The sequence below is a fragment of the Salvelinus fontinalis genome, unplaced genomic scaffold, assembly GCF_029448725.1.
Source record: "Salvelinus fontinalis isolate EN_2023a unplaced genomic scaffold, ASM2944872v1 scaffold_0553, whole genome shotgun sequence".
Lineage (NCBI taxonomy): Eukaryota > Metazoa > Chordata > Actinopteri > Salmoniformes > Salmonidae > Salvelinus > Salvelinus fontinalis.
This window is the reverse complement of record NW_026600762.1, coordinates 1-72,089: the sequence shown is the minus strand read 5'-3', so window position 1 is coordinate 72,089 and position 72,089 is coordinate 1. Positions and strand designations below refer to the sequence as shown.

The 72,089-nt window shown below is 43.5% G+C and overlaps 1 protein-coding gene across 3 annotated transcripts; it reads right to left on the bottom strand.

The window, feature by feature from the left end:
• Window positions 1-38,531: 38,531 nt before the first annotated feature.
• Window positions 38,532-66,750, bottom strand: LOC129846458 (tetraspanin-11-like). 3 transcript variants are annotated; one of them, XM_055914391.1, is made up of 9 exons: window positions 66,591-66,750; window positions 63,754-63,855; window positions 61,645-61,836; window positions 53,180-53,254; window positions 51,834-51,938; window positions 51,155-51,313; window positions 47,992-48,078; window positions 43,752-43,874; window positions 38,532-40,953 (listed from the first exon to the last, which is right to left on the bottom strand). In XM_055914391.1, exons 2-8 carry the CDS (start codon window positions 63,838-63,840, stop codon window positions 43,797-43,799), a joined length of 783 nt encoding a protein of 260 aa, XP_055770366.1. In that variant the 5' UTR covers window positions 63,841-63,855; window positions 66,591-66,750; the 3' UTR covers window positions 38,532-40,953; window positions 43,752-43,796. The 3 variants fall into 3 exon arrangements, with proteins under 3 accessions (XP_055770366.1, XP_055770365.1, XP_055770367.1); XM_055914390.1 differs by having other exon boundaries at window positions 66,600-66,750; XM_055914392.1 differs by lacking the exon at window positions 43,752-43,874 and having other exon boundaries at window positions 66,600-66,749.
• Window positions 66,751-72,089: the final 5,339 nt, after the last annotated feature.

The following is a 72,089-nucleotide window of genomic DNA, read 5'->3' as shown; positions in this document are numbered from 1 at the left end:
GTTCACCTCAAAGAAGCAGGCTGTTTATGAAAAGAGCAGACAATAGTCAGATCTCACTGGGGCTTCATGTGGGGGACACAAAAGATCTTCTGATGTCATTCCCTGTACATTTAAGCCATAAGCCATGTACTTTAGTTTTTGGTTTTGTATCCATTACATGCAAACATCTTTCACCTGAGCTCTGTTCTCCAAGGGAATCTATTAAAGTAAACATTCCTTAGATGTACTGTAACTTAGCACTACTGTGCTACATGTACAGCGCAGACACTGATATACTGTGTACAACTTGTAAGTTTCAAGTTGTATTTGTCATATATACAGGATACACATGGTATACACTGTCCAACAAAATGCTTACTTGCAGGTTCCTTCTGGACAATGCAACAACAATAAGAAACAATATAAGAATCTGAATACAAAGTAAATGGCTCATGGTGCAGCGGTCTAAGGCACTGCATCTCAGTGCTAGAGGCGTCACTACAGACACCCTGGTTTGAATCCAGGCTGTATCACAACCGGCCGTGATTGGGAGTCCCATAGGGCGGCGCACAATTGGCATAGCGTCGTCCGGGTTTGACCGGTGTAGGCCGTCATTGTAAATAAGAATTTATTCTTAACTGACTTGCCTTGTTAAATAAAGGATAAATAAAATAATAATAATAAAATAACAGAATAATCATTTAGCATACGTATAATGTTTATCACTGAAACTGAAATGATGTTGCACTACAGGGCTTATAAACCTATAAGAAAACTGACATTGCATTATAGAACAGTGCTGATATTGATCTACCGATTCTGAAATACTGCAGAATTATAGTGCATGCTTGGGAATACTGTTGGAATTGAAACAGACGTTTTGAAACTGAAATGCTGCTGAGATTAATTGCAGACATTTTGAATCTGAAAGCTAGGAAACTGAAAGGCTCCTGCTACGTTACAGAAGACATATTAGGGAACTGAAAGCCTCCTGCTACGTTACAGAAGACATATTAGGGAACTGAAAGCCTCCTGCTACGTTACGGAAGACATATTAGGGAACTGAAAGCCTCCTGCTACGTTACAGAAGACATATTAGGGAACTGAAAGCCTCCTGCTACGTTGCGGAAGACATTTTAGGAAACTGAAAGCCTCCTGCTACGTTACAGAAGACATATTAGGGAACTGAAAGCCTCCTGCTACGTTACAGAAGACATGAGGGAACTGAAAGCCTCCTGCTACGTTACAGAAGACATATTAGGGAACTGAAAGCCTCCTGCTACGTTACAGAATACATATTAGGGAACTGAAAGCCTCCTGCTACGTTACAGAAGACATGAGGGAACTGAAAGCCTCCTGCTACGTTACAGAAGACATGAGGGAACTGAAAGCCTCCTGCTACGTTACAGAGGACATGAGGGAACTGAAAGCCTCCTGCTATGTTACGGAAGACATTTTAGGAAACTGAAAGCCTCCTGCTACGTTACAGAAGACATATCAGGAAACTGAAAGCCTCCTGCTACGTTACAGAAGACATATCAGGAAACTGAAAGCCTCCTGCTGTGTTATAGCACAAACATACTCAAATCTAAATAGTTTGTAGATGGTGAGTTATGTTATAGCATTGACCTGTTCTAAATGTAATATGTGGTTAGTACACAGACATTAAACCTGAACCACTGCTGTGGTTGACATACGTCACAAACTGAACAGCCATTATCCTTCAATTGTAACACCATTGTAAACACATCTCCAAACAACCACTGTTTCAGTGCACATTTTTTTACTTGAAATGCTGTCATACACACAATGTACGCTGAAATAGCATAGCGCAGAGCTCACAACTTGAAAATGCTGTCATACACACAATGTACGCTGAAGTAGCGTAGCGCAGAGCTCACAACTTGAAAATGCTGTCATACACACAATGTACGCTGAAGTAGCGTAGCGCAGAGCTCACAACTTGAAAATGCTGTCATACACACAATGTACGCTGAAGTAGCGTAGCGCAGAGCTCACAACTTGAAAATGCTGTCATACACACAATGTACGCTGAAGTAGCGTAGCGCAGAGCTCACAACTTGAAAATGCTGTTGTATAGTTACAGTACTGCTAGGGCTGGCACGGTAATTATATAATCCTGTAACCTCCGATCATGGATAAAGACCACCATGAACAGCTGACTGAAGATGGTACGATTATAACGGTGGACACAGTCATTTGGCTGACATAACCAGCATCCAAAATTCCACACATCCACTGTAGTAGTCTAGTACGGAGTGCCTTGCTCTCTGTGACTGAAGTACAGTAGTAGTCTAGTACGGAGTGCCTTGCTCTCTGTGACTGAAGTACAGTAGTAGTCTAGTACGGAGTGCCTTGCTCTCTGTGACTGAAGTACAGTAGTAGTCTAGTACGGAGTGCCTTGCTCTCTGTGACTGAAGTACAGTAGTAGTCTAGTACGGAGTGCCTTGCTCTCTGTGACTGAAGTACTGTAGTAGTCTAGTATGGAGTGCCTTGCTCTCTGTGACTAAAGTACAGTAGTAGTCTAGTACGGAGTGCCTTGCTCTCTGTGACTGAAGTACTGTAGTAGTCTAGCACGGAGTGCCTTGCTCTCTGTGACTGAAGTACAGTAGTAGTCTAGTACGGAGTGCCTTGCTCTCTGTGACTGAAGTACTGTAGTAGTCTAGCACGGAGTGCCTTGCTCTCTGTGACTGAAGTACTGTAGTAGTCTAGCACGGAGTGCCTTGCTCTCTGTGACTGAAGTACAGTAGTAGTTTAGTTCGGAGTGCCTTGCTCTCTGTGACTGAAGTACAGTAGTAGTCTAGTATGGAGTGCCTTGCTCTCTGTGACTAAAGTACAGTAGTAGTCTAGTACGGAGTGCCTTGCTCTCTGTGACTGAAGTACTGTAGTAGTCTAGTACGGAGTGCCTTGCTCTTTGTGACTGAAGTAGAGTAGTAGTCTACTACGGAGTGCCTTGCTCTCTGTGACTGAAGTACTGTAGTAGTCTAGTACGGAGTGCCTTGCTCTCTGTGACTGAAGTACTGTAGTAGTCTAGTACGGAGTGCCTTGCTCTCTGTGACTGAAGTACAGTAGTAGTCTAGTACGGAGTGCCTTGCTCTCTGTGACTGAAGTACAGTAGTAGTCTAGTACGGAGTGCCTTGCTCTCTGTGACTGAAGTACAGTAGTAGTCTAGTACGGAGTGCCTTGCTCTCTGTGACTGAAGTACTGTAGTAGTCTAGCACGGAGTGCCTTGCTCTCTGTGACTGAAGTACTGTAGTAGTCTAGCACGGAGTGCCTTGCTCTCTGTGACTGAAGTACAGTAGTAGTCTAGTACGGAGTGCCTTGCTCTCTGTGACTGAAGTACAGTAGTAGTCTAGTACGGAGTGCCTTGCTCTCTGTGACTGAAGTACAGTAGTAGTCTAGTACGGAGTGCCTTGCTCTCTGTGACTGAAGTACAGTAGTAGTCTAGTACGGAGTGCCTTGCTCTCTGTGACTGAAGTACTGTAGTAGTCTAGTACGGAGTGCCTTGCTCTCTGTGACTGAAGTACAATAGTAGTCTGGTATGGAGTAACTTGCTCTCTGTGACTGAAGTACTGTAGTAGTCTAGTACGGAGTGCCTTGCTCTCTGTGACTGAAGTACTGTAGTAGTCTAGTACGGAGTGCCTTGCTCTCTGTGACTGAAGTACAGTAGTAGTCTAGTACGGAGTAACTTGCTCTCTGTGACTGAAGTACAGTAGTAGTCTAGTATGGAGTGCCTTGCTCTCTGTGATTGAAGGACTGTAGTAGTCTAGTACGGAGTGCCTTGCTCTCTGTGATTGAAGTACTGTAGTAGTCTAGTACGGAGCGCCTTGCTCTCTGTGACTGAAGTACTGTAGTAGTCTAGTACGGAGTGCCTTGATCTCTCGAGTGGAAGAGAGAGAGCAGAGACAGAGCCAAACAGCAGCCACCCAGCCCGGCGTACCACTACTGCTAGCCTAGTGGTGTCAGTAACGAGGATTACTGGTGTCTCGGCTGCAGCGTCTCAGCCCCATTGATCAAGGCCCTGTGGAAGACAGATGGGCTGCAGGCCAGGAGAGAGCTGTTCACATGCTTTAATCCCACTTTAATCCATTACAATTTGGACCTTATTGATAACCTCTCCCGACCCTGTAGCAAGTACAGTAGTAGACAGGGTTAAAATGCACCTCGGAACAAGTGGCCTTCAGCCCCCTATAGACTGACAGTGATCAACTGGAGAACAGGGCAGTTACTATAGACTGACATTGATCATCTGGAGAAAAGGGCAGTTACTATAGACTGACATTGATCATCTGGAGAACAGGGCAGTTACTATAGACTGACATTGATCATTTGTAGAAAAGGACAGTTACTATAGACTGACATTGATCATCTGGAGAAAAGCACAGTTACTATAGACTGACATTGATCATCTGTAGAAAAGGACAGTTACTATAGACTGACATTGATCATCTGGAGAACAGGGCAGTTACTATAGACTGACATTGATCATCTGGAGAAAAGGGCAGTTACTATAGACTGACATTGATCATCTGGAGAAAAGGGCAGTTACTATAGACTGACATTGATCATCTGGAGAAAAGCACAGTTACTATAGACTGACATTGATCATCTGGGGAAAAGGATAGTTACTATAGACTGACATTGATCATCTGGAGAAAAGGGCAGTTACTATAGACTGACAATGATCATCTGGAGAAAAGGACAGTTACGATAGATTGACATTGATCATCTGGAGAACAGGGCAGTTACTATAGACTGACATTGATCATCTGGAGAAAAGCACAGTTACTATAGACTGACATTGATCATCCAGAGAAAAGGGCAGTTACGACAGATTGACATTGATCATCTGGAGAACAGGGCAGTTACGATAGACTGACATTGATCATCTGGAGAACAGGGCAGTTACTATAGACTGACATTCATCATCTGAAGGAAAGGACAGTTACTATAGACTGACATTGATCATCTGGAGAAAAGGGCTGTTACTATAGACTGACATTGATCATCTGGAGAAAAGGACAGTTACGATAGATTGACATTGATCATCTGGAGAAAAGGGCAGTTACTATAGACTGACATTGATCATCTGGAGAAAAGGGCAGTTACTATAGACTGACATTGATCATCCAGAGAAAAGGGCAGTTACTATAGACTGACATTCATCATCTGGAGGAAAGGACAGTTACTATAGACTGACATTGATCATCCGGAGAAAAGGGCAGTTACTATAGACTGACATTGATCATCCGGAGAAAAGGGCAGTTACTATAGACTGACATTAATTATCCAGAGGAAAGGGCAGTTACTATAGACTGACATTAATTATCCAGAGGAAAGGGCAGTTATAATTGGGAGACTTTGATGCGGGGAAAGTGCACACACGACTGTGTTGTAGTCTGTGTTGGTAGATGCAACAACTGATCCACTCTGTGTGAAGGCTATGTCAATAAGAGTATTAATGGTTACTCTGGATGGGCAGTTCGGAGACCAATGACTCAATTCAGTTTGGTTAACGCTTGATTAGCTCTGGAGTCGCCCACATCGATCGAATTTATCAATTCGGCACCGAGGGACCCGCTGAGGGACAAGTGAAGCTCTTTCTGATGCAGGGGCAAGTTGGTGTTCACGTAGATTTTCATTACTCGCACCCACACACACACACACACACACTCCTCCATCGTCTTCTTCAATAGTTCTGTTTGGTTGGAAGGTAGGGGGGTAGATTTGATGGACCATTGTGCCACCCTCCCTCTCCCTCTCTCCCTCTCTCTCTTCCTTCCCTTCCTCTTTCAGCCTCATAAATGTCATCTCACTCTGTCTGGGCATTAATCTCTATGAAGCTTGGGCGAGTGACTCCACCACAAACGCAATGTTGTTGGACTGCTCCCCGCTGAACTGGGGTTGGCAGGGCTGGAGGAAACAGAGGAGAAGGGGGAGGGGGGTGTTGTCTCAGCCTATTTCTCAAGCGGAGGAGACTGCAGCAGCGGGGTCTCCAGTGGGAAAATATGAGGGGTATTATATAGAGGGCCTATGGCCCCTGCCATCACCCTCAATGAGAGAGGAAACACAGTGACAGGACACACAGAGGACACACTCACCCAGCACTCAGAGAATACAGAGAGGGGGAGAGAGATAGAGAGAGAATATACAGTATATATATATATATAGAGAGAGAGAGAGAGAGAGAGAGAGAGAGAGAGAGAGAGAGAGAGAGAGAGAGAGAGAGAGAGAGAGAGAGAGAGAGAGAGAGAGAGAGAGAGAGAGAGATGAACAGGGTTGCACTGGGAAAGAGAGCTATGGAGAGGCATAGATGGTGATATACATATGAAACAGAGACAAACTGACACAAAAACAGAGAGAGAAGGGAGAGAGAGAGAGAATGCATTGATAACAAGCGAGAGAGAAGGGAGAGAGACAGAGATAATGCATTGATAAACAACAAGCGAGAGAGAAGGGAGAGAGACAGAGATAATGCATTGATAAACAACAAGCGAGAGAGAAGGGAGAGAGACAGAGATAATGCATTGATAAACAACAAGCGAGAGAGAAGGGAGAGAGACAGAGATAATGCATTGATAAACAACAAGCGAGAGAGAAGGGAGAGAAACAGAGATAATGCAATGATAAACAACAAGCGAGAGAGAGAAGGAGAACACACCTATCAACCCAGCACAGAGCTGTGTCATGTGTCCTCCAACACGACAAGACACCAGTCTAGGCACTCGGCGAACACAAAAGTCCCCCGCCATCTGCGGCCCACAACACACCAAGCTGTCCGTCACCCGCTCACGACATGCCGGTGACATCATCCACTGGGTCCACTCACTGACAACTGGGGCCCGGTGACATCATCAGCGTTGGCCGGCGGCACGACATGCCAAACAGTTAACCCCTGCAGTGGAGGATTTGAGTAATCTAGGCTTGGATTCCACCTCTAATGGTTATTCTGGATGTATGGGAGCCATGAGGGAGAGACCGGCCAGACCGGAGCGAGGGGACGCTGGAACTGACCCAGAGTCAGTAATCTTCCTGGGGCATTTGGGAAGCTGTGGAGCTGGGGGGGTGGTGGCTGTTCCAGAATCAGAACTACCAGTCTTTCTTTCTCCATCCCTCTCGCAATCCGAGTGGCTTGAGAACAGCTGTGGGTTTTGAATATGTCTAACACCGCACAGGGTGCTGGACTGGTCTGTCTGTCAAGTATGACTGACATCTGACATGGGGTAGTAGATACCCATGGAGGGAGAACGACCCTTGACCTGGATATGAACAACAAACAGTGGGGCCTCGGTTTATTAGTTACTGGGACTGGGGTCTAGATTGATGTCACTGGCTGGTAAATAACTAAGTTGTTTATGGTCTTTCAAGCTCCAGTTCATAATATGATTTATACCAATTATGATGAACCCAGCGCTTTGGAGTATCTACAGATCAAAACGACACAGTACCACTGCCATCCACAACAGCTGTAGAGACCGAAATCTCCCCTATCTATTTTGACTGACTTTCTCTGAATGCGCGCCTCTCATTCAATCCCTCTGAATAATCTATTCATACATGTGTGCCTGATTGCACTTCAGCAGAGTAGCAGTGCTGTGACTAGTTATCCTCATTTAAATAAGCTTTAGAAAAACTTCTCGTTTTCAAAAAGGTAAAGAAATAAATATTCAATAGCGTGTCCATGGCAACGGATGAACTATCAAGTCCACTGAAAAAGAGGGGATCAACCTTGTATTCATTTCTCTGTGACGAGAAATGGAGATGGCTTGGGTATCTGAAAAAGATGACTTCATAGACGTAGTCTGGAAAAAGCGGGCCAGTTCCAACAATGCCTGCCGTACCAGAGCCGTGGCCGGTATATATATACACACATATATCGGAGAGAACAGTGGCTCTCCCTGGGCAGGTATCCAATTGGCCCTCCGATCCCAAAGCTTTGATGAAGTGGCCTGTCATGATGTCAGCCTCTCTTGGTCTCCTCTCACCTGGGACTTCTCACCCTCTAACAACTGCTGCCCGGGTGGAAAGAAAGGACAGAAGGAAATAAGGAAAGAAACTCACCCCTCCATCCCTCCCTCCATCTCACTTTCTTCCCGCCTTTCTCTTTCTTCAGAAGTACCTCACCGAAAAATAATAAGGGGAAGGTTATTTCCCACGAGCCTTCACTCTGAAGACAGGTCTAGGGCTGAGTCCATGTGCAAAACCTTCTCGCCTTCTCTTTGCCATCTTCCCGCTCTCCTTCTCGCTGTCAGGACTTTAAAAATGGCCCCTGGCTGCGACCAACGGAGAAACAATTCCTCATCTACAGACTGACATTATACTGTTGCACTCCCCCAACTGTAGGCATGTGTTCTTAATTAGAATCTGCCCTGGTAAAATTATCAGAGCTTATATTGCATAATAAGCCTTCATAGAACACTGCAGATGGAATTGATACTGTGCCGATGCTATAGTGGGTTTATGTATCAGGGTAACAAATAGGAGCCTTGGAGGAGTGAGAGTAGCACCATGATGGCTATTGCTGAATAAATGCTTTCAATATATTTGTTGTCATAACAAATTCTTTAAAAATCCATTACAAGTATTAATGGCCAAGAATTAGAATCCAATAATAAGCTGTTTAGAATTTCAAAGGAGTTTTTAATGCTCTTACAATGATGTACTGTACTTCCCCCTTTTCACCTGTGTTTTTCAAAAGATTTCACTGCACCATTTGGTCAGGAGTAGCCGTGGACGACTCTCGTCCACCAAATGGAGGCACGTGCCATCTCCTCACAGACATTTTAGTTCCAGGATATTGCCAGCTTTTGTTTGGAAGCGCACGCTTAAATGGCCGTCTCCATGGTGATTGTTTTAGAGCACATGTGAACTTGTCCTCATGCATCTGTTTGCCTGTTCTTCCCCTTACTTCAACAGACTACATTATTTAAATCAGATCTCTAATTATTATAATCTGTTTGCCTGTTCTTCCCCTCACTTCAACCCAATACATTATTTAAATCAGATCTCTAATTATTATAATCTGTTTGCCTGTTCTTCCCCTCACTTCAACCCACTACATTATTTAAATCTGATCACTAATTATTATCATCTCTCAGGATTCATATTCTCTTCCATTGTAATCAGTCACTAATCAAAAAGGTTATCAACACAGCATCAAATGTGTTCATTTCTGTCGTCAGACACGTTAGCTAGCCGCTATCATCAGAAGGCACCAAATGCTGGGATTTGTCTCATCCCGAATTGATGGCAGTGGATGTCTACAGTACATGACTGCCAAAACTCTCATTTAGACCACTGGGTCCCTCTGCTGATCAATACGAAACCTGCAAGTGGCAATATGTTCATACAGCTGTATATGCAGCGTATGCCCAACTTGTTTGGTATTTGGCAAGCCTTTCTCATGGTTAAGATATCTGTAATCTAAAACACTGGGAAGTAGTACTATTTATACAACTGTAATATACTACTGGAGAAGCTCCGTCTCTCACATACAAATGTACACAGACAGACAGCCAGACACACACACGTACGTCTCCCTTGTAGAAGGGCTGAAGACGCCAGGAGTAATGTGAGGCATGTGTGTCAGAGACAGTCTAAACGCTGTGCTATGTAAGGCATGGATCCCATCCTGGCAGTGGGACAGTAGACAGAGAGAGAGAAAAAGACACACACAGAGAGAGAGAGAGACAGAGAGAGAGAGAGCGAGAGACACACAGAGAGACACACAGACAGAGAGAGACACACAGAGAGAGACAGAGAATGTGTGTGCATGTGTTTTTCTATCTCCATGTCTCTCTCTCTGTGTGTGTGTGTGTGTGTGTGTGTGTGTGTGTGTGTGTGTGTGTGTGTGTGTGTGTGTGTGTGTGTGTGTGTGTGTGTGTGTGTGTGTGTGTGTGTGTGTGTGTGTGTGTGTGTGTGTGTGTGTGTGTGTGTGTGTTCCAAAGCTATGCATGCTTCAGAGTCAGCCAGAGTTTCCCACACACACACACACACACACACACGCACGCACGCACGCACGCACGCATGCACGCACACACACACACTCCTGCGGAAAAGAAAATGACAACACTTCCCCAGCCACACAGGAGAGTGGCTTACCACTGTCTACTGGACTGTCTGCACCCAACTATACTTCTGCTGACTCCAGTTTACGACTGACTCTGGATCAGTTATTCTTATTACAGCCTTAATCTAAATCCATTATCAGCAACAAATACAGCTGTCCTGGAATCAGTAGTTAGATTATGCCGACACCTCAAACCATAGGAAAATATGACATAGGCTATAGGCCTAGTCCAGTGATGTGTTATGGGTAAGTAACTCTCTAGCATGTCATAATGGAAATCGTACATGATATGGAAAAAATTTGTATAAACATTTAATTGGCTAATATCTTTTACAGATTCAAAGCAACACCAACCGGACCAACAAAGAACATATGAAGACACTGAATCATGTTCACAGGAGAAACCATGATTTATTGAGACGCATATTAACCTGGAGGAAGTTTTAAAGGATATCCAGATGGATAAAGGACCCGCATATTCTAACAGCTGCAAACCTAACCCCCTAGAGTCCATGTCCACGCCCGCTGGGAAAAATTAGCATATTAATCCCCATAAGAATCATCAGTTTAAGAGAAACTGTATCAGTTTTTTGCCATTGGATGCGTCTCAATCCACCACCTGCGCCGATGTTGCACTTCTGCACCTGCAGTGAAAGGTGACAGAGCTATAGCAGTGTTTGTCAGACCATGAGACACGCTGAAAATTGGTCTTCTCACAAAATCGTCTGTAGCACCCGAATGGTTTGGCCTACAAACTGTTAGTTTCTGAAGGTCCCACGGGAGCAGTTGATTTTTTTTAAAATGGAAGTACAGTATATAATGGATACTTTTTAGTTTCACAAGGGGTTAAATACATGTAAAAAAAAATATATATATATATAATAATGTTTCCTGATCTTTCTCATATCTCTCAGATATAGGACAGACACTTCAGAACAATCTTCCTTTAGATTGTTTTGTGGGGGGGGGGGGGCGACTATCTGTAGTGAATCTGTTATTCAATGCATTTGTACGGGCTAAGAGCGTGAAGGCCAAATAAACATTTTAATCAAATATTTTTTCTTGATACTTCAAGGGGTCTTATAATTCAAAATCAAATAGCAAAATGATCCTTGGTATGACCTTTTTAAAGCAATTCCATATACAGTTGAAGTCTGAAGTTCACATACACCTTACCAAATACATGTAAACTCTAGTAAAGTTTACACCCTAGTAAAAATTCTCTGTCTTATGTCAGTTAGGATCACTACTTTATTTTAAGAATGTGAAATGTCAGAATGATAGTAGAGAGAATGATTTATTTCAGCTTTTATTTCTTTCATCACTTTCCCAGTGGGTCAGAAGTTTACATACACTCACAATAAGCTGGGTGAATTTTGGCCCATTCCTCCTGACAGAGCAGGTGTAACGGAGTCAGGTTTGTAGGCCTCCTTGCTCGCACACGTTTTTCAGTTCTGCCCACATATTTTCTATAGGATTGAGGTCAGGGCTTTGTGATGGCCACTCCAATACCTTGACTTTGTTGTCCTTAAGCCATTTTGCCACAACTTTGGAAGTATGCTTGGGGTCATTGTTCATTTGGAAGACCCATTTGCGACCAAGCTTTAACTTCCTGACTGATGTCTTGAGATGTTGCTTCAATATATCCACATAATTTTCCTGCCTTATGATGCCATCTATTTTGTGAAGTGCACCAGTCCCTCCTGCAGCAAATCACCCCCACAACATGATGCTGCCACCCCCTGTGCTTCACGGTTGGGATGGTGTTCTTCGGCTTGCAAGCCTCCCCCTTTTTTCCTCCAAACATAACAATGGTCATTATGGCCAAACAGTTGTATTTTGGTTTCATCAGACCAGAGCACATTCTCCAAAAAGTACGATATTTGTCTACATGTGCAGTTCCAAACCGTAGTCTGGCTTTTTTTGGCGGTTTTGGAGCAGTGGCTTCTTCCTTGCTGGGCGGCCTTTCAGGTTATGTCGATATAGGACTCGTTTTACTGTGGATATAGATACTTTTGTACCTGTTTCCTCCAGCATCTTCACAAGGTCCTTTGCTGTTGTTCTGGGATTGATTTGCACTTTTCGCACCAAAGTACGTTCATCTCTAGGTGACAGAACGTGTCTCCTTCCTGAGCGGTATGACGGCTGCGTGGTCCCATGGTGTTTATACTTGCGTACTATTGTTTGTGCAGATGAACGTGGCACCTTCAGGTGTTTGGAAATTGCTCCCAAAAATGAACCAGACTTGTGGAGGTCTACAAATTTTTTTACGAGGTCTTGGCTGATTTCTTTTGATTTTCCCATGACATCAAGCAAAGAGGCACTGAGTTTGAAGGTAGACCTTGAAATACATCCACAGGTACACCTCCAATTGACTCAAATGATGTCAATCAGCCTATCAGAAGCTCTAAAGCCATGACATCATTTTCATAAATTTTCCAAGCTGTTTAAATGCACAGTCAACATAGTGTATGTGAACTTCTGACCAACTGGCAATGTGATACAGTGAATTATAAGTGAAATAATCTGTCTGTAAACAATTGTTGGAAAAATTACTTGTGTCATGCACAAAGTAGATGTCCTAACCGACTTGCCAAAACTATAGTTTGTTAACAAGAAAGTTGTGGAGTGGTTGAAAAACGAGTTTTACTGACTCCAACCTAAGTGTATGTAGACTTCCGACTTCAACTGTAGCTCAGTAAGCCCCCTCTTCCTCGCGCTTAGAAAATGTACGTTGACACCTTAATCGCCGCATGCATAAACAAAATATCGGTATCCTGTGACATCCGATATGCTTGTTTACATTTTTTTAAACTTGTAGTATGGGTTCATCAATGTCAAAATCATAGTCATATTGTGTGCATCGGCATGGTGCGAAACTTCAAATTCAAATACACAACACATTCCTAACTAAGCCTAATGTCATCCATTAGCTTGTTTCACATGCTCTAGTATCACATCTATGGTGATTTTCGTGCTGACTATATCAGAAATGGTTATATACAGTAATATCAAGATTTAGGAAGGTTAAAATGGGTTGGGCATGCTGTACATGTACAGTTGATAGGTAGGTTAGATACAGGTAAATATGGTGTCAGCCAGGAGACTATCGCTGATTTCCCTGTTGGCCCAGCCTAGCCCCTACTCTATCAGCGGAGTGTTCGCCATATTTTTTATAGGCCTACCTATCAAATCATTTCAGATTTATAATATTTCAGATCTACAGTAATATTTCAGATTAATATTAATATTTTAGATCTACAGTAATATTTCAGATTAATATTAATATTTTAGATCTACAGTAATATTTCAGATTTATATTAATATTTCAGAACTACGGTAATATTTAAGCCAGCTGTTTTTAGTCAAGACTTTCGTATTTTTAATGTAAAATGTTTTTGTTGTATTGTATGTGTGTTTATAGTTTTGTTTAATGTTGTGTTAGTGTATGTAAGTTATTTTGTCTGAAACGTTGTTCCCCCTGCTGCTATTGGACCAGGTCTCTCTTGGAAAAGAGATGTTATCTCAATGAGAAAAACCTGTATAAATAAAGGTCAAATAAAAAAATGTTAAAAAATATTTCAGATTTATATTAATATTTCAAATCTACGGTGATATTTCTGATTTATATTTATATTTCAGATCTATATTAATATTTCAGATCTACAGTAATATTTCAGATTGACAGTGATATTCTAGATCTACAGTAAGGGTAGAAGGTAGGGGCCGATGTTCCATTCAGATCCTGTCATGTGGTAATGGTAAGATGAACTGAGAAACTGTAACCAGGACATTGCTAGACTATGCAGTTGAAGCCTTGCTTTGGCCTGGGTAATCACACCAGATCAGTGGTTTGATCAAGAGAAGAGGAAGGAAGAGAGCATTTATAAAGTACAGTTGATGAACAGCATGCCAATCCTGCACATTTCTATCCATTGACCACAAACCACTTTCCCTTAAACAGGCCAATGGATTTTTTTCAGTCTCTACTATTTTGTTTCGTATTCCTCCTCAGAGTCAAATGCAGCTGCTGAAAGCCCCCAAGGGCAGCGCTGCACTCGTAAATGTGAGTGTTTACTTCCCCTTGGAAGTGAAATAAGGCTGTTTACCTTCCATTCTGATGATTCACTCTGTGTCCTCACTGCTCACCACTCTAAGGCCAAGCCAAAGTCTCGCTCATCCTTCCTTACCATCAATCTCACACAATAAAGTGAACTCTTATTTTCACCCTCTCTCTCTCTCTTCCTCCTGCTCTCTCTCTCTCTCTCTTGTTCCCCGGGTGTCCCTCACACAAACACAAGATGACAGCCTATCTGTTTTAAATGGCGTTCCTCCTCTCTTTCTATTGGCTTAGAAAGCAGGGTTAAATCCAATGGCAGACATTCTCATTACTCGAGAAGCCTGACCGGCCCATTGGGGACAGCATTGAGGCAGGAGAGATGCTCAGATATGACTCTGTGTAAACATTCACACAAAAACGTATTTCCTTCTCTTGAGGACCATAAATATCTAAATGGCTGGGAGCACACACACACGTGCAAATGTGTGCCCACACACAACAAACTAAAAGAATCAGGCCTACATAAAACAACCGTATACTGTCAGTAACAAAAAAAAGGTTGGATGCAAGATGCAGCTTGGAACTCCATGCATCCACAAAAACGCAAACAAATCCAAATAAAATGTATATACACTACAGGTCAAACGTTTTAGAACACCTACTTATTCAATTATTTTATTTTTTTCATTTTTACTATTTTCTACGTTGAAGAATAATAGTGAAGACATCAAAACTATGAAATAACACATATGGACAAATCAAAATATATTTTATATTTGAGATTCTTCGAATAGCCACCCTTTGCCTTGATGACAGCTTTGCACACTCTTGGCATTTTCTCAACCAGCTTCATGAGGTAGTCACCTGGAATGCATTTCAATTAACAGATGTGCCTTGTTAAAAGTTAATTTGTGGAATTTCTTTTCTTCTTAATGTGTTTGAGCCAATCAGCTGTGTTGTGACAAGGTAGGGGGCTATACAGAAGATAACCCAATTTGGTAAAAGACCAAGTCCATATTATTGTAAGAACAGCTCAAATAAGCAAAGAGAAACAACAGTCCATCATTACTTTCAGACATGAAGTTCAGTCAATACGGAAAATATCAAGAACTTTGAATGTTTCTTCAAGTGTAGTCGTAAAAACCATCAAGCGCTATGATGAAACTGGCTCTCATGAGGACCGCCACAGGGATGGAAGACCCAGAGTTACCTCTGCTGCAGAGGATAAGTTCATTAGAGTTGCCAGCCTCAGAAATTGCAGCCCAAATAAATGCTTCACAGAGTTCAAGTAACAGACACATCTCAACATCAACTGTTCAGAGGACACTGTGAATCAGGCCTTTATCCTGTTATGGCTGCAGCCCGACGCCGGTACACCTATGACAACATCCCGCTCAAGTGCAGGGCGCGAAATTCAAAATCAATTTTTTTTTTTATATTTAACTTTCACACATTAACAAGTCCAATACAGCATTTGAAAGATAAACATCTTGTCAATCCAGCCAACATGTCCGATTTTTTAAAATGTTTTACAGAGAAAATACCACATATATTTATGTTAGCTCACCACCAAATAAAAAAGAGGACAGACATTTTTCACAGCACAAGTAGGATGCAAGTAGCATGCACAAGCCAACCTAACTAACCTAGAACCAACCTAAATAACCTAGAAAAAACTACCTCAGATGACAGTCCTATAACATGTTACACAATAAATGTTTTGTTCAAAAAATGTGCATATTTTAGCTATGAATCAGTTTTACATTACTGCTACCATCATAGCTACAGTAAGAAATCGCACGGGAGTAGCCAGAGTAAATACAGACACCAACGTCAACAACCTAATTACTCATCATAAAACATTTCAGAAAAATATATGGTGTATAGCAAAATGAAAGACAAAGATCTTGTGAATACAGACAATGTTTCCGATTTTTTAAGTGTTTTTACAGCGAAAACACAATATATCGTTATATTAGCTTACTGCAATGGCTAACACACAACAACATTGATTCCAAGTAATCGGTAGCGATAGCACAGCTCGACAGATATATTAAATAGCATCCCAAATCGGGTCCTTATCTTTGTTGATCTTCCATCAGAATGTTGTAAAGGGGTCCATTGTCCAGTACCGTCTTTTTTTGGATCCAGAACGAACTATTTCCCTCTTGAATTAGCAAGCACACTGGCCGTGCGGTGCTAACCTCTCCTTCTTCAAACAATTCTTCCAAAGCATCACGTCTAAAGTCCCGAATAAATTTAAATAATATAATTAAACTATATTGAAAAAACATACTTTAGGATGATATTGTGACATGTATCAAGTCAAATCGAAGCCGGAGGTTATATTCACGTATAACAACAGTTTTCCAGGAGGCAATACAAAGTCCAACTTCGCGTCTTGGAGAAAAAAAATTATGGCGGTCCTCTCACTCCAAGAGGCTGTATTCAATCCCTGAACGAGATATTCAAGTCCTTTCTGCTCTCACTTCCGCATGACACCCAGGGGAAGGCGTATGACGTGTTTCTATGGTCCCAAGTGACATGCCCTTTTATAGACAAGCTCTTGAAAAGAGACCTCGCATTTGGAAATCTCACTTCCGGATAGGAAATGGGCTGCAGAAAGAGTTCTGGTTCACTTAGAGAAATAATTCAAACGGTTTAAGAAACTAGAGAGTGTTTTCTATCCAATAGAAATGATAATATGCATATTGTACGAGCAAGAATTGAGTAGGAGGCCGTTTGAAATGGCCACCTATTTTCAGGTTACTCAGTGCTGCCCCTTGCAGCCATGAGAAGATTTATGATTGAATTGCTGCAAAGAAACTACTACTAAAGGACACCAATAAGAAGAAGAGACTTGCTTGGGCCAAGAAACACGAGCAATGGACATTAGACCGGTGTGAATTTGTCATTTGATCTATAGTCCAAATTGGAGATTTTTGGTTCCAACCGCTGTGTCTTTGTGAGATGCAGTGCGGGTGAACGGATGATCTCTGCATGTGTATTTCCCACTGTAAAGCGTGGAGGAGGAGGTGTTATGGTATGAGGGTGCTTTGCGGGTGACACTGGTAGTGATTTATTTAGAATTCAAAACACACTTAACCAGCATGGCTACCACAGCATTCTGCAGCGATATGCCATCCCATCTGGTTTGCGCTTAGTGGGACAATCATTTGTTTTTCAACAGGACAATGACCCAACACACCTCCAGACTGAGTAAGGGCTATTTGACCAAGATGGAGAGTGATGCATCAGATGACCTGGCCTCCACAATCCCATGACCTCAACCAAATTGAGAAGGTTAGGGATGAGTCCCTAGTATTTGAAGAATCTCAAATATATTTAGATTTGTTTAACACTTTTTTGGTTACTACATGATTCCATATGTGTTATTTCATAGTTTTGATGTCTTGACTATTATTCTATAATGTAGAAAATAGTCAAAATAAATAAAAACCCTTGAATGAGTAGGTGTTCTAAAACTTTTGACCGGTAGTGTATGTTGACCTCATCAGCCACCGACAAAGACAATCTAGGTTATAGGTGATCACTTATAAGTTACTTTAACTTAGCACGACAAGCATTTGGGTCACTTCCATGACTCAAACAATACTAGGCTAGCTGAAAGAGATTCTCCGGTACTTTTGTATACTTTTTAGCCAGTAGTTGTAAAACTAGCACATTTGTGCAGTTTTACCCATTTGTTCTACATCACAAATGTGCACCACGTGATTGCTCTCTCGCTCTCTCTCTCTCTGCTGTGTGTGCGCATCTTGCTAGGTGTCACTCAAATGGCGAGGGGCTGAAGCTCATTGGTTGATCTCGAATTGTTAGGGGGCTGACCCAAGTGGGGGAAAATGAAGGGGGAATGGCACAGCACAGCTTCCAGAAAAACAGTCGCTTTCAAACTAGAGACTTTATGGCTAACTGAGGTAAGACAGTAATTCTGCATGTGTGAACTACACATTGACACATCAAGCACAAAGCAGGAGGTTAAAAAACACAAACGTAGTAGTCGCCAAAGTTACGAAGCAGGTGTTGAAGAGATTCACAGTCAGAAGCATGTGTTGAAGAGATTCACAGTCAGAAGCTGGTCTGACAAAGCATTACAAATCACAAACACTAATTCTTCAACACCTCCAGACCAGTTACAAAGTCAATACAATACACCAACATGGCCTGGGCACTGACCCAAACACACCAAGCTGGACTACAACACTGACAACTATTCTTCAGTTCTGTCACTGCTGGGACCTGTTCACTTGTCAACAACACAGTGGGAAATATAGTTAAACAATGGCAGATCACTTACCTCCAGGTGACAGCTATTCCTAGGGTTTGAACTTCTGTTGAGTGGTAGAATGCACTGCGCTTCCATGTCACGGCCAGAGAGCAGCAGGAAGCCGGACCGGCATCCATAAAGGTGTCCATTTTTAACTCCCATGTCAGAGACGCCTGCTGGGTCTTTCTCATTGTTTACAGCGGCTTCCTTTTTAAAACGCCATTAGAGACTGAAAAGGAAATGTCAATCCATCATGGTGTAGCCATGGTAACCTCCAGACCACCTTCCTGATGTTTGGCATCTATCATCATCATCATCATCATCATCATAGACCTGGATTTGAAATCCGTCTTGAAACACTTTACATTGTTTCCATCTCACTCTGATTGAACACAACATACATACATTGAAAACCACAGCTTTCTCCACATGCTTCCTAGGCCCACGCTTCCTGTTTAAGGAAAGGTCAAAGGTAATTACTGAATGCGGGGTCTTGTAAATGGCAGCGGTTTCTCATTGGGTTGTATTCAAAGTATAAAGACGACACCACAACGACTGATTGATGGAGTGGATCTAAGTATTTACTTTTGGCCTCCTTCATAGAAAGGTCAAAGGTTATTACCGCATAGAGTTTTATAAAGCGATAAAGCAAAGTCTATGTTACAAGCTTACAAGATATTACAATATTAATAAATGATGTAACATTTGCAATTCCCATGACAAAAAGGCAGCCTATTTGCAGTTCTAATGAATACAATAACCCTCGGTGTCTGACCAGTGAAAATACAAATACACTGGTTCTACCAAGGAAAAAATAAATAGTCAAAACTTAGCATGTTGTTAACTTTAAGCTATGCTCATACTGTGTTATTTCCTTTGGTAAAACCAGTGTATTTATGGGCCCTGGCTAATGCTAAAACACTGTTTGCTGGCTAGCAGTTCAAGCATGTAAATGGCTGTGGACATTCTGTTGAGTTAAGCTGGGCATGCTCATCAAGGGGTGCTGCAGCACCCCTACTTCCCAGGGCTATGAAGCTGGGGCAGAAATATTCAATTCTAAGAAACATAAGTGTGACTAAATGCATGAACAAAGTCGACAAGGGAAATATTACTACTTTGTAAAAGCCATGGAGCGATATTTATACAATTTAGTGACAGAATAAATAAAGCAGACAAGTGCCTACCTTCTTGCAGGTGAGGTAAACTGAAAAGAGTGCAAAACAAATGGGTTTGTCTAGAAGGGATACAGCCTTTTCAAAATTGACTTTTCGTAGCAGGTCAGGAGAACTTATGTAGCAGGTTAGAAGAATTAGGTTAAGGTTAGGAAAAGGGTAGGGTTAGCTAAAATGCAAAAAAATCCAGGTACAATATTCATGTCAATTTACACACTTAGTTTATACCACATGTAGCCATAGGCTGCCACTCTAAAGTAAGAAATACATACAGATAAATTATTATATCGATCACACAGGATTTTGTAATAATACAATTGGCAAGTAAAGAAAAAAGAAAGAAAAAGAGGTGGGCCTACACCCAAAACTCTCCATCCCATTCCCCCCAACTCCCCATTCCATTCCCCCCAACTCCCCATCCCATTCCCCCCAACTCCCCATCCCATTCCCCCCAACTCCCCATTCCATTCCCCCCAACTCCCCATTCCATTACATTCCCCCCAACTCCCCATCCCATTCCCCCCAACTCCCCATCCCATTCCCCCCAACTCCCCATTCCATTCCCCCCAACTCCCCATTCCATTCCCCCCAACTCCCCATTCCATTCCCCCCAACTCCCCATTCCATTCCCCCCAACTCCCCATCCCATTCCCCCAAACTCCCGATCCCATTCCCCCTAGCCCAACATGTCCCCAACTCCCCATTACATTCCCCCCAACTCCCCATCCCATGTTCCCCAACTCCCCATCCCATTCCCCCCAGCCCAACATGTCCCCCAACTCCCCATCCCATTCCCTACAACTCCCGATCCCATTCCCCCTAGCCCAACATGTCCCGCAACTCCCCAATCCATTCTCCCCAACTCCCCATCCCATTCCCCCCAACTCCCCATCCCATTCCCCCCAGTCCAACATGTTCCCCAACTCCCCATTCCATTCCATTCTATCCAACTCCCCATCCCATTCCCCTCAACTCCCCATCCCACTCCCCCTAGCTCAACATGTCCCCAACTCCCCATCCCATTACTTCCAACTCCCCATCCCATTCTCCCCAACTCCCCATCCCATTCCCCCCAGCCCAACAAGTCCCCCAACTCCCCATTCCATTCCCCCCAACTCCCCATCCCATTCCCCCCAACTCCCCATCCCATTCCCCCCAACTCCCCATCCCATTCCCCTCAACTCCCCATCCCATTCCCCCCAGCCCAACATGTTCCCCAACTCCCCATCCCATTCTCCCCAACTCCCCATCCCATTCCCCCCAGCCCAACATGTTCCCCAACTCCCCATCCCATTCTCCCAGCCCAACATGTCTCTGTCCAAGTCCGTGTGACACAATTGTTCATTAATTGGTGTGGTGTCATCACTGTGTTCATATCCTGGACAATAGGCAATATACTAATAACAGTCCAGTACTAATAGTAATAATGTTCATTGTACCCTCTTGAAGGGGTGTCCTCGTCATTGTCTTATGCTGAGGGCAGCATCATAGCCATAGGACTAGGCTGTGTGATTGTACAGGAATAGCATACCTGAGTATTGAGCCAATCATAATGTGGTTCCATCTGTCGACTCGTCAAAAATCTACTTTTGACGTCAATTTGACAAAAGCTGTATCCCATCTAGACATGACCTGGAAAACATAATGGTAAACCAGGAAATGGACCGAACCATTATGATATTTTATCTTCATATTCTCTTATAGCAGTGCTAGATTAGACATACAGATCATACGGATTTAAATTGATTTGAGAAATTACACAATACCACTGTTATGGTAAAATAATAAGGCAGTACAAATTAATAGAAAATGTGTTAACCCCTAATGTGACCTCATTGACCCAGTCCACTCTATCACTCCGCTGCTGAGTCAAAATAAAAGTTGCAGAACTCTGGTATTTCAAAATAAAAGCACTCTTGTTCCTAGACAACCTAGACTGGGGAAACAGCATCCCCCTTTACACTAACATTATGGAATACATATCTGTTCAGGATATTAGTTCATGCATTTGTCATGTGTCTCTACATCTTAATTCAATTTCATGGCCAAGACGTGTAAACCTCACATAGCCTTCATTCTCAGGCTAAGTGATATATTTAATGAAATGGGAAGCTAACACAATGTGAACTCTATCTAAGATACGAGGTCACATGCTAACCACAGATCGGATCAGATTACCCCACCTCCGAGCCTAAACTCAACCATAATACCAATCAAATATATCTGACCTCAGATCAGTGGTTACAGGCAGTTTCCGCCCACTCCAACCAGCACATCTGGCATCTCTCTGTGTTTTTTGGTTCTGTGACGCTGACAACACATGGCCGTATGCTGGCAGCAATATTATGTTGGATTTATGCTGGCACTATGGCCCCATGCACTCTGCCTGCCGGTGCTTTGGTTATCCCCCTTTGATCCCTGGAGGAATCTGTCCGACACATTTACTGCTGCAGCTAATATAATGCATTCATTCCCACAAGTAGCCCAGAGGGGTATATTACATAGCAGGATCAAGGAGCTAGAGAGCTAACTTGGCAAAATATTTTTAAATAACTTTTTATTTATTTTTAAAGATAAGCTTGAAATGAGCATGATTTAGTTTATCCAGCAACAAAAAACACTTATCAAGTTAAGCATTCTTAATGAACCAGAACATGTGTGGTTATTTCTGGTTGTTGATCAAGTTAGGTAACAGGCAGTCTAGAATAGGTCTAGTCCAGACTAGTCCAGACCCCAGGTAACAGGCAGTCTAGAATAGGTCTAGTCCAGACTAGTCCAGACCCCAGGTAACAGGCAGTCTAGAATAGGTCTAGTCCAGACTAGTCCAGACCCCAGGTAACAGGCAGTCTAGAATAGGTCTAGTCCAGACTAGTCCAGACCCCAGGTAACAGGCAGTCTAGAATAGGTCTAGTCCAGACTAGTCCAGACCCCAGGTAACAGGCAGTCTAGAATAGGTTTAGTCCAGACCCCAGGACCCAGGCAGTCTAGAATAGGTCTAGTCCAGACTAGTCCAGACCCCAGGTAACAGGCAGTCTAGAATAGGTCTAGTCCAGACTAGTCCAGACCCCAGGTAACAGGCAGTCTAGAATAGGTCTAGTCCAGACTAGTCCAGACCCCAGGTAACAGGCAGTCTAGAATAGGTTTAGTCCAGACCCCAGGACCCAGGCAGTCTAGAATAGGTCTAGTCCAGACTAGTCCAGACCCCAGGTAACAGGCAGTCTAGAATAGGTTTAGTCCAGACCTCAGGACCCAGGCAGTCTAGAATAGGTCTAGTCCAGACTAGTCCAGACCCCAGGTAACAGGCAGTCTAGAATAGGTCTAGTCCAGACCCCAGGTAACATGCAGACTAGAATAGGTCTAGTCCAGACTAGTCCAGACCCCAGGTAACAGGCAGTCTAGAATAGGTCTAGTCCAGACCCCAGGTAACATGCAGACTAGAATAGGTCTAGTCCAGACCCCAGGTAACATGCAGACTAGAATAGGTCTAGTCCAGACTAGTCCAGACTCCAGGTAACAGAAAGTCTAGAATAGGTCTTGTCCAGACTAGTCCAGACCTCAGGTAACATGTAGTCTATAATAGGTCTAGTCCAGACTAGTCCAGACCTCAAGTAACATGCAGTCTAGAATAGGTCTAATCCAGACTAGTCCAGACCTCAGGTAACAGGCAGTCTAGAATAGGTCTAGTCCAGACTAGTCCAGACCTCAGGTAGCAGGAAGTCTAGAATAAGTCTAGTCCAAACCTCAGGTAACAGGCAGTCTAGAATAGGTCTAGTCCAGACTAGTCCAGACCCCAGGTAACAGGCAGTCTAGAATAGGTCTAGTCCAGACCCCAGGTAACATGCAGACTAGAGTAGGTCTAGTCCAGACTAGTCCAGACTCCAGGTAACAGAAAGTCTAGAATAGGTCTTGTCCAGACTAGTCCAGACCTCAGGTAACATGTAGTCTATAATAGGTCTAGTCCAGACTAGTCCAGACCTCAAGTAACATGCAGTCTAGAATAGGTCTAATCCAGACTAGTCCAGACCTCAGGTAACAGGCAGTCTAGAATAGGTCTAGTCCAGACTAGTCCAGACCTCAGGTAGCAAGAAGTCTAGAATAGGTCTAGTCCAGACCTCAGGTAACAGGCAGTCTAGAATGGGTCTAGTCCAGACTAGTCCAGACCTCAGGTAACATGAGGTCTAGAATAGGCCTAGTCCAGACTAGTCCAGAACTCAGGTAACATGCAGTCTAGAATAGGTCTAGTCCAGACTAGTCCGGACCTCATGACCCAGGCAGTCTAGAATAGGTCTAGTCCAGACTAGTCCAGACCTCAGGTAACATGCAGGCTAGAATAGGTCTAGTCCAGACTATTCCAGACCCCAGGACCCAGGCAGTCTAGGATAGGTCTAGTCGAGACTAGTCCAGACCTCAGGTAACAGGCAGTCTAGAATAGGTCTAGTCCAGACAAGTCCAGACCTCAGGTAACATGCAGTCTAGAATAGGTCTAGTCCAGACAAGTCCAGACCTCAGGTAACATGCAGTCTAGAATAGGTATAGTCCAGACTAGTCCAGACCTCAGGTAACATGCAGTCTAGAATAGGTCTAGTCCAGACTAGTCCATACCTCAGGTAACAGGCAGTCTAGAATAGGTCTAGTCCAGACCTCAGGTAACAGGCAGTCTAGAATAGGTCTAGTCCAGACCCCAGGTAACATGTAGCCTAGAATAGGTGTAGTCCAGACTAGTCCAGAACTCAGGTAACAGGCAGTCTAGAATAGGTTTAGTCCAGACCCCAGGACCCAGGCAGTCTAGAATAGGTCTAGTCCAGACTAGTCCAGACCCAGGTAACATGCAGTCTAGAATAGGTCTAGTCCAGACTAGTCCAGACCTCAGGTAACAGGCCGTCTAGAATAGGTCGAGTCCAGACCTCAGGTAACAGGCAGTCTAGAATAGGTCTAGTCCAGACTAGTCCAGACCTCAGGTATCATGCAGTCTAGAATAGGTCTAGTCCAGACTAGTCCAGACCTCAGGTAACATGCAGTCTAGAATAGGTCTAGTCCAGACTGGTCCAGACATCAGGTTACAGGCAGTCTAGAATAGGTTGAGTCCAGACTAGTCCAGACCTCAGGTAACAGGCAGTCTAGAATAGGTCTAGTCCAGACTAGTCCAGACCCCGGGTAACATGCAGTCTAGAATAGGTCTAGTCCAGACCTCAGGTAACAGGCAGTCTAGAATAGGTCTAGTCCAGACTAGTCCAGACCCCAGGTAACATGCAGTCTAGAATAGGTCTAGTCCAGACCTCAGGTAACATGCAGTCTAGAATAGGTCGAGTCCAGACTAGTCCAGACCCCAGGACCCAGGCAGTCCAGAATAGGTATAGTCAAGACTATTCCAGACCTCAGGTAACAGGCAGTCTAGAATAGGTCTAGTCCAGACTACTCCAGACCTCAGGTAACATGCAGTCTAGAATAGGTCTAGTCCAGACTAGTCCAGACCTCAGGTAACAGGCAGTCTAGAATAGGTCTAGTCCAGACTAGTTCAGATCCCAGGTAACAGTCAGTCTAGAATAGGTCTAGTCCAGACTAGTCCAGACCTCAGGTAACATGCAGTCTAGAATAGGTCTAGTCCAGACTTGTTCAGACCCCAGGTAACAGGCAGTCTAGAATAGGTCTAGTACATACCTCAGGTAACAGGCAGTCTTGAATAGGTCTAGTCCAGACTAGTCCAGACCCCAGGTAACATGCAGTCTAGAATAGGTCTAGTCCAGACCTCAGGTAACAGGCAGTCTAGAATAGGTCTAGTCCAGACTAGTCCAGACCCCAGGTAACAGGCAGTCTAGAATAGGTCTAGTCCAGACTAGTCCAGACCCCAGGTAACATGCAGTCTAGAATAGGTCTAGTCCAGACTAGCCCAGACCTCAGATAACATGCAGTCTAGAATAGATCTAGTCCGGACTAGTCCAGACCACAGGACCCAGGCAGTCTAGAATAGGTCTAGTCAAGACTAGTCCAGACCTCCGGTAACAGGCAGTCTAGAATAGGTCTAGTCCAGACTACTCCAGACCCCAGGTAACAGGCAGTCTAGAATAGGTCTAGTCCAGACTAGTCCAGACCCCAGGACCCAGGCAGTCTAGAAAAGGTCTAGTCAAGACAAGTCCAGACCTCAGGTAACAGGCAGTCTAGAATAGGTCTAGTCCAGACTACTCCAGAACCCAGGTAACAGGCAGTCTAGAATAGGTCTAGTCCAGACTAGTCCAGACCCCAGGTAACAGGCAGTCTAGAATAGGTCTAGTCCAGACCCCATGTAACATGCAGACTAGAATAGGTCTAGTCCAGACTAGTCCAGACCCCAGGTAACAGGCAGTCTAGAATAGGTCTAGTCCAGACCCCAGGTAACATGCAGACTAGAATAGGTCTAGTCCAGACCCCAGGTAACATGCAGACTAGAATAGGTCTAGTCCAGACTAGTCCAGACTCCAGGTAACAGAAAGTCTAGAATAGGTCTTGTCCAGACTAGTCCAGACCTCAGGTAACATGTAGTCTATAATAGGTCTAGTCCAGACTAGTCCAGACCTCAAGTAACATGCAGTCTAGAATAGGTCTAATCCAGACTAGTCCAGACCTCAGGTAACAGGCAGTCTAGAATAGGTCTAGTTCAGACTAGTCCAGACCCCAGGTAACAGGCAGTCTAGAATAGGTCTAGTCCAGACCCCAGGTCTCATGCAGACTAGAATAGGTCTAGTCCAGACTAGTCCAGACTCCAGGTAACAGAAAGTCTAGAATAGGTCTTGTCCAGACTAGTCCAGACCTCAGGTAACATGTAGTCTATAATAGGTCTAGTCCAGACTAGTCCAGACCTCAAGTAACATGCAGTCTAGAATAGGTCTAATCCAGACTAGTCCAGACCTCAGGTAACAGGCAGTCTAGAATAGGTCTAGTCCAGACTAGTCCAGACCTCAGGTAGCAGGAAGTCTAGAAAGGTCTAGTCCAGACCTCAGGTAACAGGCAGTCTAGAATGGGTCTAGTCCAGACTAGTCCAGACCTCAGGTAACATGAGGTCTAGAATAGGTCTAGTCCAGACTAGTCCAGAACTCAGGTAACATGCAGTCTAGAATAGGTCTAGTCCAGACTAGTCCGGACCTCAGGACCCAGGCAGTCTAGAATAGGTCTAGTCCAGACTAGTCCAGACCTCAGGTAACATGCAGGCTAGAATAGGTCTAGTCCAGACTATTCCAGACCCCAGGACCAAGGCAGTCTAGAATAGGTCTAGTCGAGACTAGTCCAGACCTCAGGTAACAGGCAGTCTAGAATAGGTCTAGTCCAGACAAGTCCAGACCTCAGGTAACATGCAGTCTAGAATAGGTCTAGTCCAGACAAGTCCAGACCTCAGGTAACATGCAGTCTAGAATAGGTATAGTCCAGACTAGTCCATACCTCAGGTAACATGCAGTCTAGAATAGGTCTAGTCCAGACTAGTCCATACCTCAGGTAACAGGCAGTCTAGAATAGGTCTAGTCCAGACCTCAGGTAACAGGCAGTCTAGAATAGGTCTAGTCCAGACCCCAGGTAACATGCAGCCTAGAATAGGTGTAGTCCAGACTAGTCCAGAACTCAGGTAACAGGCAGTCTAGAATAGGTTTAGTCCAGACCCCAGGACCCAGGCAGTCTAGAATAGATCTAGTCCAGACTAGTCCAGACCCAGGTAACATGCAGTCTAGAATAGGTCTAGTCCAGACTAGTCCAGACCTCAGGTAACAGGCCGTCTAGAATCGGTCGAGTCCAGACCTCAGGTAACAGGGTCTAGAAAAGGTCTAGTCCAGACTAGTCCAGACCTCAGGTATCATGCAGTCTAGAATAGGTCTAGTCCAGACTAGTCCAGACCTCAGGTAACATGCAGTCTAGAATAGGTCTAGTCCAGACTAGTCCAGACATCAGGTTACAGGCAGTCTAGAATAGGTCGAGTCCAGACTAGTCCAGACCTCAGGTAACAGGCAGTCTAGAATAGGTCTAGTCCAGACTAGTCCAGACCCCGGGTAACATGCAGTCTAGAATAGGTCTAGTCCAGACCTCAGGTAACAGGCAGTCTAGAATAGGTCTAGTACAGACTAGTCCAGACCCCAGGTAACATGCAGTCTAGAATAGGTCTAGTCCAGACCTCAGGTAACATGCAGTCTAGAATAGGTCGAGTCCAGACTAGTCCAGACCCCAGGACCCAGGCAGTCCAGAATAGGTATAGTCAAGACTATTCCAGACCTCAGGTAACAGGCAGTCTAGAATAGGTCTAGTCCAGACTACTCCAGACCTCAGGTAACATGCAGTCTAGAATATGTCTAGTCCAGACTAGTCCAGACCTCAGGTAACAGGCAGTCTAGAATAGTTCTAGTCCAGACTAGTTCAGATCCCAGGTAACAGGCAGTCTAGAATAGGTCTAGTCCAGACTAGTCCAGACCTCAGGTAACATGCAGTCTAGAATAGGTCTAGTCCAGACTTGTTCAGACCCCAGGTAACAGGCAGTCTAGAATAGGTCTAGTACATACCTCAGGTAACAGGCAGTCTTGAATAGGTCTAGTCCAGACTAGTCCAGACCCCAGGTAACATGCAGTCTAGAATAGGTCTAGTCCAGACCTCAGGTAACAGGCAGTCTAGAATAGGTCTAGTCCAGACTAGTCCAGACCCCAGGTAACAGGCAGTCTAGAATAGGTCTAGTCCAGACTAGTCCAGACCCCAGGTAACATGCAGTCTAGAATAGGTCTAGTCCAGACTAGCCCAGACCTCAGATAACATGCAGTCTAGAAAAGGTCTAGTCAAGACTAGTCCAGACCCCAGGTAACAGGCAGTCTAGAATAGATCTAGTCCGGACTAGTCCAGACCACAGGACCCAGGCAGTCTAGAATAGGTCTAGTCAAGACTAGTCCAGACCTCAGGTAACAGGCAGTCTAGAATAGGTCTAGTCCAGACTACTCCAGACCCCAGGTAACAGGCAGTCTAGAATAGGTCTAGTCCAGACTAGTCCAGACCCCAGGACCCAGGCAGTCTAGAAAAGGTCTAGTCAAGACAAGTCCAGACCTCAGGTAACAGGCAGTCTAGAATAGGTCTAGTCCAGACTACTCCAGAACCCAGGTAACAGGCAGTCTAGAATAGGTCTAGTCCAGACTAGTCCAGACCCCAGGTAACAGGCAGTCTAGAATAGGTCTAGTCCAGACCCCAGGTAACATGCAGACTAGAATAGGTCTAGTCCAGACTAGTCCAGACCCCAGGTAACAGGCAGTCTAGAATAGGTCTAGTCCAGACCCCAGGTAACATGCAGACTAGAATAGGTCTAGTCCAGACCCCAGGTAACATGCAGACTAGAATAGGTCTAGTCCAGACTAGTCCAGACTCCAGGTAACAGAAAGTCTAGAATAGGTCTTGTCCAGACTAGTCCAGACCTCAGGTAACATGTCGTCTATAATAGGTCTAGTCCAGACTAGTCCAGACCTCAAGTAACATGCAGTCTAGAATAGGTCTAATCCAGACTAGTCCAGACCTCAGGTAACAGGCAGTCTAGAATAGGTCTAGTCCAGACTAGTCCAGACCTCAGGTAGCAGGAAGTCTAGAATAAGTCTAGTCCAGACCTCAGGTAACAGGCAGTCTAGAATAGGTCTAGTCCAGACTAGTCCAGACCCCAGGTAACAGGCAGTCTAGAATAGGTCTAGTCCAGACCCCAGGTAACATGCAGACTAGAATAGGTCTAGTCCAGACTAGTCCAGACTCCAGGTAACAGAAAGTCTAGAATAGGTCTTGTCCAGACTAGTCCAGACCTCAGGTAACATGTAGTCTATAATAGGTCTAGTCCAGACTAGTCCAGACCTCAAGTAACATGCAGTCTAGAATAGGTTTAATCCAGACTAGTCCAGACCTCAGGTAACAGGCAGTCTAGAATAGGTCTAGTCCAGACTAGTCCAGACCTCAGGTAGCAGGAAGTCTAGAATAGGTCTAGTCCAGACCTCAGGTAACAGGCAGTCTAGAATGGGTCTAGTCCAGACTAGTCCAGACCTCAGGTAACATGAGGTCTAGAATAGGTCTAGTCCAGACTAGTCCAGAACTCAGGTAACATGCAGTCTAGAATAGGTCTAGTCCAGACGAGTCCGGACCTCAGGACCCAGGCAGTCTAGAATAGGTCTAGTCCAGACTAGTCCAGACCTCAGGTAACATGCAGGCTAGAATAGGTCTAGTCCAGACTATTCCAGACCCCAGGACCCAGGCAGTCTAGAATAGGTCTAGTCGAGACTAGTCCAGACCTCAGGTAACAGGCAGTCTAGAATAGGTCTAGTCCAGACAAGTCCAGACCTCATGTAACATGCAGTCTAGAATAGGTCTAGTCCAGACAAGTCCAGACCTCAGGTAACATGCAGTCTAGAATAGGTATAGTCCAGACTAGTCCAGACCTCAGGTAACATGCAGTCTAGAATAGGTCTAGTCCAGACTAGTCCATACCTCAGGTAACAGGCAGTCTAGAATAGGTCTAGTCCAGACCTCAGATAACAGGCAGTCTAGAATAGGTCTAGTCCAGACCCCAGGTAACATGCAGCCTAGAATAGGTGTAGTCCAGACTAGTCCAGAACTCAGGTAACAGGCAGTCTAGAATAGGTTTAGTCCAGACCCCAGGACCCAGGCAGTCTAGAATAGGTCTAGTCCAGACTAGTCCAGACCCAGGTAACATGCAGTCTAGAATAGGTCTAGTCCAGACTAGTCCAGACCTCAGGTAACAGGCCGTCTAGAATAGGTCGAGTCCAGACCTCAGGTAACAGGGTCTAGAAAAGGTCTAGTCCAGACTAGTCCAGACCTCAGGTAACATGCAGTCTAGAATAGGTCTAGTCCAGACTAGTCCAGACCTCAGGTAACATGCAGTCTAGAATAGGTCTAGTCCAGACTAGTCCAGACATCAGGTTACAGGCAGTCTAGAATAGGTCGAGTCCAGACTAGTCCAGACCTCAGGTAACAGGCAGTCTAGAATAGGTCTAGTCCAGACTAGTCCAGACCCCGGGTAACATGCAGTCTAGAATAGGTCTAGTCCAGACCTCAGGTAACAGGCAGTCTAGAATAGGTCTAGTACAGACTAGTCCAGACCCCAGGTAACATGCAGTCTAGAATAGGTCTAGTCCAGACCTCAGGTAACATGCAGTCTAGAATAGGTCGAGTCCAGACTAGTCCAGACCCCAGGACCCAGGCAGTCCAGAATAGGTATAGTCAAGACTATTCCAGACCTCAGGTAACAGGCAGTCTAGAATAGGTCTAGTCCAGACTACTCCAGACCTCAGGTAACATGCAGTCTAGAATAGGTCTAGTCCAGACTAGTCCAGACCTCAGGTAACAGGCAGTCTAGAATAGGTCTAGTCCAGACTAGTTCAGATCCCAGGTAACAGGCAGTCTAGAATAGGTCTAGTCCAGACTAGTCCAGACCTCAGGTAACATGCAGTCTAGAATAGGTCTAGTCCAGACTTGTTCAGAACCCAGGTAACAGGCAGTCTAGAATAGGTCTAGTACATACCTCAGGTAACAGGCAGTCTTGAATAGGTCTAGTCCAGACTAGTCCAGACCCCAGGTAACATGCAGTCTAGAATAGGTCTAGTCCAGACCTCAGGTAACAGGCAGTCTAGAATAGGTCTAGTCCAGACTAGTCCAGACCCCAGGTAACAGGCAGTCTAGAATAGGTCTAGTCCAGACTAGTCCAGACCCCAGGTAACATGCAGTCTAGAATAGGTCTAGTCCAGACTAGCCCAGACCTCAGATAACATGCAGTCTAGAATAGGTCTAGTCCAGACTAGTCCAGACCCCAGGTAACAGGCAGTCTAGAATAGATCTAGTCCGGACTAGTCCAGACCACAGGACCCAGGCAGTCTAGAATAGGTCTAGTCAAGACTAGTCCAGACCTCAGGTAACAGGCAGTCTAGAATAGGTCTAGTCCAGACTACTCCAGACCCCAGGTAACAGGCAGTCTAGAATAGGTCTAGTCCAGACTAGTCCAGACCCCAGGACCCAGGCAGTCTAGAAAAGGTCTAGTCAAGACAAGTCCAGACCTCAGGTAACAGGCAGTCTAGAATAGGTCTAGTCCAGACTACTCCAGAACCCAGGTAACAGGCAGTCTAGAATAGGTCTAGTCCAGACTAGTCCAGACCCCAGGTAACAGGCAGTCTAGAATAGGTCTAGTCCAGACCCCAGGTAACATGCAGACTAGAATAGGTCTAGTCCAGACTAGTCCAGACCCCAGGTAACAGGCAGTCTAGAATAGGTCTAGTCCAGACCCCAGGTAACATGCAGACTAGAATAGGTCTAGTCCAGACCCCAGGTAACATGCAGACTAGAATAGGTCTAGTCCAGACTAGTCCAGACTCCAGGTAACAGAAAGTCTAGAATAGGTCTTGTCCAGACTAGTCCAGACCTCAGGTAACATGTCGTCTATAATAGGTCTAGTCCAGACTAGTCCAGACCTCAAGTAACATGCAGTCTAGAATAGGTCTAGTCCAGACTAGTCCAGACCTCAGGTAGCAGGAAGTCTAGAATAAGTCTAGTCCAGACCTCAGGTAACAGGCAGTCTAGAATAGGTCTAGTCCAGACTAGTCCAGACCCCAGGTAACAGGCAGTCTAGAATAGGTCTAGTCCAGACCCCAGGTAACATGCAGACTAGAATAGGTCTAGTCCAGACTAGTCCAGACTCCAGGTAACAGAAAGTCTAGAATAGGTCTTGTCCAGACTAGTCCAGACCTCAGGTAACATGTAGTCTATAATAGGTCTAGTCCAGACTAGTCCAGACCTCAAGTAACATGCAGTCTAGAATAGGTTTAATCCAGACTAGTCCAGACCTCAGGTAACAGGCAGTCTAGAATAGGTCTAGTCCAGACTAGTCCAGACCTCAGGTAGCAGGAAGTCTAGAATAGGTCTAGTCCAGACCTCAGGTAACAGGCAGTCTAGAATGGGTCTAGTCCAGACTAGTCCAGACCTCAGGTAACATGAGGTCTAGAATAGGTCTAGTCCAGACTAGTCCGGACCTCAGGACCCAGGCAGTCTAGAATAGGTCTAGTCCAGACTAGTCCAGACCTCAGGTAACATGCAGGCTAGAATAGGTCTAGTCCAGACTATTCCAGACCCCAGGACCCAGGCAGTCTAGAATAGGTCTAGTCGAGACTAGTCCAGACCTCAGGTAACAGGCAGTCTAGAATAGGTCTAGTCCAGACAAGTCCAGACCTCATGTAACATGCAGTCTAGAATAGGTCTAGTCCAGACAAGTCCAGACCTCAGGTAACATGCAGTCTAGAATAGGTATAGTCCAGACTAGTCCAGACCTCAGGTAACATGCAGTCTAGAATAGGTCTAGTCCAGACTAGTCCATACCTCAGGTAACAGGCAGTCTAGAATAGGTCTAGTCCAGACCTCAGATAACAGGCAGTCTAGAATAGGTCTAGTCCAGACCCCAGGTAACATGCAGCCTAGAATAGGTGTAGTCCAGACTAGTCCAGAACTCAGGTAACAGGCAGTCTAGAATAGGTTTAGTCCAGACCCCAGGACCCAGGCAGTCTAGAATAGGTCTAGTCCAGACTAGTCCAGACCCAGGTAACATGCAGTCTAGAATAGGTCTAGTCCAGACTAGTCCAGACCTCAGGTAACAGGCCGTCTAGAATAGGTCGAGTCCAGACCTCAGGTAACAGGGTCTAGAAAAGGTCTAGTCCAGACTAGTCCAGACCTCAGGTAACATGCAGTCTAGAATAGGTCTAGTCCAGACTAGTCCAGACCTCAGGTAACATGCAGTCTAGAATAGGTCTAGTCCAGACTGGTCCAGACATCAGGTTACAGGCAGTCTAGAATAGGTCGAGTCCAGACTAGTCCAGACCTCAGGTAACAGGCAGTCTAGAATAGGTCTAGTCCAGACTAGTCCAGACCCCGGGTAACATGCAGTCTAGAATAGGTCTAGTCCAGACCTCAGGTAACAGGCAGTCTAGAATAGGTCTAGTCCAGACTAGTCCAGACCCCAGGTAACAGGCAGTCTAGAATAGGTCTAGTCCAGACCTCAGGTAACATGCAGTCTAGAATAGGTCGAGTCCAGACTAGTCCAGACCCCAGGACCCAGGCAGTCCAGAATAGGTATAGTCAAGACTATTCCAGACCTCAGGTAACAGGCAGTCTAGAATAGGTCTAGTCCAGACTACTCCAGACCTCAGGTAACATGCAGTCTAGAATAGGTCTAGTCCAGACTAGTCCAGACCTCAGGTAACAGGCAGTCTAGAATAGGTCTAGTCCAGACTAGTTCAGACCCCAGGTAACAGGCAGTCTAGAATAGGTCTAGTCCAGACTAGTCCAGACCTCAGGTAACATGCAGTCTAGAATAGGTCTAGTCCAGACTTGTTCAGACCCCAGGTAACAGGCAGTCTAGAATAGGTCTAGTAAATACCTCAGGTAACAGGCAGTCTTGAATAGGTCTAGTCCAGACTAGTCCAGACCCCAGGTAACATGCAGTCTAGAATAGGTCTAGTCCAGACCTCAGGTAACAGGCAGTCTAGAATAGGTCTAGTCCAGACTAGTCCAGACCCCAGGTAACAGGCAGTCTAGAATAGGTCTAGTCCAGACTAGTCCAGACCCCAGGTAACATGCAGTCTAGAATAGGTCTAGTCCAGACTAGCCCAGACCTCAGATAACATGCAGTCTAGAATAGGTCTAGTCCAGACTAGTCCAGACCCCAGGTAACAGGCAGTCTAGAATAGATCTAGTCCGGACTAGTCCAGACCACAGGACCCAGGCAGTCTAGAATAGGTCTAGTCAAGACTAGTCCAGACCTCAGGTAACAGGCAGTCTAGAATAGTTCTAGTCCAGACTACTCCAGACCCCAGGTAACAGGCAGTCTAGAATAGGTCTAGTCCAGACTAGTCCAGACCCCAGGACCCAGGCAGTCTAGAATAGGTCTAGTCCAGACTTGTCCAGACCCCAGGTAACAGGCATTCTAGAATAGGTATTTTCCAGACCTCAGGACCCAGGCAGTCTAGAATAGGTCTAGTCCAGACCTCAGGTAACAGGCAGTCTAGAATAGGTCTTTTCCAGACCTCAGGACCCAGGCAGTCTAGAATAGGTCTAGTCCAGTCCCCAGGTAACAGGCAGTCTAGAATAGCTCTAGTCCAGACCTCAGGTAACAGGCAGTCTATAATAGGTCAATTCCAGACCTCAGGTAACAGGCAGTCTATAATATGTCTAGATCAGACCTCACGTAACAGGCAGTCTAGAATAGGTCTAGTCCAGACCTCAGGTAACAGGCAGTCTAGAATAGGTCTAGTCCAGATTAGTCCAGACCCCAGGTAACATGCAGTCTAGAATAGGTCTAGTCCAGACCTCAGGTAACAGGCAGTCTACAATAGGTCTAGTCCAGACTAGTCCAGACCCCAGGTAACATGCAGTCTGGAATAGGTCTAGTCCAGACCTCAGGTAACAGGCAGTCTAGAATAGGTCTAGTCCAGACTAGTCCAGACCCCAGGTAACAGGCAGTCTAGAATAGGTCTAGTCCAGACTAGTCCAGACCCCAGGTAACATGCAGTGTAGAATAGGTCTCGTCCAGACTAGTCCAGACCTCAGGTAACATGCAGTCTGGAATAGGTCTAGTCCAGACCTCAGGTAACATGAGGTCTAGAATAGGTCTAGTCCAGACCTCAGGTAACAGGCAGTCTGGAATAGGTCTAGTCCAGACCCCAGGTAACAGGCAGTCTAGAATAGGTCTAGTCCAGATTAGTCCAGACCCCAGGACCCAGGCAGTCTAGAATAGGTCTAGTCAAGACTAGTCCAGACCTCAGGTAACAGGCAGTCTAGAATAGGTCTAGTCCAAACTACTCCAGACCTCAGGTAACATGCAGTCTAGAATAGGTCTCGTCCAGACTAGTCCAGACCTCAGGTAACAGGCAGTCTGGAATAGGTCTAGTCCAGACCCCAGGTAACAGGCAGTCTAGAATAGGTCTAGTCCAGACTAGTCCAGACCCCAGGACCCAGGCAGTCTAGAATAGGTCTAGTCAAGACTAGTCCAGACCTAAGATAACAGGCAGTCTAGAATAGGTCTAGTCCAGGCTACTCTAAACCTCAGGTAACATGCAGTGTAGAATAGGTCTAGTCCAGACTTGTTCAGACCCCAGGTAACAGGCAGTCTAGAATAGGTCTAGTCCAGACCTCAGGTAACAGGCAGTCTATAATAGGTCTAGTCCAGACCTCAGGTAACAGGCAGTCTATAATAGGTCTAGTCCAGACCTCAGGTAACAGGCAGTCTAGAATAGGTCTAGTCCAGACCTCAGGTAACAGGCAGTCTATAATAGGTCTAGTCCAGACCTCAAGTAACAGGCAGACTAGAATAGGTCTAGTCCAGACCTCAGGTAACAGGCAGTCTGGAATAGGTCTAGTCCAGGCTAGTCCAGACACCAGGTAACAGCTAGAATATGTCTCGTCCAGATTCAGTCCAGACCAAATCCTTGCCTAGACCCAGTCCAGATCTAGTCTAGACAAAGTAGACCAAGTCCAAACCAAAACAGTCCAAATCTGTCCGGACCAAGTCTAGACCATAGAATCTCTTTCTAGATCTCTGGTCCAGACCTAGTCCAGGCCATGTTTAGACAGACAATCCAGATCAAGTCTAGATCAAGTCTGGACCTAGTCCAAATCCATTCCAAGTCTTATCTGGACCCAATCCACACAGAAAGGTCAGATCTGGTCCAGGCCCAGTCTAAACCCAGTACAGACCCAGACCACTTTCAGTCTCATGACTCCACAGGCAGGTGAGGAGGAGTTGCATTTACACACATGCATCAGTTTACACAGGGCCTACGGCACTTCCTTGTAATGTACATCAACCGTATTTATTCATAGCTAAGCCTCCCAGCGTTTTCACACATATTGAGTGCAGGTGTAGGCCTACTGCTCGGACAATGGTTGTGTTGTAAAGTGCCATGATATATTATATGTGTTGAGGACAAAACCCTTTTCTGACATCAGATATGAATGCCACAATGATATCATCATACACTAAGTTCCAAATGGCATAGGAATCAATATGGGTCTTTTGTAAAAATGACTCCTATTCAAGCTACACATTATCAATGTAAAAAGATATCCAGACCAGAAGAGTGTGTGTGTGTGTGTGTGTGTGTGTGTGTGTGTGTGTGTGTGTGTGTGTGTGTGTGTGTGTGTGTGTGTGTGTGTGTGTGTGTGTGTGTGTGTGTGTGTGTGTGTGTGTGTATACGCCTGCGTGTGAGTTTATGTGTGTGTACAATATGGTATGTAGAGATGGAGAGAGTGTGTGGAGACCACAGCATGTGTTAGTAGCTGACTGCTGGATATGTCCCTCTGCATCGTCCATACCCTGGCTGTCAGTGGGTGAGATATGGGAGAGAAAGAAACGTCCACCCCCTGGCTGTCAGAGGGTAAGATATGGGAGAGGGTGTATGTGGATGATGTGGATGATGTGCAGAGTCCACTATGGGAGGAGTGTATCTCCAGCTGCTTCCAATTCACCCCATGTGTCGGCCCCAGCAATGTGTGTGTGTGTGTGTGTGTGTGTGTGTGTGTGTGTGTGTGTGTGTGTGTGTGTGTGTGTGTGTGTGTGTGTGTGTGTGTGTGTGTGTGTGTGTGTGTGTGTGTGTGTGTACAGTATGTGTGTACAGTATGTGTGTACAGTATGTGTGTGCCCACATGAAAATATACTATAGTATACTACGGCTAAATACTATAGTATTTACAGTAGTTTTTGCAGACTTTACTGTAGGATTCACTTCACTGTTTCTGCAGACTTTACTATAGTATTTACTGTAGTGTTTTTGTGGATATTCCTGTAGTATTTACTGTAGTGTTTTTGAGGTTTGTAGAATACTATAGTATTTACTAAAATTATATGGTAAATAATGCATTATTCTATAGTAAACTGTAGTATTCTGTATTATTCTATAGTAAATACTGTATAGTACAACTGAATGTTTTTTCATGTGGGTGTGTTTGTAAGCTCTATCAGTGTCTGTGTGTGTGTTTATGTGTGTACAGTAGGTGTGTATGCATGAATGTACACCCTCTCTCCAGGGTGTGTGAGACATGCTGAGGAAATAGGAGCCATCCTCTGCTTGCTAATGGAGATGGAAGTACTGACAGACTGACAGACCCCCAGCCCATGTCTTGGACTGTGTCCCAACACTCTAAACGGGCTTCCCCTCATCTCCTTCCCTAACCAGCTGATGTCTTGGACTGTCTCCCAACACTCTAAACTGCCCCCCCCTCCTCATCTCCTTCCCTTACTGAGAGATTAAAGCATTGTATCACTGCGTCACAATGCACTCACTTAACATGTCATGTCAGATCAGTGGTTGTGAAAGAAACCAAATGAGGCAAGGGAGCTATTAAAGAATATTGGAACACATCCCCAGTCATATGGTAATACCATTAACCTACAGATTAATCCTGCTATGGCCACAGCACTCTTGTATGTGTACATAATGTTGTATTGAGTTGAGGGAATTTAGTTGGCCTAAGTGCAAATGCAGTCAGCAAGCATAGTGAAGCATCAATACTGTAAGATTGATGGAGAACAGTAGCCTTCTATTACCATACTGATTACCTCTGAGCTATGGTTGTACGAGTTTAGGAGAATAGGTGAATAGAACAAAGAAACAATGTTTTATTTCAATGATCATGGCTTTTAAGTTTGGATTTGAAGGATGTACTTTTTGTCCTGTGAAAAATAACCTACCCACAGGTTAACGGAAGTGGTAATAAACATGAACATTTTCTAACTAAGTGATGAATCCATACAGGAACTGAGGAAGACAAACCCTCCTGGGATGATTACCTTCCAATGCTTGTTAGGGGCACAACTTTGTCTCCACCTAGTGACAACATATCACCATAACATACACTATATCCTCCACAACTAGAGGATTCAACCCAACCACAACATTAATAAATAATCATATAAATAGTCATATATTCAGTAATATAGTATTATATTTATTGAGTAAAGTTTATAAACCCTTTATGTAATCATATTGTATAGAACAAGTCATACAGTGCATCCCAATACCATTGTCACATCAGCTTTTACAAACATTTACATTGTAGTCATTTAGCAGACGCTCTTATCCAGAGAGACTTACAGGAGCTATTGGGGTTAAGTGCCTTGCTCAAGGGCACATTGACAGATTTGTTTACCTTGCAGCTCTTAAAAGATAGACTACATGTCGCTGAAGATGAATGTGTCCATCCATATGCACCTCTTTCAAACATGGTCTGTGAACGTATAACCTTCTTCATATCTCAAAGTATGAATATTAACATTTTATGATGTGTTAAAGTAGCAATAGTCATATACTATAACAAAACATTCAAGACATTGATGCAAAGAGAACAGCTGAGAATAATAATACCAAACCATTGAATGATGTAGGAAACACAAATAAAGTTTATCCAGTTAAAGACTACCATCAACATAAATTCAAAAGCTATTATGACATTTTTGTTAAACAGACAAAGGCATACTTTAATTACTACAGTCTACAGTATAGAAAGAGCCCAGATCATATCGAATATGTTTTATTATATATTTTATATTATACATACTATAATGTTATATCATATTTTGACCCATTTCGATTAGAAAAATACATGAAAAACAAGAAGAGCTTTCTGTTGGTCACTGGGAGGAATAGAAAAAATACCATCTGTATACGTGTCTTCATCTCTTGGAATAACAGCAAAACATCCATAGAACTTTGACAAAGGATTGTTGTCATTGTATCAACTGGAATTTGTCAGCTGAATTACCAGTACTCCTAAAAAACAAAGACCAATGTCCTATCTTGGTAATGGGCAACCAATACTATTTGAATGTGTCCTTGACAATAGTCAAGCCAATGAATGCTCTCTTTGAAAGTGTCCTCTCGTGGAAATGTGTCAGACATTTTCTAAGTCTTAGTAAACAATAAAATGTAAATATATCACCTGCCTTCAGAGGAATGTAGTTAGTCTTTAAAAGCAGTAGTTGATGCAAGGCTGCCTGGCTGCTCCACAACCAATCAGACAGAAATAGGGTTGCGAAATTTCGGCAACGTTCAATAAATTCCCTGGTTTTCCTGAAATCTCGGTTGGAGGAATCCTGGAATCAGGAGGGAATAAGCAGGAAATCCGGAATCCCCCAAACAGGATTTCTGTAAAACCAGGGAATTTATTGAAAGTTCTCCAAATTGTGCAACCTTACACAGAATACTACAGGAGCGCTGCACAGGAGTATGTACCAATATCTACCACTGGATGGGGATACTAACCCACACCAGAGGAGAGGACAGACTCATGACAGTTCAAACCTCTCCCGTTCAACTAGACGTCAACCATAACCCCTGAATCCTAACCTTAACCAGTAGCGTGACAGAGAAAGATCTGACCCTGTATCAGTGGTAAATGACAACGTGTTTCTCCAGCATAATAAAAGTGGTCGTAAAACAAGTCAATTGGTCCTGGGATTGAAAGATGAGTGGTAGGTTTATATGGTACTGCGATATGGTATCGGCGACTTTGCCAATATCAACACCTTTAGCATAGCATACAACACAGAACCAGATGTGTTAGTTAAACTATGGAGGCAACACATACAGAACAACTGCAACGTTACTCTTAGCAGCGTTTAGTGCTATTTTCATTCATTTCAAGTTTAGGTTTTCCACATATCTGCTTGATTATTCTGTGGATATCAATCAACACATGATTGTTTTCTTTATGACGTAGATCAAACATCGATGACAATGCGATTCCCTTTGTGGTGAACCATTAAATTGGTGTAACATTGCTATCAAAGAATGCGTGATAAAAACGATGACAGAGGCACGTTGTGGTCCACATCCGTGACACACTGGATATAGCACTAATTGAATAACCCTTCGTAAGCAGCAACACCATGAGAGTGTGTACAGTACACTTGATTCTCAGTCACAACCACTTCGGTTTGCCTTCCAGTTGTGTGGAATGTTGTGAAATCTACAGTAAGGATTTGACTGTATTGACAACATACAGTAAGAACTACCTTACATAAACAGCAGTAGGCTTACTATAGAAAATAACCATACCATAATACCAAATCACCTCTTCTTCATTGGCCTTGTCTTTGAGAGCGGGGGGGGCTGTGCATGCATCCAAGCCAAGGGAGGGGTGCAGAAGGATCCAGGAGGGTCCAGGCAGGGTTGGATCGTAAGGTTCAGAGGTTAGGAGGGGTTAGAGGTCAAGGTTGAGTGTTCAGCAGGCATCGTTGCTCCCTGGCCCATGAGGCAGGATGGTGTTGGGGGGGGCTTGACGGTAGGGTTCAGTAAGGATCCAACTTAATCCTTCTGTGTAAGCAGCATGTGAACACCATCCCACAGATCTGAAACACACACACACACAATTGTTGTGAAGGTCAATCAAGGGTAAAGGTCAGTTGTCATGGTAGCATAGTGGGATAGCATGAGGAGAGTGATTTAGGGATGAGAGGGTGAGGAAGTGTGTGGTTACTATGGGAACAGGAGTGCTGAGCAGCCATTATTGCAGCAGTGGTGTAATTGGGCCTGTGGTGGCCAGTGGTGAATGTTAAAGCTCCCACTATGACTGTTGTTGGAGAGAGATAATCTGTGAACAAACATTCATTTAGCAACTTCCATTTTTCAAAGGACATTTCTGTCTGAAGCCCTGCCAACGTTCTCAAAACCATAACTTGGTGTTATAATCCATTAATAATTCATCTACAAAAAATCACATGATTAAACTGAGGGAAAGAATAAAGAACATGTTTTATGATGTTTTTGTCATTTTCTGTGAGGCATTTAAAATAATAAGAAATAACAAAATATGAATGTAACATATGTAAATACTTAGAAAGGAGTCTATGGCCACAAGGAGTGTGGCATTTTGGAGCTTTGTGATGCAAAACATTTTGCCTAGTGCACTCCAAATTCTCCCCACCGAGCACAAATATATTGTAATAGAAAGTGTTGCGACCAGCTTAACTTGAGAAAGCCCTAAACATTGCTTTGTTGACTACTTAATAGGTTATATAATAGGTTATACGCCTCCCGGGTGGCGTAGTGGTCTAGGGCACTGCAACGCAGTGCTAGCTGCGCCACCAGAGTCTCTGGGTGTGCGCCCAGGCTGGGCTGGATTCGCGCCCAGGCTCTGTCGCAGCCGGCCGCAACCGGGAGGTCCGTGGGGCGACGCACAAGTGGCATAGCGTCGTCCGGGTTAGGGAGGGTTTGGCCGGTAGGGATATCCTTGTCTCAGTATGTAAAAAAATTAAATAAAAATGTCATAAAATGTATGCACTCTACTGTAAGTCGCTCTGGATAAGAGCGTCTGCTAAATGACTAAAATGTCAATGTAAATGTACATCACACTTGATATTTCTTCTCCTTAAGTATTCTATAAAGTACATTCAAAACTCCACTTGTGAGTTGGACTGCTTTAAAATCCTAATCCTTTGTGTGTAGGAAAAATAAAAAAGTGAAGCGATGCTGGGATACAACAGTAGAACTGTGTAGGTACTTTGGTTGATCTGAGAAAAATAAGTCATTTTCAGCTAGCGGCAGGGCGGTCTGAGAGAGCTTTAGTTGGCGCTTGTTTGGATGAAGGAGCCAACATCAAAAAGATGAGATTAAGGTAGAGAAGAAATGGGAGGATACAACAGGCCTTGACACACACACACTTGTGCTTTCACTCTGCCAAAAGCCTTAAACCGGTCCTTATTTCTAACAAGATCATCCCATGTCATCACTATTAAGGGATAGGGGATATGAAAGGTCTCACTGATCTGTGAGACAAAAGCAGAGTTACAGTAATACACAGGGAAAAGGCTGAGAGGTTAGGACTTAGATGAGGCACATTCGCTGGACGTGTGTGTGTGTGTGTGTGTGTGTGTGTGTGTGTGTGTGTGTGTGTGTGTGTGTGTGTGTGTGTGTGTGTGTGTGTGTGTGTGTGTGTGTGTGTGTGTGTGTGTGTGTGTGTGTGTGACGGATGACAAACGACAAACAGAGGAGGGCTGAGATTCAATCAACGGCCCCCCTGCAAGTCTTCTCCTCTCTGGGGGTTTTATCGACCGGGGTCACAACATGGGGAGTAGATTCGTCAAAGAAGGCCTTTGCGGCTCGGCACTCAGGGCGGTTTTATGATGCCTCTAACCCTGCCAGCACCACTGAGAATTCAGATGACAGAGTGAGGAGGTAGAGAATGACACTCACAACTCACAGAGAGATGGAGGGAGCCGGAGGAGGAAGAGACGGAGGAGGGAGGAGGAGGGAAGAGCAGCCGGAGGGAGGAGGGGGAGGAGGGAGGGAGGAAGGAAAGAGGAGGGAGGAGGAGGGAAGAGCAGCTGGAGGGAGGAAGAGGGAGGAGGGAGGGAGGAAGGAAGGAGGAGGGAGGAGGAGACAGAGGATGGAGGACAGAATGGTCTAAACTTCCTTTCTGCTCGTTAGTTTAGCATTTGGAATGACAAGGAATATATAGAAAGTAGTTTCAATGTGGCAGGTGAAGACACTGACAAGAAATAAGTTATCAAATGTGCTGCAATCATAAAAAGCTATGAAGAAAGAAATCATGAAGAATACATTTAGCAGTGTCCTCTTTTTTCAGATGATGAGAAATGTATTGTACGGGTTTCTTTCAAATCTGGTCAAGCACACCTGTCATTCGCGTTTATCTGTGGGCATTAATCTCATAGTCTAGTCTGTGGGAGCACTTCAGTGAACTGTTTGTTTTGCTCATGACCTCCTTGGATTGTGGATAATATTGTCAAGCCCTTTCAGCCATGCAAAGGTCAAAGGTCAACATGCATGTGGAGGTCAGCCTGGTGTCCCTATTGGGGTGGGTGTTGCTCGGTGGTACCGAGAATAAAGCATAGGCCAGGCAATATAGCATGCATGATCTCTGATCAACTGTCTCTTTGTCTTCTTCACACACACACACATATAAACACAGAGACATGCACACGCACGCACGCGCGCGCACACACACACACACAGAGACACCCGCATGAACGCACTCGCGCACACACACAGACACACACACGCACGAGTGCGCACACACACAAACATGCAGACAACACATATCTACACAAAAACACAAAAGACACAATCACAAAAATAAAAATGAACACATAGGCACACACAGAACACATTTCCCACAATGCCCTCCAACCTTGTCCCGTCCCCACTGAGTGTGACCAGACAGAGGCTTAGCCTATCACACGGCAGAGAAGTCCTCCTCCTCTTCTTTATACAGCAGATAGATAAAGCAGGCAGTCAACATGGCCCCGGCCAGCTATAGAGGTCACACACATACACACACAGACATACACACACGTACAGACATACATAGACACACACGTAAACACACACAGACATACATAGAGACACACACACATACACACAGAGGGGTTAGTGACCTATATTAGACAAAGTATAGGGGGACACTGATAGAGGATAGATACTAAATTCATTCGCGTAATTACAACCAAACTAAGAACAAAGGTACAGAGACTATTACTATTTCAGTTATTAAAGACAGAGAGGAACAGTTGACAGAGACATTACTATTTCAGTTATTAAAGACAGAGAGGAACAGTTGACACAGAGACATTACTATTTCAGTTATTAAAGACAGAGAGGAACAGTTGACACAGAGACATTACTATTTCAGTTATTAAAGACAGAGAGGAACAGTTGACACAGAGACATTACTATTTCAGTTATTAAAGACAGAGAGGAACAGTTGACACAGAGACATTACTATTTCAGTTATTAAAGACAGAGAGGAACAGTTGACAGAGACATTACTATTTCAGTTATTAAAGACAGAGAGGAACGGTTGACACAGAGACATTACTATTTCAGTTATTAAAGACAGAGAGGAACAGTTGACACAGAAACATTACTATTTCAGTTATTAAAGACAGAGAGGAACAGTTGACAGAGACATTACTATTTCAGTTATTAAAGACAGAGAGGAACAGTTGACACAGAGACATTACTATTCCAGTTATTAAAGACAGAGAGGAACAGTTGACACAGAGACATTACTATTTCAGTTATTAAAGACAGAGAGGAACAGTTGACAGAGACATTACTATTTCAGTTATTAAAGACAGAGAGGAACAGTTGACACAGAGACATTACTATTTCAGTTATTAAAGACAGAGAGGAACAGTTGACACAGAGACATTACTATTTCAGTTATTAAAGACAGAGAGGAACAGTTGACACAGAGACATTACTATTTCAGTTATTAAAGACAGAGAGGAACAGTTGACAGAGACATTACTATTTCAGTTATTAAAGACAGAGAGGAACAGTTGACACAGAGACATTACTATTTCAGTTATTAAAGACAGAGAGGAACAGTTGACACAGAGACATTACTATTTCAGTTATTAAAGACAGAGAGGAACAGTTGACACAGAGACATTACTATTTCAGTTATTAAAGACAGAGAGAGACAGTTGACACAGAGACATTACTATTTCAGTTATTAAAGACAGAGAGAAACAGTTGACAGAGACATTACTATTTCAGTTATTAAAGACAGAGAGGAACAGTTGACACAGAGACATTACTATTTCAGTTATTAAAGACAGAGAGGAACAGTTGACACAGAGACATTACTATTTCAGTTATTAAAGACAGAGAGGAACAGTTGACAGAGACATTACTATTTCAGTTATTAAAGACAGAGAGGAACAGTTGACACAGAGACATTACTATTTCAGTTATTAAAGACAGAGAGGAACAGTTGACACAGAGACATTACTATTTCAGTTATTAAAGACAGAGAGGAACAGTTGACACAGAGACATTACTATTTCAGTTATTAAAGACAGAGAGGAACAGTTGACACAGAGACAGCACACACAGAGACATTGCTGACATACAACTAACATACAATCAGACAGAGACCTTCAAGCCCAATAGAGAAGAGCCCATTTACATCAAATGCTGGTCTAAATTAGTTAGGGACAAGATGGGTGATTTGTCAATGGACCGCTAACACATATTAAGGACATAGCTACAGTAGTTATCTTACCCATGTGTGCTTCATATATGTGCGTGGAAAAATGTTAGCATATTATTTGGGAATAATTTGTCAACTAGGGGGAGGGTTTTTGGGCTAATAAAACATTTGTTTTTCTTAGGAACCCCAAATTCCCATGTCGACAGTCTCCACAGTGAATAGATCACATGACACCTCTGTGGAATTCCAAGAAAAAAGCTATGGGAACACAGAAGAGTGGGAGCACTGGTTGGTTGGAAGGAGTAGCCAAGATGGAGCCAGTACTGTATGTTCAGGTTTGGTCTAAGCTAGGGTTGGGCTGATATATGATTAAATCTAATACCATGATATTTGACAATGACGATATATCGTGAAGTGCAAGACTATACTTTATCTTACATTTACAAATCAAAACTGTGAAGTTCTATCAGTTAGGCTGTATCAAAATGTTACATAAAATCTAAATGAATTAACTAAGCCTTGTTATCTCGCCATACGAAGATCATTTATGGAGAATACGACAATAATATTGTAAATAAGCAAAGAAATGTCACCGTCTGGAATTATTAACAGAGTGAAGTGGTACCACAGCTGGATTGGAGATGTCCTGCTCCTGACCGCAAAACATCTAGCCTGGTCCCAGATGTGTTGATGCCGTATTGTGTGCTGTATATAACTGACTGATACATCATGACGAGAGTTGGCTAGAGAGCACAAACTAAATCTGAGATTTGGCTACTAAACATCACCCGACTGCAATAAGAAACCTCTCAACCCGAGCATCACATCCCAAGCTTGACGAAAACACTAATCTATGAACAGAATTGGCTGAACAGTAAACCATTTTCAGGCGATCGATCCATGTTTGGGGGATGGAGAGTCCAGTCCAGTCCCTGTGGAGTTCATTTGCAGAGAGCAGATCGATGGTGGAGAGCAGCCGCCCCATCCAAGAGTTATTACAAAGCATGCTGGGAGAGAAAGGTATACAGTTTCCTGTCCATGGCCCCATCTCAATGTATCTTTCCTTGATTCTTTACATCCTATCTCCTCACTTCCTCTTCAAAACACATTGGTCTGAGGGAAGGGACCTTTTTCTTCCGATACTGCTGAGAAGGGTTAGGGTTATATCGATCAGAAACGTTACGATACTGCTGAGAAGGGTTAGGGTTATATCGATCAGAAACGTTACGATACTGCTGAGAAGGGTTAGGGTTATATCGATTAGAAACCTTACGATACTGCTGAGAAGGGTTAGGGTTATATCGATCAGAAACGTTCTGATACTGCTGAGAAGGGTTAGGGTTATATCGATCAGAAACGTTGATACTGTAAACGAGTTTCAAATATGGAAATGTGAAGTGCACATTTGGACTCACAGGTGTGCGGTTTTCTTGTATGACATCAAAGCTGTATTCATTATAATCCTCAACGTCCTCAATCCTCAACGTCTCATCTTTCAGAACACTCCTCTCGATTTCCAGCATTTCCCTCACTCAGACAATAACAAATGTGCAAACGTAGCCCAATTAGCGGGAGGGACGGCGGCATCTTCTTGTCGCGAGCAGTGCTCAAGTTAATGGCTGTCAGTCAAAACCCATACAGAGCTGTGAAGCCCTGAGCTCTGAAGTCAGGTATAGCATGTTACTGTACAGCCACTTCGTTCCAATTCAGGCACTTATCAATGACAAAATCTGCCATTTTGAAGCCGTATACGGGAAGACAGGGGCTGTGAGTGGACTGGGCTACGAGCTTGGTCCATCTGAGGCCACAGCAAATCAAATCCCAGAATGTGAATGGAATCAGATTACAGCTGAGAGGATATAGGGGGGGGGGGGGGGGGTTAATAGAGTGCATTGAAAGGTTGTCTGACCGGTAATAGGAGTTACTGGGTGCATCTTTGAGGTACTAGGAAGATTATGGCCACGTTGATGTTTATTTGTAAAAAAAATTGGAAAGCCTTTTATCATGTGGATATATTTTGAGACTGATTAAAAAATATATCTATATTTTCTTAAGCAATCGTCTCATCTCTTAACCCGTTACTCTACTAAGAGGAACTAGCAAAGTTTACCTTGCCTTCTCTCTCCCTTTCTGTTCACAATCTCTATTTCGCTTGTCCCCACCTATCCATCTAGATACTAGCTAGTATTGAAAACATTTCAACAGTAAGGCTACCAATTTCCATAGTAGCAGATGATATCCACTATTATCACTACATTATATTGATATCCATGACATCGGTGATACCCCAAATCCCCCCAAAAATGATAGTTTGTGATAGTCTGATAGTTATAGCTTGTGTCTGTAGTGAGGTGCTACCACAGTACTGAAATATAATAAGACCTCATCATTTCCTCTTAATAAAGCCGCTGGTCAGTGTTGGGAGACCGACCTGTAGACAGGCCACTCCTATCCCCACAGCTCCAATGATCAGCAGGTGGTCAGCCAGGAACTGCTCCAGCTTGGTGATGCAGCCACCCTGTGGGGCAAAGGTTACAGGTCAGGGGTCAAATCACTTCACACACACACACACAAGCACGTACATGTATGATGCACACGCACACAGGCATGAACACACACACACATACATGCACAGACACACCTGATTGATGTAGTCAGTGTCTATCATATTTGGATCAATCCAATGCTTTTAAATCCTTGAGGGGGGTGAACAAGGAGAATTGAAATTGGGCTATGCTCTTCATTTACCTTAGTATATTTATCAACCCTACCCTCTCCAGCTCTTTATATGTCTGTCTCCAAATTGCTGCGGCAATTGTGTGTGTGTGTGTGTGTGTGTGTGTGTGTGTGTGTGTGTGTGTGTGTGTGTGCGTGCGTGCGTGCGTGCGTGCGTGCGTGCGTGCGTGCGTGTGTGTGTGTGTGTGTGGTACAGAGTTACACTGCAGAGAACAAAGATATAGGGCTTGGGCAGTGTAAGGATATTTTAAGATAATACACAACACAGAGGACTAAAGGTCAAGAGGGAATTAACGATGAATGGAAATAGTGTTTTTTTCTGTAATAGGGAATTAATGATCAATGGTCAGAGACATGGGAGGAATTTGTCAATACATTGAGCCTGAAATAGGAGACTTGTTATTTGGCCATTGGCCCAGTTTATTTGCAAGGAATTCTAATTGGTCAACCCCAGGCTAGGGTTGGGTTATAAATTACATCCTGTCCCTTTGTTCTGTGGAAAGAATCACTGAGGACAGGGAATAATGAACATCTACCTCTCAGCATAACATCTATGATTTTTCCTTTTTGAATAAACCTATTTGTCTGATTTCCCTGATTTGCTTTGGGGTCTGTGTTATTGAAGAGTAACATCAACTGCTAACAGGCAGACTGAGAGAAGTAGAGAGAACAGTGGGATGCATTAGGCCTCTCTCAGGAGGCTCTTTCTCTGACCACGCGCGCACACACGCACACACACACACACACACACACACACACACACACACACACACACACACACACACACACACACACACACACACACACACACACACACACACACACACAGACACACACACAGACACACACACAGACACACACACGTCACTCAGATGTGGGTAGAGGGGGTATTGAGGAGCCATGGCTGGATGAAGTGCACGTAAACATCCATTTGCAGTCACCTCCGTGTCATACTGTTTTAGCAAAGAGCTTTGACTGAGTAGGTTGTTTCAAGCCATGTTGTGAGTCACAGTTCTGAGGACATTTTCAAAAACATCTCAGCTTCCTGTGGAAGTGAAAACTCATTGACGAGCACATTTTCAACCCAAGTGTTTTCCGAGTGTGTGGAGAGCTGTCAACCACAGCTGACTCCCTAAATGCACAGTAAATATTGCAGTTCCACCCATATAAACTTTGTTTAATTATAAAGAGATTTTATCAAAGTTTCACTCCTCTGAACTGCAGTAACACGGACAAGTGGAGTGACGATAGCGGGAACCAAGGAGCGAGACGTGTGTGTGTGTGTGTGTGTGTGTGTGTGTGTGTGTGTGTGTGTGTGTGTGTGTGTGTGTGTGTGTGTGTGTGTGTGTGTGTGTGTGTGTGTGTGTGTGGAAGAGAGAAACAAGCACAGACTTCTCCTGCTTGTCACAGATAAAAGCGAAAGGAGCATCTCAAATATTGTATTAAATATTCTCAGAGCGCTTACGCTATCAGCCCTTACTGATAAGAAAGCCTGTCAAGTAGAGAAGAGTTGTTGGCAAAAGTGACTTTCCAAACCAGAGTATTTGACTGTTTCAGATTCATAGACAGAATAAGAAAGGAGACAGTGTAGCTCTGAGGGACATATCATCTGCCTGTCCCCATTTCAGAAATCATGTGATGCTCAATACAACCTTCTGGTCCTGAAATATTGATCAATTGTTCCATGTCGAGATCCATTTATATTTTTTGAAATATTTATTTGAAGGAATATTTTAGGATCCAACTTGAATTGTATTGATCCATTAAATATGAACAAATGGTTAGATCTGAAATCATGATGGACCGTTCCATTCCACTGACAGTGCTGGGCTCTGCTGTCATCGCTATGAAATAGAATGACAACATAACATATATTTACTGTGGAGAAGTCCAGTTATGACACCCTAAAGTCTGCTGTAACACATTTTCACTGTGGAGAAGTCCAGTTATGACACCCTAAAGTCTGCTGTAACACATATTTACTGTGGAGAAGTCCAGTTATGACACCCTAAAGTCTGCTGTAACACATATTTACTGTGGAGAAGTCCAGTTATGACACCCTAAAGTCTGCTGTAACACATATTTACTGTGGAGAAGTCCAGTTATGACACCCTAAAGTCTGCTGTAACACATATTTACTGTGGAGAAGTCCAGTTATGACACCCTAAAGTCTGCTGTAACACATATTTACTGTGGAGAAGTCCAGTTATGACACCCTAAAGTCTGCTGTAACACATATTTACTGTGGAGAAGTCCAGTTATGACACCCTAAAGTCTGCTGTAACACATATTTACTGTGGAGAAGTCCAGTTATGACACCCTAAAGTCTGCTGTAACACATATTTACTGTGGAGAAGTCCAGTTATGACACCCTAAAGTCTGCTGTAACACATATTTACTGTGGAGAAGTCCAGTTATGACACCCTAAAGTCTGCTGTAACACATATTTACTGTGGAGAAGTCCAGTTATGACACCCTAAAGTCTGCTGTAACACATATTTACTGTGGAGAAGTCCAGTTATGACACCCTAAAGTCTGCTGTAACACATATTTACTGTGGAGAAGTCCAGTTATGACACCCTAAAGTCTGCTGTAACACATATTTACTGTGGAGAAGTCCAGTTATGACACCCTAAAGTCTGCTGTAACACATATTTACTGTGGAGAAGTCCAGTTATGACACCCTAAAGTCTGCTGTAACACATATTTACTGTGGAGAAGTCCAGTTATGACACCCTAAAGTCTGCTGTAACACATATTTACTGTGGAGAAGTCCAGTTATGACACCCTAAAGTCTGCTGTAACACATTTGGCACATATTTGCTGTTGAATGCTGCTTTTCCAATGGTCCCACCCACCTCAGTCTTGTAGATGTTGGAGGGGTGGTCTCTGCGTCCACAGAGGGAGGTGATGGTCTTACAGCAGCTGTCCGGGACCACCCTGCCCTCCGACACAGCCGAGGTCATGTACACACTATGCAGCCAATCAAACGAGTTGTTGCTGCCACAGCACTTGAACTGACCAATAGAAGGAGAAGAGTGGAATTGTGTTTATCATTAGCTATACTTAGTTGATGTCTGAAAACCATCACATCTAATTCAAATCAATCAACAAAATAATGAAGAGGCAGAAAATCACATCACAAAAAACATTTGTAAACCAAGTAGTCATAACTACGTATTACAGACTGCATTGACATCTTGCATCATACTGTATCATACCCATATAGTGGACGTGACCTCGCATATGATTAACATTGAACCTCACATGCTTCAAGGTGAACAGGGATGTGTGTGTGTGTGTGTGTGTGTGTGTGTGTGTGTGTGTGTGTGTGTGTGTGTGTGTGTGTGTGTGTGTGTGTGTGTGTGTGTGTGTGTGTGTGTGTGTGTGTGTGTGTGTGTGTGTGTGTCCCACAGAAGCTTTAACAGTTGAGTGTAACAACTATGTACCATAACTAATGTGAAACAGCTTTACCACTGGCGCTCCTGTCCCTTCAAGAAAAACGAAGCAAAGGCTAATGGGAGATTGAGTCCTTACGTCCTGCTGTAGTCTGTCCACGGCCAGGGTGATGGCCTCTTTCCCTGGCTGGGCGTAGTTCTCTGTCATGGTCTCATTCAGGTGCTGCTTCAGCTCCTCACTGAGCTAGGGGAGGGAGGGAGGGAGGGAGGGAGGGAGGGAGGGAGGGAGGGAGGGAGGGAGGGAGGGAGAGAGAGAGAGAGAGAGAGAGAGAGAGAGAGAGAGAGAGAGAGAGAGAGAGAGAGAGAGAGAGAGAGAGAGAGAGAGAGAGAGACCTCAGTTAGCGTGAAAGAGGAGAGCAAAGTGGGGTTGCCTTGCTTGTGTGAGACTTTATGTTCAGATTTATCTGAAACTCAACTCCAGTGAATAAGATCTCCCCTCACCAGAATATTGAGTCAACCATTCATTTCTGATTATACTGAAAGACAGACAGATGTGTGAGATTAGGATGATCTTAGGGTTCAGGGTTGAGGTCAGTCTGGAGATCAGGGTTCAGGGTTGAGGTCTGTCTGGAGATCAGGGTTCAGGGTTGAGGTCTGTCTGGAGATCAGGGTTCAGGGTTGAGGTCAGTCTGGAGATCAGGGTTCAGGGTTGAGGTCTGTCTGGAGATCAGGGTTCAGGGTTGAGGTCTGTCTGGAGATCAGAGTTCAAGGTTGAGGTCAATCTGGAGATCAGTGCTCAGTGTTGAGGTCTGTCTGGAGATCAGGGTTCAGGGTTGAGGTCTGTCTGAAGATCAAGGTTCACGGTTGAGGTCAGTCTGGAGATCAGGGCTCAGGGTTGAGCTCTGTCTGGAGATCAGGGTTCAGGGTTGAGCTCTGTCTGGAGATCAGGGCTCAGGGTTGAGCTCTGTCTGGAGATCAGGGCTCAGGGTTGAGCTCTGTCTGGAGATCAGGGTTCAGGGTTGAGCTCTGTCTGGAGATCAGGGTTCAGGGTTGAGCTCTGTCTGGAGATCAGGGTTCAGGGTTGAGGTCAGTCTGGAGATCAGGGCTCAGGGTTGAGCTCTGTCTGGAGATCAGGGTTCAGGGTTGAGCTCTGTCTGGAGATCAGGGCTCAGGGTTGAGCTCTGTCTGGAGATCAGGGCTCAGGGTTGAGGTCAGTCTGGAGATCAGGGCTCAGGGTTGAGCTCTGTCTGGAGATCAGGGCTCCAGATACATGGTCTTTACACAGGTATCATACACACACCAGGTAAGCATGCACACACACACACATGGCTACTCAAATGCAATGGAGATAGTCCCAGAACTGGACTCCAGACTCAATGAATAGATCAGTATTTAAAAAGAAAACAAATACAGGGGGGAGAGGGAGGAAGGGAGGGATGGTTACACAAGAGGATAAAAGATGAAGATGGAGAAGTAGTCACTCACCCTCTGGTAATACACGTAGGCCAGGACTCCTGCCACCAGCTCTATGAGAAAGATCAATAACAGACAGCAGAAATACTGGAGAAACAGAGAGACAGAGAGAGATATCAGTCTTAACACAGTTCAGTTCAACACTTACAGGCAAAACTCTCTCTTGGATATAAGACAAAATGCAGCATTAACTGCATGTCTCTCTTTAGAACAGTCTCACTTAACATCTTTACCAACACTCACTCTTACACTCCTACCAAAAGTCACTCAGTTATTGTGACAATGCAGATATAAAACATTCCATCAAGTGTCTTTGTATTGTCACGCACCCGCATTCCCAAAGCTGACAGAGAGAGTGAAAAAAGACCAGAGGAATAGAGAGGAATATGACAGACTGTGCAGAATGAGGAGAAATGAATTAGGGGTGTGAGATGTCTGTCATATTCCTCGTAGCAGAGAAAGAGAGGGGGGAATAGGGCGCGAACAGAGTGTAGAGGGAGGGGGATACATTGAATATTTGAGAGAGAGAGAGAGAGAGAGAGAGAGAGAGAGAGAGAGAGAGAGAGAGAGAGAGAGAGAGAGAGAGAGAAAGAAAAGCGAGAGAGAGGTTTTGATTTCCGCCGCAGACAGCTAAAGGTACTGAAAACTAAGAGAGACATAAACGCCTCTATCTCCTGAGGGAACAACAATGAACAGAACACCACAAACCCCGCAACACCTTCACACCAGTCCTCAGTAAAAAACCCTGCAACACCTCCACACCAGTCCTCAGTAAAAAACCCTGCAACACCTCCACACCAGTCCTCAGTAAAAAACCCTGCAACATCTCCAAACCAGTCCTCAGTAAAAAAAAATTGCAACACCTCCACACCAGTCCTCAGTAAAAAAACCCTGCAACATCTCCAAACCAGTCCTCAGTAAAAAAAAACTGCAACACCTCCACACCAGTCCTCAGTAAAAAAACCTGCAACACCTCCACACCAGTCCTCAGTAAAAAAAACCTGCAACATCTCCAAACCAGTCCTCAGTAAAAAAAACTGCAACACCTCCACACCAGTCCTCAGTAAAAAAAAACGCAACACCTCCACACCAGTCCTCAGTAAAAAACCCTGCAACACCTCCAAACCAGTCCTGAGTAAAAAAAACCTGCAACACCTCTAAACCAGTCCTCAGTAAAAAAAACCTGCAACACCTCCAAACCAGTACTCAGTAAAAAAAAAAACCTGCAACACCTCCAAACCAGTCCTGAGTAAAAAACCCTGCAACACCTCTAAACCAGTCCTCAGTAAAAAAAACTGCAACACCTCCAAACCAGTACTCAGTAAAAAATCCCGCAACACCTCGAAACCAGTCCTCAGTAAAAAAAAACCTGCAACACCTCCAAACCAGTCCTCAGTAAAAAAAAACTGCAACACCTCCAAACCAGTCCTCAGTAAAAAAACCCTGAAACACCTCCACACCAGTCCTCAGTAAAAAAAAACTGCAACACCTCTAAACTAATAGTAAAAAAAACCTGCAACACCTCTAAACTAATAGTAAAAAAAACCTGCAACACCTCTAAACTAATAGTAAAAAAAACCTGCAACACCTCTAAACTAATAGTAAAAAACCCTGCAACACCTCTAAACTAATAGTAAAAAACCCTGCAACACCTCCAAACTAAAAGTAAAAAACCCTGCAACACCTCTAAACTAATAGTAAAAAACCCTGCAACACCTCTAAACTAATAGTAAAAAACCCTGCAACACCTCTAAACTAATAGTAAAAAACCCTGCAACACCTCCAAACTAATAGTAAAAAACCCTGCAACACCTCTAAACTAATAGTAAAAAACCCTACATCACCTCTAACCTAATAGTAAAAAACCCTGCAACACCTCCAAACTAATAGTAAAAAACCCTACATCACCTCTAACCTAATAGTAAAAAACCCTGCAACACCTCTAAACTAAAAGTAAAAAACCCTGCAACATCTCCAAACCAGTCCTCAGTAAAAAAGAATTGCAACACCTCCACACCAGTCCTCAGTAAAAAAACCCTGCAACATCTCCAAACCAGTCCTCAGTAAAAAAAAACTGCAACACCTCCACACCAGTCCTCAGTAAAAAAACCTGCAACACCTCCACACCAGTCCTCAGTAAAAAAAACCTGCAACATCTCCAAACCAGTCCTCAGTAAAAAAAACTGCAACACCTCCACACCAGTCCTCAGTAAAAAAAAACGCAACACCTCCACACCAGTCCTCAGTAAAAAACCCTGCAACACCTCCAAACCAGTCCTGAGTAAAAAAAACCTGCAACACCTCTAAACCAGTCCTCAGTAAAAAAAAACTGCAACACCTCCAAACCAGTACTCAGTAAAAAAAAAAACCTGCAACACCTCCAAACCAGTCCTGAGTAAAAAACCCTGCAACACCTCTAAACCAGTCCTCAGTAAAAAAAACCTGCAACACCTCCAAACCAGTACTCAGTAAAAAATCCCGCAACACCTCGAAACCAGTCCTCAGTAAAAAAAACCTGCAACACCTCCAAACCAGTCCTCAGTAAAAAAAAACTGCAACACCTCCAAACCAGTCCTCAGTAAAAAAACCCTGCAACACCTCCACACCAGTCCTCAGTAAAAAAAAACTGCAACACCTCGAAACCAGTCCTCAGTAAAAAAAAACCTGCAACACCTCTAAACTAATAGTAAAAAAAACCTGCAACACCTCTAAACTAATAGTAAAAAAAACCTGCAACACCTCTAAACTAATAGTAAAAAACCCTGCAACACCTCTAAACTAATAGTAAAAAACCCTGCAACACCTCCAAACTAATAGTAAAAAACCCTGCAACACCTCCAAACCAGTACTCAGTAAAAAAAAAGCTGAAACACCTCTAAACTAATAGTAAAAAACCCTGCAACACCTCTAAACTAATAGTAAAAAACCCTGCAACACCTCCAAACTAAAAGTAAAAAACCCTGCAACACCTCTAAACTAATAGTAAAAAACCCTGCAACACCTCTAAACTAATAGTAAAAAACCCTGCAACACCTCTAAACTAATAGTAAAAAACCCTGCAACACCTCCAAACTAATAGTAAAAAACCCTGCAACACCTCTAAACTAATAGTAAAAAACCCTACATCACCTCTAACCTAATAGTAAAAAACCCTGCAACACCTCCAAACTAATAGTAAAAAACCCTACATCACCTCTAACCTAATAGTAAAAAACCCTGCAACACCTCTAAACTAAAAGTAAAAAACCCTGCAACACCTCCAAACTAATAGTAAAAAACCCTGCAACACCTCTAAACTAAAAGTAAAAAACCCTGCAACACCTCTAAACTAAAAGTAAAAAACCCTGCAACACCTCCAAACTAATAGTAAAAAACCCTGCAACACCTCTAAACTAAAAGTCAAAAAACGTGCAACACCTCCAAACTAATAGTAAAAAACCCTGCAACACCTCTAAACTAATAGTAAAAAACCCTGCAACACCTCGAAACTAATAGTAAAAAACCCTGCAACACCTCGAAACTAAAAGTAAAAAACCCTGCAACACCTCGAAACTAAAAGTAAAAAACCCTGCAACACCTCCAAACTAATAGTAAAAAACCCTGCAACACCTCTAAACTAAAAGTAAAAAACCCTGCAACACCTCCAAACTAATAGTAAAAAACCCTGCAACACCTCTAAACTAAAAGTAAAAAACCCTGCAACACCTCTAAACTAATAGTAAAAAACCCTGCAACACCTCCAAACTAATAGTAAAAAACCCTGCAACACCTCGAAACTAATAGTAAAAAACCCTGCAACATGTACTCAGTGAAAAAACATAACATCTCCAAACCAGTACATTCAGTACTTAGTTCAGTGGAGCAACAATAACACCAGAAAACAACAGCAATATTGACAGAATCATAAACTTTGATCCAAGGATTAGCTATTGTATGATTATGTTGATATACAGCTGAAACCCAGGCTTCACGGGAGACAAAATACAGGTAAGACTTTCTTTGAGTCACTTCTGGATAATGAATAATAATACTAATAACTCATGGGATTTAAACTGCCTTTCAATAATGAGTTCTATATGATGCACTGGAGGCATACATACATTTATATTCACTCATATGGATCATCAGCCATTATGAATGAATCAAGTGTTATTATGCATTGTACCACCAATGTCCATCCAACACATTCCTAAAAGGAGCAATGCTTATAAAGTCTATGTTACGGGGTGATATAACTAAAGTGCTATAAATGAATCTACTGTGGATGTTTCATAGACATCGTTACCACAGAATGCAACATGAATAGAAAAACACTTTGTTAAAATGAAACCATCATTAGCATGCTACTGGAGAAGAGAGGACATCACACAAGTCTCAGTGGCCTAATTAGCACCTTATTAGCCAATTAGTCTGGAAGATTGTGTATTTTATCAATGAGAAATGGGGGTGGTTGGGGGGTAGGCGGTTCCAACCAACCATTATCTGCTGTGTAAAATCTTCTTCTGTATCATTGTGACATAACACTGTTTGGATTTAACAGCAGAGTATGTAAATGGTGAGTATGTTTCGTCCACGCACACAACCACACACACACACAACCACACACACAACCACACGCCCACACACACACACACACCACACACACACGCACGCACACACACGCACGCACACACACACACACACACACAAAGCAACAATGGACTAACAAGACTGGTGGTTGAGCTTTTTAGAGAGCTACACACACACGCACATTCATGCACATTCACACACACACACACACACAAACACACACAAACACTAAATACACACACAATTAATCATCCAAAAACGAAATGAAGCAACAAACACACATTCCCACACATACACACACACACACCAGGGCTAATAAGGCACACCTGTCGTAGAGGCGGGACACAAAGCGTTTGGCGTGCAGCGTGGTGCTCAAGGCCATCACCGGGAGACAGATGCTCATTCCCAGCCTGGCGCTGATGTGACGTGTGGAGGTGAGGAAAAACAAAGCTATGCCAAAACCATTGTTTATCACACACACACACACACACACACACACACACACACACACACACACACACACACACACACACACACACACACACACACACACACACACACACACACACACACACACACACACACACACACACACACAGAGCTTCAGGGGAGCCTTCATTTAGGAGACCATAGTCTATAACAGAGTTAAAGCAGCCATTCCCTCTTAACCTTGCAGGCTACTGTTGTGTCTTTGGCATCATTAAATTGAGACTGTTATTTCATCAAATCAATTCACTGTAATTATTATTACATGATTAAAATAATCATGTAAGTGTAATTAACTAGGAAGTCAGGGCACCAAGGAACATTTTCAGATTACAAAGTTATAATTTTTCCAATATAACTTTTCAGATATTTTAATATCTGAGCAATTAGTCTTCTAATTAATGAATCATTCTTTACCTCACGTTAGTCTCATTCCAAACATCGTAAGTTGTTGGTTATCTGCACAAACCCAGCCTTCACTATGAATCATCCATACATCAATTGTCTTAATCATGTATTTACTAACTAAATAATCACAGAAATGCATAACAAACAAACAAAGTAGATATGGTTACAAGGACATTATAGGGATGTGCCCTAGTGGGCTAAACCGGTATGGCGGCTTGGTAGACAAAGGGACTGAGAAGGGCGCGAAAGACATAAGACACTACACAGTTGATAATTATAATAATTGAAATTCTAATCCTTTGCACACGAACACTCACTCGTTCGGGAATAATTGCAATCAATATATATATTTATGCTCAGTGTGTCATCATGATCTCTGTTGGAATCGTCCGTCTTTCTGTTGCAAAGTTCATCTGAACATCTCTTTGCGTCCCTGGAGTCGCCGTTAGAATGGATACTTCAGAGTTACATTTAGAAATGTTCTTATAGAATAGATGTTTCGGCGGTTGTCGGTCTTCACATTCAATGGTACATAATTCCTAGCTGCAGACTACTAATTAGTATCGAAGATTTGCTCTTATTCTGTCGGTACAGATAGTCTCAGAGTTTAACCACGTGGTATGGTTAAGAATTCAGCAACCATTACAACCTTAGCTTGTCCTGAGGTTTTTCTGGTCTCTACTCAACCCTTAGCTCCCTCAGCTGACCGAGGTAGACATGGTCTCTACTCAAACCTTAGTTCCCTCAGCTGACCGAGGTAGGCCTGGTCTAAAGAGGATTTCTCCAGGTGGGGGTTTTATTCGGAACTGTGGAAAAGCTGTCCCATGACGCCAGATTGATGTCTGTGCTCATGGGGGCGGGCCAATGACTTAGTGAAACTTTAAACAGAAATACAATTCTCTCTCACATTAAAGGTTTAAAATCACATTATCCAATTTCACAAATAGTTTAATCTTTACTCATTCATCTTATACAATAATTAGATGCAAGCCTCAGAACGGAGGCTCCTGTATAAACAGAGTTATGGTAGTGTGGCTGTATTGTCTTTCCTGAGGTCACAATCATAAAACGAAATGGACTGGTCGTAGCTGGATTCTTCACCGACCGTTTCCACATTCTCCAAAACAAGGATATTGTTCAGTTCTCAAGTTCTGTGATGTAGAAGAAGTTCCTTTGTTCTACTGTGAAACTCTCTCTGACTATACTGCCTGGCCATGAGGAGAGTCTCCTCTAGGAATTTACGACCTGATATAACAGAACCTGGGTGTAAGAGGGAGAGGGGGGGTAGGCATTCGCTATACCCAAAGAGGGCCACGTCATGACACTACACACACACGTGCACCCGCATAGTCACACGCACAAGCACACACACATCATCAACAAACACATTGTGTGTGTGGTTATGCCAGAATATTGGTTATGGCAGATGGAGGCAGGTGGGAGGTGTATTATTACACACCACACTAAAGCTAATTCCTAACAGCCATTGTGGCAGTAATATTGCATTATATTGTATTCTACACAAACACACACACACGTAGACACATCTCTCTTTCATACAACCCCACAGCCATAGTGATCTGATGAACACCAACTCTTCACTCAAGCCTCTCCTTTAAACACACACTCACACTAACCCCACAACCAAAACACACCCTCCACCAGTGGTGGTAAAAATAATCAATTGTCATACTTGGGTAAAAGTAAAGATACCTTAATAGAAAATGACTCAAGTAAAAGTGAAAGACACCCAGTAAAATACTACTTGAGTAAAAGTCAAAAAATATTTGGTTTTAAACATCCTTAAGTATCAAAAGTAAATGTAATTGATCAAATGTACTTAAGTATCAAAAGTAAAAGTATAAATAATTTCAAATTCCTTATATTAAGTAGTACTTTAAAGTATTTTTACTAAAGTACTTTATACATTTAAGTCATTTAGCAGACGCTCTTATCCAGAGCGACTTGCAAATTGGAAAGTTCATATATATTCATCCTGGTCCCCCTGTGGGAATTGAACCCTAGTCCCCCCGTGGGAATTGAACCCACAACCCTGGCATTGCAAGCGCCATGCTCTACCAACTGAGCCACACGGGACCACTGGCTTCCACCACCCAAAGCCCCCTCTCCTCCCTACATCAGTTTCATGTATGACTACTAATGCCTGGCCTCCAGCACTTTATTGAAACTGCGTTCTCTCTCTCTGTTATCCTCCTCTTTGTTTTTCTATCTCTCTTTCCCCCTCTCTTTGTCTTTGTTTGTCTCCCCTTTCCCTCTCTGACTCACTTGTTGATACGCCAACACACCAATCCTGCTGCAGTAGCAGAGTTAGTGGCTCACCTCCGGCCTGCTCCTCTCCTGCCTGGCCTTTATCTTTAAAACAATGAGGACAGTATTGTCAGCTCATTTGTCAGCTCCCAGCGTGTACACACACACACACACACAGATACACATGCGCACACACACACACGCATACACACAAGAGAAAGACACAAGTGGAGATGTGAGAGCAGGGGTGCAGGGAAGGAGCATCAGGTACAGGGACGTTTCAAAGGAAACCGGTATCTGGGGTAAAGGAAAGTATACAATGTACCCAAAAGTGATGAGTGCAACCAAGGTGAGTTTGAATTGGAACAAGCTAAACGGATGTTCTAAATGAATATTCCCTTAAGGAGAACAGAGTGCAGATAGCTCCATTCTCCTTGTTTCATTGTGTGCTCTCATTTCACTAGTCACCTGTAGCTACAGTATATAACCAGTCCCTTTCTTATGCAAACACCAACACTGCCATTAAAGAGATATCTCACACAAACTACAGCATTAGTTAGTATCTTACCCTGAAAGTTATCTATGAGCCATACACTACTTTCAATATAATGTATCTAACTAATGTTGTAATGTGTGCAAACTATCCCTTTAATCAACATAAACATTCAGAAGACCCAGGGGCCTTCCAGACATCCAGAAAGCCTGGGGCCAAGAGTAGTCACCCTGCCCAGGGAGGGCTCCCTCACCGTGGACAGGCAGCTCCTCTGCTCCCTGATGACGGCGCAGCAGCCCAGGAAGCCCGTGACCATGACCAGGGCCCCGGCCAGGATGAGGATGTAGGCGGACACGGCGAAGGTGCTGGAGGCCAGCAGGCTCAGGTAGTCACTCTTGTCTATCAGGGTCCAGATGCCCACGCCCATCACCGCTGCTCCACCAACCTGAGGAGACAGACAGGTTGATGTCATGTGTTCCCATATGTTTGTTTTGGCTTTAAATGTTTCATGCCAATTTAATTGAATGAAATTGAATTGAGAAGGAGAGAGGGTAGGGGTGTGAGGAGGGGTGTGAGGGGGAGAGAGAATGAGGAGGGGGGAGAGTGTTGGCGTATCCACAAGTGAGTCAGCGAGGGAAAGGGGAGACAAACAAAGACAAAGAGAGGGAGAAAGAGAGATAGAAAAACAAAGAGGATGACAGAGAGAGAGAACGCAGTGTCAATAAAGTGAGTCAGAGAGGAAGGGGATATACACAAAAACAGTGAGAGAAAGAAAGAGAGAAAGAGAGAGAGGAAGAGAGCAGATTGACAAAAAAGGAGAGAGAGCCAAACAGAGCCAGAGTGGAGTGATTTGTTTCCTTAAACAATGGTGGCCACATCAGAGGGGTGACGTGGCGATGCCCTTAATCAGTTTTCCCCATCTCTGTCATCTATGTCACACCCGGACGTGCAGGAAATCCCAGGGAGAGTCGCTCCTATTCAGCCTCCCATCCCTTTCCTCCTCCTCTACACGCCAAGCCCCTACTCCCAAACAACAAACACTGCTGCTACAGATGTAGGATTTAAATTTGATCACCCTTTTGCAGAACAGGAAATGTCAAACTTGTAGCGTATTTTAGGTTTAAAAAGGCTTCTGACGTTTGTAATTTCCACTGGAAAATGTATCAACCCCTATAAAATGTCCATTAATTATTATTCACATAATAACTCACATTTCCTGTTGCTGCAGGATTATTGTATTATTTTCCTGCTGTAGCAAACTGGCTCAAATTCAGATCTGACATCTATAGTGCTAAAACACCATGCCAGGGGAAAAAGTGACCGTTTAAAGGAATGGGCAACTCTGGAGTATTAGTATGTGGTATCTTTGGGTGCAGGGTTACAATATAGAGTAACAGGCAGGCTGAGGCTGTGGCCGTTGGGGAAAGTGGGAGGTATTACTGTTATGCAATTTGGGGTTTGAAGGGAAGTCGTTAGGTTAGTGTGAAATGTAAAGCGAGAGATATAAAAGAGAACCTGTTTGAATCTGATCCCTTACTCTGTAGACAGAGAACAACTGTTTTCAGGCCCAGCAGAACAAAGCTTTAATAGTTAACTGTATTATTAAACAGTAAACGTACAGCAGCTGCCAGGGACCAGGTTTGATCCACAGCTCCTCGGTCCAACACCGACAGGCCATAAATATTAGAGTACACTGGGCCAAGTCCATTTCTTAGCGCTCCTTAAATGTAATCCCCCACTCCATTTCTCTGTCATGTTTTTTCTCTCCCTCTGTGTCTCTTTTTCCTCACTCTGTAACTATTCCCCTCTCTTTCCTCACCGTAACTCTCTCTCTGATTCTCTCTCTCTCTTGGCTAAGAAAGAGCAACACAAGAAGTCACACAAGAAGTCTAACTAGCTTCCTTTGATGGAAAACCTGTCAAATATCACTCCTCCCTATGCATGCCATCGCGAACGTTAACCCAATTCACTCTCTCCCTGATTCCCCTCTTAAATAAATCAACTATGAACCTGTCACTGGAAGAAAAGTATTATTTCTGTGTACTAGAGGTTTAATACAGCCTGATCCCAGATCTGTTTTGTGCTGTAAAGCCAACTCACTTGGTCTTTCCCAACACAAAAAGATCTTACCGGGTTAGCTTACCGAGCTAGCTTACCAGACCAGTTTACCAGGCCATCTTACCAGGCTAGATTGCTACTCACCCAGAAGAGAAAGTTGAAGACAAACAGGAGGGCTTGCTAATTTGCTATAGCCTGATCCCAGATCTGTTTGTCATGTATAGCAAACTCCTATGACCAACTCCCATGGTTGTTGGCTAATGCAGCACAAACAGATCCAGGGTAGCTTGCTAGTGCTACTCACCCAGAAGAGGACGTTAAAGACGAAGAGGAGGTATTTGAGGCAGACGGTCATCCAGTCATCCTGGTCGTCTTTGTACATGGCCGACATCTCCCCTCCACAGCTCTGGACAGACAGTGTACAAAACTTAAACTGGCAGTTCTGAATCTGAAGTACTTGACTGTTCTTATAACAGTTAAGAGGGTTGAAAACAGGGTAGAAACCCCAACCAGCAGTTCTCACAGACTTTCTGTTCTCACAAGATTCTCCAAAGATTGAAGAATATTCCAAAAACAGGGTACAAAAAATCTAACCAGGAGTTCTGAGTACTTGACAATTCACATAGCATTTCAAATGGCTGAAAAACGGTCTAACAACATACAAAATGCAAACCGGTAATTCTAATGCAAATTAAAACATAAAATGTGGGGACATTTTGAGAACAATAACACATCACACAAGGCATGACATCAGTAGAAACAATAACCCAAATCTCAGATTCACCAGCAGTCAGTCAAACTGCTGTTGGTTACTTCCTCCCTTCTGCACGATAACTAGCAACTATAGCCTTGTAGCACACCAGACAAGGGACATTGATTATCCTCACACTCAGTGAACACCCTGTGAAGACGCGTTGGGTGTTATAACAGAAGCCAGGCCACCAAAACAAAGGTATTTGTGGAGGCATGCACACACACACACGCACACACACACGCACACACACACACATGCACACACACACCCACACCCACCCACACACACACATACACACACGCACATTCCAATTAAATAGAGGGAGAAAGATGCTGCCTAGCCTCTGAAGGCCTTTGATTGACACATCACCATGACAGTATCACTGGACAGCTTAATCTAATATGACATGACTATCCACTTCTTCATTTCTCAGACCTGTCAATCATAGGACTGGCCAACTAACAAGAGTCAACTATTCCTGTAAGACTGTCTTTATAGTATAGTTATGGCCTTTTAATCAACTAATTTCATTAAGGTTTATGTCCAAAGCATTGCATAGAATGGTTCTAGTCACTGCCACACACTGTGTAAGTGTGTCAGTACTTCTAGATGCTGCTGACCACACATATCCAATAACAGCAATAGGTAAATAAATAATTCACACAAGTGGACTTGAGTAGAAATACATAAATCATTCATTAAGCACACACTTGCAGCACTTTAAATAAAAGGTGATGGTAGTAAGCACTTAAGCCTGCCACATTGATCTGCCAATCAACAGACAGCAACGAATGCCACTGCAAGGCTTTCAAGACTTCTCTCAGTTCTAGCTCAAGCTAATAACACTGTATGTGTGTGTGTGTGTGTGTGTGTGTGTGTGTGTGTGTGTGTGTGTGTGTGTGTGTGTGTGTGTGCGTGCGTGCGTGCGTGCGTGCGTGCGTGCGTGCGTGCGTGTGTGTGTGTGTGTGTGTCCATCCTCCCATAAGAAAATATGGCAAGCTGCTAATTATAGATTAGCCACATTGATGCCTAGGAGAAGTTTAGTTCATGCCATTACAGCCCAACTATAAACATTGCAGTAACACATCTGCAAATATGGCTTTGTCAATCAGCTGGAATAGAACTAAACCCTAAACTGCATCAAAACTGTGTTGTTTTCTTGGTATCTGTATCTTTAACTGTGCTGGTATGTGTTTATAGGCTACTGTTGCAACACCTAAAGCTCCCTTGGGAAAAATTATTTCATTATTCTATTCTATTTTACAATGTTTGTTTTATATATTATACTATTTTCTGTATTCATTCTATTCTACTCTTGGGGAAAATACAGTGAATCGAATCTATTACATTTATATTCTACTGTTTGTATTCTATACTCATGCTCTTGTCCTATTCTATTCTATTCTATTCTAGGGGAGTTCTTTGTGAAGTTGCTGGCTCAAACGTTATTCAGCACAATGGGTGTTTTGTGTGTACTGTTCCTTCAAACCAGTGGCTTTGGGCTATAGGGAGTTCCAGTACACAGGGAATTGGTTGAACTGTCTGAACATGCATTATCAAAGCGCACAAGCTGTGAAATGTGACTTGCAGGCTACCGGTATGTCGTTCACTGGTTGAAAACAAACGAGCTGAAAGTTTTGTCCTCGGACTAACAAATCAGTTACTGTGTAACTTTTATGGGACAGACAAGAAACAAAAACAGAACATTCTAGAATATGCTTTGGACAGAATGTTTCACAAGTAGGCTACCTATGCAACCAGCCAGGTCAGCCGGCCAGCGACAAGTAGCCTGTAATATTATATCCACGATAACATGGTACATGCAATCACATGTAGGCTACCCACCCTGTGTGAACATATGTGATGGAAGTATGTTTACGGGCACTTGCGGCAATCTATGTACGACCAGAAGGCAGGCAGGATCCGCGAAATCGATTTCCCCCCGCATAAAAAAATCCATTAAGAGATGAGTGCTTGATAAGCTTCATATCAGAGAAGGGATCGCCACCGTCAATATGAAAATCTAAATTGCCATAGATCATCACGTTTGTCTATCTACCTAGCGTCCATTTCGCTCGCTGATCAGTGGAATAGGCTGGACGTTGGTTTGCAGACTCACTTTTAACGTTCTGACTGTCTACATAACCGAATAAGGAAACCGGTGCCTACGCACTAGACAATATTTTCAAAACATAAAAAATATGATTTCATTATTCATTTCCCAAAACGTGTTGCTACATTTGGAGGCCATGGATACTGAGAAGGCTTCCCTAACAAAACACCGCAAACTGGATGCACCTGCATTGAGCTGCGTGTAGCAGACAGAGTTCACGAAATTGCTTATATTTTTAGCATGCATCTCAATTTAGGAAAGCAGCTTTAGTTACCTCACTCACCAAATGCACGGCTTGCTTCTGAGGATAAACGGACAAATAGCCGTCTCCTTATTGTAGCATAGGCTATGTGATTCAATCAAGCTTGTTGCTTCCCTAGCGTCCAGTCCGTGGAGAAGAATGAGGGGTCATTATGGGGTGAAAAGGAAATGAATGAAACTACCCGCCCCCATTGGATTGGATAGTATTGAAGCCGCAGTGCAACTGAGACAGTGCATTGGCCTATAGGCCTATACAATGTAACAGGCGGTTATTACATTGTTATTGTGTGTTTATTCACACAAGTGCAAGTCTAGTAAGTGTGTTACATGTTGTCTTGTTCTGAGTCTTGTTTGTTGATAATATCAATCCAATTAATCAAGTGCACCCTGTAGATGAGGTTTTTTGGGTTTAAAAAATACACATTCTGGGAACATATTGTTATTTACCCAAGCATAGTGTTGACTGATGCAAATCATTTCATTTGACACCTCATGCGGTTAGTGCATATTTTAGAGACTGGTTAGGGGTAATTTGAGGTTTAAAAAACACTTCACGTCATCCATTCTGATCAAGTGGTCAACAAGGAGGCGCGGGCGGTTCTATCAACAACAGCTCCCTCTTCATTATGCAAAGTAGTCTGCCTGTTGATAAAGTTGCGGCTCTCCGGACCCCACAGGCTACGGTTAATTTGGCATTTCAACAGAGAGCAGAACATCATTGATTTGACTGGTGTGGTCAATTATTTTAAGAATGCGAGTTTGGGTCACACAATGAATACAACGATGACGTGGGAAAACAAATGCGCTACTGGGAGGTAACAGCAGTATGATTGGAAATAATGGTGTTTTCTGCAGGGGGAGTTCAGGTCGAAGCAAACATCCCCAAGTCAATGAACATTCTTAGGCCTCAGAATGGCTACGGGGTTCTACATGACACGTACATGGCACATGGAAATATGTTGTGGTTTGGGAGAAAGTGCCACATAAGATTATAATTCAGGTGTGTATGTGAGGGAAATAGTTTGGGTGAGAGGCCTCCAGCTGAATAGCTAGGGTAATTGGGAAATAATTAACCAAATGTCATAGTGTCAGAGTTGTAAGCCTTTAATCTTTCCCAAATATGAATTGATTGAAAAACAATAGAGAGGGCCTATCATAATTGTTTATGACTACAAGCCTATTGATCCTAGACTGGTTCCAGATCTGTCTGTGATGTCTTGTAAACAAGGTCATTGTCACGCTGGGGTTGGAATGACAGCACCAACAGATCTGGATTCTGGAACCAGGTTATATTTATCCTCTCTTGCTCAGCTCTACATTTATTTTTTTCAATGTTATGTTCACCCCAGTTTTTCACACACGTTGTCTTCAGATTGCTTCCTTTCTAACAAACAGGAAGACTGTTGTGTATTCCCCTCTAGCCTCATCTCAGTAACCCAATCATCCCCCAGCCCATTGGGAATAGATGGAGTGCCACCCAGAAAGGATGTGTGGATGTTACCTGCTACAGCAACATCAGTCTCCCCGAACTCCATTACAGAAGGGGATATTATTATGGCTCATTCATCCTCCTCCTCTCCCCTGTAACCATTCCCCAGGTCGTTGCTGTGAACGTGTTCTCAGTCAACTTACCTGGTAAAATAACGGATCAATAAAAAATACAAATAAATCTATCATGGCTTCTGTGTTTCACTGAGCTAATGGGCAGAATTCACAAACACAGCAGCTGTTTATGAGAGGGAGATTATCACAGCTCTGAATTTGAAGCAACTTTTAATCACACTCTGGAGATTGAAAATAAACTCGGAGGCAACTCAAATGAGAGAGAAATAAACAGCGTCAGTATACTTCCTTCTCTCAGAACTCAACTCATTTATATTCCTCGCCAGCACCTGCCTGTTGCTTCTCATTCCACCGTCATTAGTTTATCGTCCATCGTTTGTAGCCCGCTAAGCTCTTTAATGCCTTGTCTCGCTGGAGGGCCTAAGATTGGGCGACAGTCGAGCAGACAAAGTCAAAGACAGGACTGGCAAAGGAGACAACAAACACATCTATCTGTCTGTGTGAAAGGGGGTGGGGGGTTGTGTGTGTATATAGAGTGTGTCTTTATGTGTATGTGTGTGTGTGTGTGTGTGTCTTAGTCAGCTTCACTGTAATGACAGTGGCGTCTGTGTGATCATTGCTAACAGTGCGTCCCTCTCACTGTGACAAAAAGACACAAAATGCAATTGAGGATCACTCACACTGTTTTTCGCCTTCTCGGTATTCCTTATGTGACCAGTGGCAACCCACCTGTTTACCTAAATATATATATAGTTTACATACACCTTCAAATGTACAGTATATATATACAGTTGAAGTCGGAAGTTTACATACACTTAGGTTGAAGTCATTAAAACTCATTTTTGAACCACTCCACACATTTCTTGTTAACAAACTAGTTTTGGCAAGTCAGTTAGGACATCTACTTTGAGCATGACACAAGTAATTTTTCCAACAATTGTTTACAGACAGATTATATCACTTATAATTCACTGTATCACTATTCCAGTGGGTAAGAAGTTTACATACAGTCGACTAAGTGTGCCTTTAAACAGCTTGGAAAATTCCAGAAAATGATGTCATGGCTTTAGAAGCTTCTGATAGGCTAATTAACATAATTTGAGTCAATTGGAGATGTATCTGTGGATGTATTTCAAGGTCTACCTTCAAACTCAGTGCCTCTTTGCTTGACATCATTGGAAAATCAAAAGAAATCAGCCAAGACCTCAGAAAAAAAATTGTAGACCTCCACAATTCTGGTTCATCCTTGGGAGCAATTTTTACTAGGATTAAATATCAGGAATTGTGAAAAACTGAGTTTAAATCTATTTGGCTAAGGTGACTTCAACTGTATATTGACTACCTCCGTCCTAGATCACTCATCAAAATTATGGATTGCCTCTTATCAGTTTGTCGTTCCCTTATAGTTTGTACATCTCAATTGTCAGTAGAAACACCATTTATTTAAGCAAGTCAGCCATGTCAGCTAGGTTTTATTTAAAGGCAGTAAATGAGTCTGAATGAACTGTTTGGCTGCCAGACAAGGCTCCGCTGATAGCCAGGGTAACGGTGGTAAGGATTCACTTCATTGTGCTGAAAGAAAGCTCTGCTGTTACGACAGCTTTATGTTGGCCCTAACAGTTTGTGGCACTTTTTGTCACCATTATAGTGCAATTAATGTATGGTTTAGTGTTGTGTAGTGACCTTGCTGGCATGTATCTAAAAAAAAATAGTTTGAGTTTGCCCCACCAAGATTTACATGCTAAACTCGCCACTGTGACCCAATCTCCTTTTCACTTCCATCATTATTTAATTGACCACGCCAGTCAAATCAATGATGTTCGGCTCTCTTTTTAAATACCAAATTAACCTTTGTCTGTGGTGGTCGGAGAGACCGCCACTTCATCAGCAGGCAGACTACTTTGCATAATGAAGAGGGAGCTGTTGTTGATAGAACCGCCTCTTTGTTGACCACAGTTTTTCAAAACCTTAAATAACCCCAAATCAGTCTCTAAAATATTAATTTCACGCATGAGGTGTCCAATTAAATGATTTGCATCAGTCAACACTTTGCTTAGGTAAATAACATTATTTCACCAGAATATGTATTTTTTAAACTCCCAAAGCCTAATCTACAGGGTGCACTTGATTAATTAAATTGATATAGTCAACAAACAAGACTCAAAACAAGACACTGTGATTAAAGGACACAACATGTGAGGGAAATGCACTTTACGTGCATTCACACTGCACCTTAGCCCAGGGCTAAGAGCCTCCTTAGCCCTGAGCTAAGGGAGATTTAGCCAGGGCTAAGCGAGTGTTCACACTTGCACATTCTAGTGGGTTAGCACCAACCTTAGCCTAGAGCTAGCTGGCCCTGAACCAGTACCTGTGTGTTATATATATGTTTAATGCCCAGAAAGCGCCAATTCAAACTCCCATTCACCAGCTCTGCATGCGTTATAATGTCAGAGTAATTTTGTTGATCACCAAGTTTCGCTGAGCAACTATTTTAATTTACTCCCATTAAGGCTGGCCGGTATGTACTTCCAGAAAAGAGAAAAGGTCTAAATAAAAATGTACAAGAAACCGAAAAAATGCCTATTCTGCACCTCCAATATAAATCACTCATTACTTCCACGCACAGGTCTGAAGTTTACAACAGCTCAATACACTGGAGGCGCCGAAGAGGCGTTTTTTTGGTTGCTTGTACATTTTTATTTTGACCTTTTTTGGAAATACGTACCGGCCGTAACCCAAGTAAATTAAGATAGTTGCTCAGCGAAACTCCATATTTGAAGATCAACAAACTGATTTTGAGAAAGCCTATATGGTGGAGGTCAGAGACCTGGCAGTCAGTGGTGTGTATTCCTGACAGTCAGTGGTGTGTATTTTGGGGAATCCAGGCATCCCCAAAAAATTGACCAAAATGTTTTATAATTTATCTTTCCTCTCTGTTTCACAGTGCCCCTCTGTCTATCTATGTGTTGGCCATCTATCTGATGCTGTCTGGTCCAAACGAGTATGACATTGTTGCCGCCCATAGTATTGAAGGCAAGGGAAGCCAGTGAGAATCTGGCCTCCCATGACAAAAAAAGTATAAAAAATGTGCAAATCAGCATTGAGCTAAACTGAGCGCGCTCAACTGTGAATGGTCCTGGCACACAGAAAAAAGTGTCAAGTGAAGCTAGGTTGGAATTGGCTTCACTCCTAACAAATCCCATTGAGGGCATATGTCATTGACAGCAAAACCTGAAATGTTTCATCTCGTTGTGTTGTTGTCCTCAGATGGCTAGCTAGCCAGCTAGCTAAAATTTACCCTTTCCTAAATTAGCCATGGATGAAGATAGGGATTTTTGACTTGTGGCTTTACTTAATTCTCCGTACTGGCCAATGATTGTAATGGCGATTCTGATCCAACCATTAATTCATACTTTGTTGTGCCCCTGGCCTGAGAGGATGGAAGTTCAATATGTAGCTAGAGGTAAAAGGCTAATGTTAACTAGCTAACGTTGCCGATGAATGGAAGTTAGGCTAGCGAGCAAGCATTTTATCCAGGTAGCCTAGGACAACAAAAAATAAAAGTGTGTGCTGTATGACAGAGTGATAGACCGTTTCGGCATTGGCGTTTCTCTACAATTAGGGTGAGTCAACATGTTTTTCTACTTTGCGTCTAAAACGCACGCACACGCACACAGAAATCAGAAACATAGACAGCCACATCATATTTAGCTTATGTTTTTTGGACTGAATTGTTTTTGGTATCTTTTGGTTGAGGTGATTTGATGATGCTTTCTTTGCGACTTGCAGCGGTTTTAACTCAATATAGTTGTTTAGTGGTCCTAAAATGTCGGAAAGCTTAACTTGCTTGACCATGCTATAGGTCATGTAACTGTCTGTTACTGTACATGCAATATGCTTTGTGGACTTCACTGGACAGAGGTTGCTATCCGGTTTTGTGATAAAACAA

Bases quoted from the DNA above. Each gene is read 5' to 3' on its own strand.
- LOC129846458 (XM_055914391.1), bottom strand. From the start codon at position 63,840: ATGTCGGCCATGTACAAAGACGACCAGGATGACTGGATGACCGTCTGC. The intron at 51,939-53,179 runs GTGAGTGACTAC...TCCCTCCCCTAG, and splicing joins CCTACGTGTATTACCAGAGG to CTCAGTGAGGAGCTGAAGCA. The intron at 48,079-51,154 runs GTGGGTGGGACC...TTTGCCCCACAG, and splicing joins CCAACATCTACAAGACTGAG to GGTGGCTGCATCACCAAGCT.